Source organism: Ochlerotatus camptorhynchus, unplaced genomic scaffold (assembly GCF_037179485.1).
Source record: "Ochlerotatus camptorhynchus isolate MF236.1 unplaced genomic scaffold, CSIRO-AGI_Acam_v1.1 ptg000327l, whole genome shotgun sequence".
NCBI classification, from domain to species: Eukaryota; Metazoa; Arthropoda; class Insecta; order Diptera; family Culicidae; genus Ochlerotatus; species Ochlerotatus camptorhynchus.
In genome coordinates this window covers 474,349-527,466 of record NW_027040815.1, presented here as the reverse complement: position 1 = coordinate 527,466, position 53,118 = coordinate 474,349, and the positions used below count along the sequence as shown (strand labels likewise).

The window sequence follows — 53,118 nt, the reverse complement described above, 5'->3', positions numbered from 1 at the left end:
CAATGTTTGTTTTGATTCGCTATGAAAGTTTGACAGATAAAATGAGGGGTTATTGGGTTTTCCTATGTTTCGAGGGGTGATTCGACTAGCTTGGGACCGAAGATAGTACCAGAGCTGAGCCAAAAAGTTGAGCATGTTATTTCGGGACCTTCTGGTCTTAGAGTTACCTCTATGGTTGTACCAACAATCAATACGAAACTAACGATTTTAAATTGGCTCACCACTTTAGTAGCCTATTGGTCCCAAGCAAACGATTGACGTACCCTATTCTAGTTGAAATTCTATTACTACACTATGTTTGTTTTGATTCGCTATGAAAGTTTGACAGATAACATCAGGGGTGTGTGGATTCATGCAGAACATGCAGGGGTGAGTGAAATAGCTTGGGACTGCTTGGGACCGTTGTTCTGGTACTGAGTGAGCCAAAAATAATAATGATTTTCTTCGGGACCCAGTGGTCTTAGAGTTACCTCTATGGTTGTACCACAAACGAAGTGACAGACGGAGCGGCTCGAAAACTTTGGTGACTAACCTGCTATTACAATTTTTCAGTGTACCACATGGCAACACCATTACTACTGGATTGTACCACATGGCAACACTACTACCAACAATCAATACGAAACTAACGATTTTAAATTGGCTCACCACTTTAGTAGCCTATTGGTCCCAAGCAAACGATTAACGTACCCTATTCTAGTTGAAATTCTATTACTACACTATGTTTGTTTTGATTCGCTATGAAAGTTTGACAGATAACATCAGGGGTGTGTGGATTCATGCAGAACATGCAGGGGTGAGTGAAATAGCTTGGGACTGCTTGGGACCGTTGTTCTGGTACTGAGTGAGCCAAAAATAATAATGATTTTCTTCGGGACCCAGTGGTCTTAGAGTTACCTCTATGGTAGTGTTGCCATGTGGTACAATCCAGTAGTAGTGGTGTTGCCATGTGGTACACTGAAAAATTGTAATAGCAGGTTAGTCACCAAAGTTTTCGAGCCGCTCCGTCTGTCACTTCGTTTGTGGTTCAAATCAAAACAAAAATTCTAGCCAATCTGGTGGCTGATGGCACAAGCTAAAGAAATTCTATTACAGCGAACCTTATTATTTTAATTGATTTCTTCGCCAGTTAGTCGTCTGTCGCTTCGTTTGTGGTTATAACTCTGTAGTCTGGACGTACTATACTATATATAATAATATAACAATAATAGTTAATAAAAATAATAATTTGTTTTCTATCATTTCATTACAGGAAGAGAGAAAAGCTAATGGAAGGATAATAGCAGTTTGCGTTGCATTATTTCTTATATTCCTCGGTCTATACCATGCGTGGCTTCGAAGAACTGCCGTTGTAGCCGGAGTTATAGTGCCGGTGTTAATCATGCTCCTTTACACTGCGTGGGTACTTTATTCCGCAAAGCGACACAAAAGGAAGATGATGATGGTAAGCCCTCACGTGCTGAAAATTGTTTTGCACCAAGAATTATCAATGACAAGTACATTTTTTTTAGCTTCGGAATGCTGCCTCTATGAATTCCGTCAACGGCATAGACAAAGATTCTGTTTCCATTCCATTGGATGAAACAATCAGAGGAAGAGAAACTATTCAAAGCTCAACGTCTTGTATTAATCCACTAAAAACCAGTGTCGTGAAGTATTCCAACCTCAACGAAATACCTGCTAGCACTTCCCGCAACCATTCGAAGGACATCAACATTCGAAAACACGAGCATGACAAAAACCGTACTGGTGGACATCATTCTTCTAAGCCGTTGGCTAAGGTCCTTCCAAGACAACAATCATCGATTACTCCAACGAGCTTGAAAGAGATTCCTCAACAACGGAGATTTTCATTAGATCCACATGCAGCTCATTTGATTCTTAAAAACGATCTCGATAAAGAACGACATGGTAGCTTAGGACGAGTTGACCAACCAAAACATTTCAAGAGACCTAAAACTAGCAAGGAAAAGGTTGCTTTTGCAGTTTAATAACGGTTGTAGCAACTTATCTCAGAATACGAATTATGTGCAATAAAAATTCTTTCTGGCTTGGGGGCCATTATAATTTAAATATCCCTTATCAAGAAGAAGCATATTGAAAAAAAAATGTAGCGGTTTGGAAATTTGCAAATGATTAGATCATCGGTAGGACAAAATAAAATTCATTTTATTTAGAGTATTATGTGGACCCTTACTTTATAAAACATCGTCAATAAAACATATAAGTTACGGCTTACCTGCCATCATATAGCTGGCCCGATTTATCCCGACGGGGCGACGATGGCGGCGGTGGTTGATTTTCGTTCTGATTCACGTCGTCTCCAGACACGGTCTGTGTCGTGTCGAGAGTCTCCTCTCCTTATTCACTGTGGGCTGCCTAGCAGCGGTCCTTTACTTTTAGCGGGGGGTAAAAGCGAGGCTCCTTTGTCTGAACCCCCCGGCGACGATGGTGACGAATTACTGAACCAATTACTCACCGTAGAAGATCCCGGTAGTAGCCACAGTGAACTACCCAGGCGAACACTTCTTCGGTTCGGCCTGCCTCGTCCCTCCTTAGCTCTACTGGCTGAGCCACCGCAGTGAGGACGGCGGGTGTTTTGGATTAGCTGAGGAAGCGAAAGACGAGCGCCACGGAAAACGGCACTAATGTAGTATATATTATGGAATAATTTATGTTATACCGTTTAACAGTGTAGTACGCATCTCTCCTTAATCCATCTCTTTTTCGTGCCTCTTTCGGCAGCCATTTTCCTTTTTACACTCTGTATAAAAACTTCGAGCAATAAAGACGCGTGTGTTATAACTAGCGAGTTATTTTGTCTTTATCCGAAACATCCGGTTGTCCCAATAGGTTATGGGCCCAGAACCGGTTCCGTGTTGCGTCGCGAAAGTGATATAGGTGTTGATTGTGTCGGAAACGAGAAGTTAAGTGTTTTTGTACTGCATAATGGTGGATTCCATGCAAGACGAAATTCGCCGAGTCGCCATGTTTGATGGCCACAACTTCGTCTCGTGGAAATTTCGAATGCTGACCTTGTTAGAGGAACATGACTTGGTCGAGTGTATCGAGGTCGAAATTAACGACGTAGAGGAGTTAAAAGTGGAAGAAGCGGATTCGGTTCAAGTGCAGCAGCAGAAGCAAAATGCTCTCGTGAAACGTCAGAAGAAAGATAAAAAGTGCAAATCTATCATCGTGTCTCGAATTCACGATGACCAGTTAGAGTTGCTTCACGGGAAGAGCTCCGCGAAACAGATGTGGGATACATTAGTGCGAATTTTCGAGAGGAAAAGTGTTGCAAAACGTATGCAATTGAATCGCGAGCTATTCGAACTACGCCACTCGGGTGGTCCGTTACAGGATTATTTTGTGAAATACGATCGGCTCATTCGTTTGTTTCGGAATGCTGGTGGAAAAATTGACGATATCGACGTCGTGTGTCGTTTGCTTTTGTCACTGGGTACTGAGTACGACACGGTCGTGACTTCTATCGAGAGTCAGCCCGAAGAGCAAATAACGATGGAGTTCGTTAAGTGTAGACTTCTCGACGAAGAGATAAAGCGAAAGTCGATCGCCGCGAGTGATGTTTGTGGAGAGAACGAATCGGCTGCCTTCAGTGGTAGTGGTAAGGCTGCTCGCAACCCGAAGCTGAAAAAGAAGAAAGTCTTCAAGTGCTTTGGTTGTCAGAAAGAGGGGCATAAACTTGCGAACTGCCCCGACAAAGAAAAAGAGAAGAAAACAGTGAAATCGTCGGCTTTCAGCGCGGAACCGAGCGACAACGGTGTGGTGTTTCTGATTGGTGAAGGCAAAAGAGAGCCACCGATGAACCGAGTGCAGTGGTTCGTGGACTCTGGTGCTACCGAACACATATGCAATGACAAAAGCTTGTTTTCGAAGCTTTCGTTGTTGGAGAAGCCGATGGAAATAGCCGTGGCGAAGAACGGCGAGTGGGTAACAGCCAAATATGTTGGGGATGTGCCTGTGTTGTCAGTGGTCGATCAAAAAGTAGTCGAGTCTACAGTGAGCCGAGCGTTGTTTATTCCGGAGGTAAGATGCAATTTGTTTTCGATAAGCAAAGTTGAGTCTGCCGGTATGAAAGTAGTGTTCGCGAATGGTCGTTTGGAAATACTTTACGGATCGAAAGTCGTAGCTACTGGTGAAAGGCGAAATAAACTATACGAGCTGAACTTTTTCTCGCGTCAGTGTAATAGAGAGATGTTATGTTTTTCGGGACAAATAAGTAAGGCAACCGAGTTATGGCATCGACGGTATGGCCATTTGGGAGAGCGAAATCTGTCGTCGCTAATCACGAGAGGAATAGTGAATGGTATTCCGTTGAGAGGTAGTAATAATGCGACAGTAATATGTGAGCCATGTGTGTCCGCGAAACAAACAAGAAACCCGTTTACGTTGCGCGAAGAGCGTCGTTCGTGCCGAGTATTAGAAATCGTTCACTCGGACGTTTGTGGGCCGGTGACGCCTGTCGGGTGGAACAATATGCGCTACTTCGTGAGTTTTATTGACGATTGGTCACGTTTTACAATGGTTTACATGATCCAGTCAAAGGACGAAGTAGTAGGTTGTTTTAAACACTATGAGGCACAAGTAACGGCAAAATTCGGAGTGAAAATCTCGCGTTTCCGGTCGGACAATGGTGGTGAATACACCTGCAAGGCAATGCGTTCGTTCTGTGCAAGTAAGGGCATAAAAATGGAATTCACGGTGCCCTATACCCCTGAGCAGAACGGGATCTGCGAACGGATGAACAGAACCCTTGTTGAGAAGGCGCGCTCGATGTTATTCGATTCTGCCGTTGATCGTGAGTTTTGGGGTGAAGCGATACAAACTGCAACGTTTTTGACGAACAGAAGCCCGTGTAGTGTTCTTGATTCGAATGTAACGCCGTGTGAAGTTTGGGAAGGCAGGAAACCTGACGTTTCAAAGCTGCGAGTTTTTGGATCACCAGCTTACTGTCACATCCCGAAAGAACACCGGAAGAAGCTTGATGAGAAGACATGGAAAGGGGTGTTGGTCGGATATTGTGCGAACGGGTATCGCGTGTGGAACCCCAAAACGCGGCAAATCGTTGCTGTGCGTGATATTATCGTCATCGAGAATGCAAGATTGTCCGATGCTAATGCGAAGATGAAAGTAGTGCGTGAAGTAAGCGTTTGGGATAACGCTGAAGAAAATAGTGGACACTATCAGAAAGAGGACAATAATGAAGAAGCACAAATTGAAGAGTGCGAAATAATTGAAGACTCAGACGATTTTGACACATGTGATGACAGTGCTGGTGAAGATCCTGTAGCTGAGCCAAGTGATAATCTAGTGAATCCTTCCCGCGAACGAAAGCCGCCATCATGGCACAAAGATTATGATATGACCTTTGCTGGAGTTGCGCTTGGTGCTATGGATTACGTGGATAATTTGCCGGATACCATAGCTGAGTTAAGAACGCGAGCTGACTGGCCGAAATGGAAGTTGGCTGTTCAAGAAGAGTTGGATTCGCTGCAGAAAAATGGAATATGGACCCTATGCGAACTTCCGGAGTGGCGGCAGGCGATAACATGTAAGTGGATATTTCGCATCAAGCCCGGCGATGATGGACAACCAGATCGATTTAAAGCAAGGTTAGTAGCTAGAGGGTTTTGCCAGAAGAAAGGGTTTGACTTCACGGAGACATATTTGCCAGTCGCTAAATTGGACACCTTACGTGTTATGTTAGCAGTTGCCAACCAAGAGCGAATGGCAGTGCATCAAATGGACGTGAGGACGGCATTCCTGAATGGTGACCTTTCAGAGGAAATATTCATGACTCAGCCGGAGGGTATGCATCAAGAAAACGGATTGGTCTTGTAAGTTGCGGCTTACTTGCCAGCCTATAGCTGGGGCGGCTACGAGCAGAGTACTTCCCCCAAAGACGTTCGGATTTGGATGGATTGTTAAGAAAAGAGAAAGAAAAGTACAATTTAAGACGTCTATTATCCTCTAACCTTTCCCTTTTCTCCTCGTTATCCTCGGTGTCACTCGGTGGGGCCCTTCGACGATAGCGGTGGCGGTTGCAGATCGTACTGCTTTACGTTGGCTCCAGACACGGTCTGTGCCGAGCGTTTTCTCCTTCACTTTAGCTGCGTAGCAGCGGTCCTTGGCGTTTAGCGGGGGGGATGAGCAAGGCTCCTTTATCGGAATCCCCTCGGCGACGATGGTGACGAATCACCGGACCAACTACTCGCCGTAGATGGTCCCGGTAGTCACCGCAGTGCACTACCCAGGCGAACGCTCCTTCGGTTCGACCTGCTTCGTCCCTCCTTGGCTCTTAACTGCGGTGGCGAGACTGGCTCTACTGGCTGAGCCACCGCAGTGAGGACGGTGGTTGTTCGGGGATCCTTGGGGTTTAGCCGGGAAGCGGAAAAATCCTTGAAATTTAGCTTCCCTTGGCGGCGATCCGACACCCTTCACTTAAGCTCACGAACCACGGCACTTTTCCAGGAAACGACGACACTTTCACGCGACGATGCTGGGAATTATCCCTCCAGCTGACACACGCCACGAAAACGGCACTCCAACTCTCGTTTTCACTTCAAACGGACGGGGAAAAAAACGCGTCGATTTCCTACCGTGGCTCGTAACTTTCTTCTTCCTGTACTACTTGACAATCACGGACAATACAACAACCGCCATCGTTCTCCTGCAACCGCGCTCGAATGTTGTGCTGCTTATGTTTTTCGCCTTATTTTGCAGCGGGAGGAGAAACGGGACCTAGCTTTATTCTACACGCGAGACAATTTTAAACGATAATTTTTACACTATATTCTAATTCTAAAAACATGCCTACACGAATAAAATCTACGGTGAAAATAACAAATTAAAATATTTACAAATAAAGCAGTGGTGAGTATGTTGCCGAGCGTGCGACCAAAACAAAAACAAATCATAACAGACAAGGCACACGCTCATGGCAAACATGTTAAAAGGGTGGGTTATTAATTGTCACCCTAGACGAGGGTTACAATCTCGCCCACACCGAGGAGAAAAAAAAATGGCAACAATTTTTTTTACTAACCCTAACACCTAACACCGAAACAATAATAAATAAACGAATTAAAATGAAAATAAAAAAATTAATATATGAAAATAAAAAATCTGCCTAATCCTAACAACTTTTTCCACAATTATTTAAAAATGTCACAATCAGGGACTTTTACCGACCGGTACTCTAAATCGGTGCTTCGACTTCAAATCGGTCTACAGACAAGAGCTGGGTCTCGCCATCGAGATACGCCAGCTCACCATTCTCGCATTCGGGTCACAGTGGGTGAACTGAAATTTTCAATTCCCCTGAGCCAATTCAAATTAACATTCGGAAGCATTCGGCTTCCTAGAACCCTGCAAGTCAGAAGTGACCTGCAGTGGAACGGTTGTCAATTTTTTTTTGTCTTCTTATTTTTTTTGACTGTCCAGTTTTCGTGTCCTGACGGTATTCATACTCACTACAGCAGTTGGGGTTTTAATTCATTCCACATTCATCCAAAGTGTTCCACTCATCCTTCAACATTTATTTGGCCTACGCGTTCACCACCAGATCTCACAAGCACTCTGAACTAAACCCCCACATAAATATTTACTATCATTCACACATTCATTCACACAATCTCATTCGCGGCCAAATTCATACTATTTTCATGCACACCTACTATTTAAAATACCAAAACAACTGGACAAACTGGACGCAAGGGCTGGTCTTTTACGCATCAAGTGAATCACCAATGAATCACTTGAGCAAGACCTCAAACGCGAATATCAGTCTATTTCAATCTGATTCCTTACAGAATCAGATGAATGGCCCTGATTCCAACACATAAAATAAACAATGAAAACAAATTAAAATTGTACACATTAAAAGGGTGTTGTCATCCCTGCGTAAGGAATGATGGTTACGATTTCGCCCAGTGTTTTATCACTGAGGCGTTACACGGTAATTCTAGAATACTCCTTTTATGACTATGTTTTACACATTTTCGAGAATACGGTTTATACGTCAAAAAATGTTTAGATTTTAGTTACAAATGAAGAGTACTTTTTATGCATTTCCGAGTATGTCAACGACGAACAAAAATGTGTAAAAAGTAGTCCCCGCTGAGAAAAGAAAATTTATGCCGCGACGTGCCGCCATTTTAAAAACAGTGTTCATTGGAAAAGCAGCGTTTTAATTCAGTTCCCGGTCCCGGATTATTACTTTAAAAGTGTCAGCGGTGGGTCAGCGGAAAAAGGAGGAATTGTCCAAAACTTTGGAACTGAACGTATTCACGACACTGGCAGGTAATTAAAGCATTTACTTTTATTGTTAACCAAATAAAAAATTTTAACCGAATAAAAAAGGACATCGAGTATTCATTACGTATTAAATGAAATTTTCATCTAAATGTAGATTATGTCCGTGGATGCCTCCGAATCATGGGACAACAGTCCAGAAAAGGCGTTAAAAAACCGCCGAACGTGATGCCATTGGGAGTCCAGGAGGAGTTGGCAGCACCGCTGATTCGATGGGTTGGTGTAAGTGTTTTGACGATTGATGCGAATAAAATCTAGAAAGGATTTATTCCATTTAATTAAATAAATAAATAAATATTAATGCTATAATTCTTATGCATTTTTATTCAATATTTGAAACGAACTTGAAATACAAAATTTGTTTTATCGTAGGTATAATTTTTTTTCAATGTAAAAACTATGCATTTAACTATGCATGTGGGAGTATAAATTACGCATTTATACTTTGTTCGGGGTGTCAAAACTACGCATTTTTAAGTTTACTATGTGGTGTAAAAAGTATACAGATTCTGACATACATTCAATTTACGCAAAAGAGAGTAAAAACAGTATACTCCTTTATTGGGTAGTCCCATTTTCCAAAGAAAGAGCGTACTTTATAGTCATAAGAGAGTTTGTTGTGATTACCGTGTACGCGCTTAAAGTAACCCCTGAGTGGATCCAAAACAAAGGGCTAACTTCGCCCTCACGGTGAAGTGTCACAAGGAAGAGAAAATGAAAAATTCCCTTGATGACGTCACTCGTCGTGAGAGGAAAGGAGATGACGAAAACGGAAAGTAAACAAAAACATTCCGGCTGCGACGTCGCGATCGTCGCGAACCGCGATTTTACCCGTTTTCGTCGGTTTAGGGTGCTTTTCTCCGGATGAAAAGCACCATCGGTCGTGTGTTTGAGTCCTTCCCCGCTGGAAGGAAGTGATTTATTGTGATTATCCCCGTGGAAGAGGGGTCTTTTGGTGATTTTAAAGTCACACGGACGACCCCACAGGGGTGTTTGATTACCTCCCGCTGATGGGAGGAGTGTTAAGTTTATTTTATTTGGCCTTCAATCGGCCTGTTGGTAAACCTGCGTTCCACGGGGCAGTATTTTGGTGTTTGCTGTGAATTGAGGCAGCTACCGTGGAAATTCTAACGGATATTTAACTCAACAGCGGAGGATATCCGTACTACTTCCCCTTCGAATGTTGTCCTTCGGAAGCTCCCAAGTGAGCATCCTGATGAAGTAAACAACAGACGAGAAGAAGTAGTAGGTCGTAGGAAGGCTGTCGCAAAGCACTTCTGGTAAGTATTTTGCAGTAAAATTGAAAGGAGTGAATTTGACTAATTGATGTTTTTGCTTTTTAGGTCAGCTCCGACACATCGTAGGAAGGACTGGATTACGCTGGCTTGACGAGGTTTGCTGGCCAGAAACCAAGATTTTTCCCATCCAAGTCAACCAATTCGTAGGAGGAAAGACCCCGACGACGAAGTATTTTTGCGGGTAAGTATTGTGGTCCTAATTTTGCATTGTAGTTAGCGACTGCGTCCGATTGTTTCGTATTGCGACGATATACAAGTTGTCCTACTTCGAACGGTTTGGCAAATTTGCGGTGACGCAAATTATATTGATGACGGACGGTGTCGCTAGCTTTTTTAAGATTTTTCTCCACAATCTCCCGAATTTTTGCTAATCTTTGGTGTCTTACTTTCAGATCATCCTCCAAATCGCCTGAGGTTTTCCTGAAATCTTCTCCCGAGGCCATTTCATTCCCGTGGACTACGAAAAAAGGACTGAACCCGGTAGAGGAGTGAATAGTGGTATTGAGAACCTTCTCAACGTCCGACACATGGACGTCCCAGCTACGTTGATCGGTGCGAGCGTAGGCACGGATAGCGGTGTTGATTGAACGGTTCACTCGTTCAACCGGGTTCGCCTGAGAATGATATTTAGTATTTAACCAATGTGTAACTCCATTTTCTTTTAGGAATTGGCCGAACTCCTTCGATACGAAGGTGGAAGCGTTATCGCTCAGGAGAACCTCTGGACTTCCGTGACGATTAAACCACTGCTCCCGTAGAATGGTGCAAAGGGAGCTACTCTGGATTTTTCGTACAGGGACCAACATCACATACTTGCTGTACACGTCGAGCACGACAAGCAAGTGTTGGTACCCGCGTCTGCTTCTGGGTAGAGGACCGATATAGTCCACTGAAATCATCCTCCATGGTGAGTTTGTAATCCGGGCCTGACCTAGTTCAGGCTGGACCGGCACGAAAGGAGCTTTAATCTCCTTGCACGTTCCGCATTGTTGTAGGAATGTTCTAATTTGAGATGCCATACTTGGCCAAAAATATCTAAGCTTGATCTCGTGAAGGGTTTTATCAAACCCCACGTGGAGAAGGTTTTCATGCGTCTTCTCGATTATTTCGTGGCGGCACTCCGGTGCGGGAATCAGTTTCCAACTGAACCGCGAGTCGCACGGAACTTCGTCGGTCTTGACGTACTTGTACAGTTGCCCATTTTCGACCTTAAAGTCACAATAATCTTCAGGATTATCAATTACTTTGGATTTTAGATCGCAATACCAATCAGACTTGGTCACTGCCGAGATTTCAGCCACGGCACGGGACAATGCGTCTGGTACAACATTGTCTTTCCCCTTACGATGTTGTATGGTCATATCGTAGAGTTGGAGCTCCAAGCTCCAGCGGCTCAGGCGTGAACCAGTCTTCCATTTGGTTTGCATTATCCAAGTAATCGCTGAGTTATCTGTGATTAGTCGAAAGTGGTAACCTTCCAAATACCCTCGAAAGTTTTCAACCGCCAACACTACCGCAAGCCCTTCCTTTTCGGTTGCATGGTAGTTGCGTTGAGGCGTTGTTAACTTATGTGAAAAATAAGCTACTACTTTCTCACCATCGGGATGCCTTTGCGCGAGCACGGCTGCTACTGCGGTGTCGCTAGCATCAGTTTGAAGGATGAATTCTTTAGAAAAATCCGGTTATACCAAAATTGGAGGAGTGACCAACATTTCCTTGATTTCAAGAAACGCTTTTTCTGCCTCGGAGTTCCAGCTAATTGTCTTGGATTTGGTTTTGAGTAGATCGGTTAGAGGCGCTGTCACCTCACTGTACCGATCGATAAAGCGGCGATAGTATCCGCACATCCCTAAGAACCGACGCAACTTCGTGATTGTGATCGTTCTCTCGTAGTCGAGGATGGGTTGAATTTTCTCGGGATTGACTTTCATCCCGTCGCGAGATAGGAAATATCCAAGAAATTTTAGCTGCGGAACTCCAAAACGGGATTTTTCCAAATTAATGGTTAGGTTGGCTTTGCTTAGACAGTCGGCCACCTCTTTCAGCAACTGTACGTGGTGCTCGAAGGTTTCGCTGACGATGATTATGTCATCGAGATAAACGAAGACGAAGGGCTCCAGCTTACCACGACCTAGCACTTGGTCCATTAACCTGGCTAGGGTTGCTGGACTATTTACTAGCCCGAATGGCAGTCGGGTAAACTGGAACATACCTCGACCAGATACACTGAAGGCCGTATACTTCCGACAGTCCTTAGCTAATGGGACCTGGAGGAAAGCCTCCTTTAAATCAATAGTTGATAGGAACCTGGCTTTTGGCAGACTGCCCAGTATACGACCTGGATGCGGGAGCGGATATGCATCACGTACTGTACGCTCGTTGAGAGGCCTGGCGTCTAAGCAAAGGCGAATAGAGTCATCAGGTTTTGTTACGGCGACTATATTCAGTGACCAATCTGAATCCGACTCTTCTATGATTCCCATCGAACGCCATCTGTCTACCTCACTCCATACCTTCGCTAGTTTATGTGGACTCATTTTATAAGGATACCGAATTACTGGATCCTTACCTTGGAATTCTTCCTTTATTACAATCTTGTGCTCGGTTAATGTAGTGGTATTCAATCTGCCCGGTGTAACGCCCTGAAAGAGGGACTTTACTTCTTCTATCCGTTCCGCCTGCTCTGGCGTAAGTGTCGACTCATCCGAGTGCACTTCATCATCCATAACCTGATCAACACAGGGATTTACCAGAGCACAATCATGTAATTCCGGAGTAATTCCGAAGGCTCGCCAAAAGTCCATTCCCAACAGACAGTCCACACTTAAATTTTCGACCACTAGAGTACAGACGACCTTTGTCTTGCCTTTGAAGGTAAAAGGGAAATAACACTGCCCTTGAACTGGCATGATTTGACCATTGGCCGAGCGCAGTTTACACGGTTGGTCTAAATCCTTCAAAAGACTAGGAGAAATTCTCTGAAATTGTCGCATACTCATAACTGTGGCATTGCTGCCACTGTCGAGCAAAGCGGCGAACTCGTATCCATGGATTTCAACTAACACGAATGGTCGATTGTCCAAAGGATGATTGAAAATAATGGTTTGTACTGACAAGTGGTCGTTGTAGTCTTCTTCGCAGGACGGTCGAAAATGTTCAAAGACCTCCGGAGGTATGGCTAGTTGTTCGATGGTGCGCTGTTCAGGTTCCAATTGCGGCTTCAATTGGACCGGATCCCGTTTTTTAGGCAGTAGGGGCACCGAGAAGCCTCGAATCCCTTGAATCCACACAGTACACAGAACACACGTTTGGGTTTGGAACACTCTTCGTGTTCGTGTCCTTTAGTTCCGCAATTATAACAAACCCCGAGGTTTGGTGGACGATGTTGATCCACCAAGAAATCTAAACAAATGACGGTTTTCTGTGACTGTGTGGATTTGGAATTCTGGTATGCTTTCTCAGGGAGATTTTTATTCGTCTGTCCACTTATATCTTTGGATTGAATGGAAGACGGTTTATTATTCTGCTGTGAGGCTCCAGAGGCACTCTTGTTGTAAAATGTTTTTGATTTAGCAGCTTTTCCGTTTCCACCGTGCTGGGATTGGTTCGGTTTCGAATTACCATATGCAGGTCTTTCGGAAACTACAGCAACTTCCTTTGGACTTCCAAATACTTTGTGGTAGATTGGAGTCCTAGAAGAATCTATTGTTTTACCGAGACCAAGTAACTCAGCAAGCGTGTTCACCGGTTTGGAAATAAGTACTTGTTTATAATCAGGCCTAAGGTTACGCTTGAGAAGCTCAAGCTTCTCGCTCGGGGATAGTGGCGTGGTCATGGCTCGGAAAATTGACTCCATTTCCAGGTAAAACTGCTGGAAGGATTCGTTCCGTTGTTGGCGACGCTGAGACGCTTTCATCTTCAGCGTGGCGTCGAGTTCCGGGTGAACGAAATTCGCCTTTAACTCGCATACAAGATGATTCCAATTGAAGAGTCGCTTTTGCGACTGCATAGCCTTATACCACGCCAGAGCATTCCCGATGAACAAGTGCATCGCTGAATTAAAAAGTTCCTCCTCCAAAATCTGCTCTGATTCCGCATAGTGGTGAACAGTTTCTAAAAACTCATTCAGTCCAGTCCCTTCATCATTCCCAGCGTATTTATGAATCTTCCAGTCGGCCACCCGTTGTGGTCGACGATAGTACGCGGGCGGCTCAACCGATCCTACACTTCTCCCTTGATTTGGGTAAGTGTAGTTCGGGAGTGTAGGTTGTTTGAAGTGATTCTTAGAATGATAACCAGGTTGGATGAATTTTTTTGAACTGTTCCACAAACCAGAATCCCCTATGTTCTGAATGTTTGCTTTATTTGTAGGCATCGAATATTGCCTTAACAAATCAACTAGATTGTCTGATTCTACCGTTGGTTGTCGGACATCATGCAGTTCCGGATGTTCTGGAATTTCCTCCAATCCAAGATCATCCCTTCTGGGCGGCGGATCTTGAACAACAACGTGTGGAAGAATTTGGTTTATGATACACTGCAATCCCGAAACCGTATCACGAAGCTCTTCAACTTCCTGATTCGTTTTCTTTAGATCAGCAGCAATCTTTGTAATAACAGTTATCTCGCTGCTCAGGCTCTTGACCGCACGTTGGAGAGAGCTTACTCGTATATCGCTACGAGACTCATTCAGTGAGATTTGGTCCTGTACGCTTCTAATCTCCGCCCTTATATCACGTAAGACATTCAAAAGTTCTTCTCCTACGGTTTTGTCACTTGGATTTTCAACAACTTGTTGTCCATCTTGGTTCTGTGGTGTGATTTCCGGATCAGGATTTTGATCCACCAAATCATCATCGCCAATTTCGTCTTCTTCTTCCTCATTGGTCGGCGGAGTAGGGGCAGGACTGTCTCCGAAGTGATAGTCCCATAAAGTGATCACTTCCTGCAAACATTTCCTAGTGACCGAAAACTCCTCCCCTACGACATATTTTTCCAAGAGTTGGAGCCGGACTCCCAAATGAAGTAACCTGCTCCGAAATATCTCCTTATTTGGACACCTATACTGTAAATCTTCCCTCATGGACTCAAACTTCCCACGACACGTCCCGAATTCGAATTGAGCATCCCCTTTGAACGACCGAACAGCATTCGTAGCTTGCACTATCTCGCTGTTCAGCAATCCCCTCAAACGACGACGTCTTTGTGATCCCGATTTATCCGACTCAGGAAGGATGACAACACCACGGGAGTTTAATTCAAAGTCAACCTCGTCGGGATGCAAATGATCAACGCGTAGATGCAGATACGCCTCATTGAACTCCGTCAACGTCAACGGTCTGCGCGCCATGTTCAAAAATGAGTGGATCACAAATTCAAAATATGGAGATAAATTAAAACCTGCCAACTGTGGAGTGGAGTATGAATACGGTAAGGACCCTTTTTCATTTACTGACGATTCCCTATGATTTTAGGTCACCAAATGTTGCGAATGTCAACCCAAATCGGCTCAGAGGATTTGAAAGCCCCGCTCTGAGAACAAAGTGCTCCGAGATGACGACAACTCGTTCTGCAGACGATGAAATGAAGCGATTCACCGATTAGGAATAAGACAAACACAACAAATAATATTAAACGAACCGCGCCTATTGTGGAAAAAGCCTCACCACTGTTTATTCCACCCAAAATCCAAACTTTGGTGGAAGTACCCCACGCTCGGAAGAAAAAATATTCCTTAAGAATATTTTTTCCTTGTGTATGTTAACGTTGGGCGCCAATTGTAAGTTGCGGCTTACTTGCCAGCCTATAGCTGGCCCGATTTACCCCGGCGGGGCGGCTACGAGCAGAGTACTTCCCCCAAAGACGTTCGGATTTGGATGGATTGTTAAGAAAAGAGAAAGAAAAGTACAATTTAAGACGTCTATTATCCTCTAACCTTTCCCTTTTCTCCTCGTTATCCTCGGTGTCACTCGGTGGGGCCCTTCGACGATAGCGGTGGCGGTTGCAGATCGTACTGCTTTACGTTGGCTCCAGACACGGTCTGTGCCGAGCGTTTTCTCCTTTTTTTAGCTGCGTAGCAGCGGTCCTTAGCGTTTAGCGGGGGGGATGAGCAAGGCTCCTTTATCGGAACCCTCTCGGCGACGATGGTGACGAATCACCGGACCAACTACTCGCCGTAGATGGTCCCGGTAGTCACCGCAGTGCACTACCCAGGCGAACGCTCCTTCGGTTCGACCTGCTTCGTCCCTCCTTGGCTCTTAACTGCGGTGGCGAGACTGGCTCTACGAGATTCCATAAATTAAGGAGGGGTATTATGGAATAATTTATGTTATACCGTTTAACAGTGTAGTACGCATCTCTCCTTAATCCATCTCTTTTTCGTGCCTCTTTCGGCAGCCATTTTCCTTTTTACACTCTGTATAAAAACTTCGAGCAATAAAGACGCGTGTGTTATAACTAGCGAGTTATTTTGTCTTTATCCGAAACATCCGGTTGTCCCAATAGTATACCATTCTCACATAACTAACAAAACCCCAATCAATATGAACCATGCTAATAAATTATCCACTCCAGGCACCGAGCCATCGCTCGGGCAAGAATGCAATTATGCAACTTTACACGACCCATATGTTTGTCACTCGTCACTAGAACTGCAGCGCTCCCTCGTCCTCTTCCACCCTTCCCGGGTGGGCCAAGGTTGTTCGCGCAGCAAGAAAGGGTTCGAATGACAACGCCGGGCGCTCAACCAAAATATAACCATTATTTCCTATAGTCGCTATATTCATAGTCTGGCGAATAGAATCTCGGGAACCAATTGAGCTGTCAAATAGCGGAACCAATCGAGCAAATCACGACCAACAACAGAAAAGAGCTCATCAGATATTGCAAACAAAACTTCGGAAACCCTTTTCTCGTGACTCAAGGCTCGCCTACGCAAACTAACACCATCTCTGGGTTGAGGAAAGTTTTCTCTATCCGATGATGCCGGTAATTTGTGTTCGATTGGCGAGGAAAGAATATTCAACGTTTTGTTTATAAAAGTTGATAGTACCTTTTCAACTGTTGGTCTAAAATATATTGAATTGGTTCCGCTTTTTGATAGATCGAAATTCTATCCGCCAGACTATGAATATAGCGACTATATTATTTCCGATATTGCTACACGGCGAATGAGAACGACTCAAATTTGAGTTTAGTTCACTCATAATCGCCAAAAGTGCAGGAACGCAGCGATGAGTTAAATTTGTCTCATGGTTTCCTGTGGAAAACCTAAAAAATCTGCCGGAAAATGAGGAAATTGACGAAAATTTTATTCAGTCTCGGAGTAGTGCCAATAGACTGAGTGAATCCAATCTTTACTTTTCTCAAATTCGGGAATTTTTCCCTGGAAAATCCTGGAAAAACCTGGGAAAACATGAGGCAAATTAACTCATCGCTGAGTTCCTGCACTTTTGGCGATTATGAGTGAACTAAACTCAAATTTGAGTCGTTCTCATTCGCCGTGTAGGATGCGTACTTTTGGCACAAACGAAGTGACAGACGACTAACTGGCGAAGAAATCCATTAAAATAATGTGGTTCACTGTAATAGAATTTTCTTGGAAGCTTGTGCCATCATCCACCAGATGGGTTAGTTTTTTTGTTTTGATTTGAACAAAGTTGATTTTGTGTACAATGATTCTTTGACAGTGTGCAAAGAGTGCGTATCATTTTGTCATTTTTTTATGCATTTCAGTTTTGAGTAGAGTGAAAGAGATAGAACCAAAATATTCTAGTACATTTGGTGAAAATGCTAGTTCAATCCAATAGTAGTGTTGCCATGTGGTACAATCCAGTAGTAGTGGTGTTGCCATGTGGTACACTGAAAAATTGCAATAGCAGGTTAGTCACCAAAGTTTTCGAGCCGCTCCGTCTGTCACTTCGTTTGTGCTTTTAGTGTCACTCCAGTCGTCTCACTCTTTTTCCCAAATGACTCTTTTCAACATTCATGAATCAATGTAACTAAAACTGTATAAAAGGAAAATGCATTTCAATAAAAAAAAAGATTCTTAGTTGAGTTAGATGGGTTAGTTTTTTTGTTTTGATTTGAACAAAGTTGATTTTGTGTACAATGATTCTTTGACAGTGTGCAAAGAGTGTATCATTTTGTCATTTTTTTATGCATTTCAGTAGAGTGAAAGAGATAGAACCAAAACATTCTAATACATTTGGTGAAAATGCTAGTACAATCCAGTAGTAGTGTTGCCATGAGGTACAATCCAGTAGTAGTGGTGTTGCCATGTGGTACACTGAAAAATTGCAATAGCAGGTGGTTAGTCACCAAAGTTTTCGAGCCGCTCCGTCTGTCACTTCGTTTGTGCTACTACTGGTTCTCCCAGCTAGGCTCGCAAAAGTTGAGAAAGTCCCGTATGTGATTCGGTATGTGCGCGCGTTAATCCTTTAACTCGATAAAGAAGTCTAGTGTTCGCGTGCGCCAAATTGTAGGATATCCGAAGATATCAAACTAAACACTCTTTTAGCGGAAAATCAACGGACGGGGCAAAAACGCGTCACGGTTCAACAATAGAGGTAACTATAAGACAAGTAGGTCCCGAAGAAACGTGTTCAACTTTTTAGTACAGCTCTGGTACTCTCTTCCCGACCAACCGTTCGTGAAACTTCTTCAAAGTTCTTAATATAGAAATAAAGGTTTATGTCGGCAATTCTTTACTTTAAATTTTCTATGATTTCGATGTACACATTTAAAAATCTTTATTGATCGATACTTAAATTTAAGATTATTTCTTCATCGGTCATATGATAGTAATCTATAAAGGTGCCATACTAAATTTCTTTTAATTTCGATATGTCACATAGACTTTAGTATTCTTTACAAATATTCATCAATAAATATTTAAATACTGATGTCATCATAACTTTGAACTTTGACAAAGAACAACAAAGATTGCCATCGATGCACATTTATAATCTCCTTGTTATCGATTTGCATCGCTGGTTAAAGAGAGTTCGAGACACACCAGGTGACAGATGGCAATTTTTATATTATTTATCGACATATTCGGCATTTCATCGGAAGAAGCAATCTACCGGTAAATGAACGAGAAGACCGATAGCCACGATGCAGCAAATGTTTATCATTGTAGTTCTTCAAGTTTATGTCTATATATATATTTAATAACCCGTGATAGCATGCGTGGTGGGATTCTCGGCATTTGGAACCCAATGAGGAAAATTGATACCTTTTTGACCTCTATTACACCTACATGGCTGACTGGTTGATGGTTATGACAAATAAATATTGAGTTCATGTATGAAAAGATTTACAGAAATTTCAATACATCACATACTAGAGTGTGTTTGCCTGTCGTTGATAAGCTCATCAGCAGCAGCCGTGGACCCAAGGATTAGCAACCAACAACGAAAGCAGTACACCCCATATGGCATGGGATCGAAACTAGAAATTATGCAGTTAAAAAAACCACAAATAAAATCAGCAGTTGTGTATCGATATTTTGATTTTACAACAGAAATCGATATTTTGATCTGGCAACACAATCGATATTTTAACATTGGTAACGATTGGTAGCAATATTTTGAGAAAGATCTTTATAAACGATTCACGATTAGACTTTTAGCATCTTTACAATTATTCATGAAATGGTGACGATCGCTATCGATTTTTATTATGAATGGCTTTGAAGATCGATGTATAGAAAATTAAAGAAAATTAACGAAATGGTTGGTCGGGTTCGGTCCCAAGCAAATTGATGCACCCCTCGAAACATAGGAAAATCCACGAACCTCTCATTTTATCTGTCAAACTTTCATCACCGACAGACCGACATGAATAACCATAGCAAAAACAATAAAATTTCTGACCAAAGCACACTAATGACATCTGGCTCCGGGCTCGCGGAAAATATTTAGCTAAGCCATGAACCCGCATGCAAAAGTTATGAATTGGTTCGTGTATGATCTATTATGGACAAATTATTTTTATCTAGATAAAAATATTCTATGGTTTTGACAGTTCGGATCACTGCACATTTAAATCGACCATTTACGATTTCCGGAAATAAATAAGAATTAAGTGTCATGTCGGTTTGTCGGTGCTTTCATAGCAATTTTCTTGAGACCAATAGCACAAACGAAGTGACAGACGGAGCGGATCGAAAACTTTGGTGACGCACCTGCTATTGCAATTTTTCAGCCACATGGCAACACCACTACTACTGGATTGTACCACATGGCAATACTACTAATAGATTGTACCACATGGCAACACTAAATGTACTAGAATGTTTTGGTTCTATCTCTTTCACTCTACTCTAAACTGAAATGCATAAAAAATGACAAAATGATACACTCTTTGCACACTGTCAAAGATCATATTGCACACAAAATCAACTATGTTCAAATCAAAACAAAAATTCTAGCCCATCTGGTGGCTGATGGCACAAGCTTCTAAGGAAATTCTATTACAGCGAACCACATTATTTTAATTGATTTCTTCGCCAGTTAGTCGTCTGTCACTTCGTTTGTGGTAGTAGGGTCGCAAATAGAATACTACACACTTAATCTAGCTCGGTAAAATCTCCAACAGCCGATTACCTCGGCAATAACTTTTGCTGATATCTTTGCAAAATATCTGTTTGTTAGTGCAAGATTTTCGAAAATCTTGAGACTTGAGGTAAGTAAGTATGCTGCAATTCGAGCTGCAGTTGATAAATATAATCAATGTTTCTGTTTTTTCCTTGATTTTTTTCCGTCGATCATGTTTTCCGTACTGACGAGTACCAATGCTCTCGACGCTAGGAAGGCAGCTCCCACATCTGGACCCTACATATCGACCCATCAACTCATGAACCGGGGGCTTTTATTTTATGCCTCAGAAATTCAATTGCAATTTCTGCAATTATGTTTCAAAAAGAAAACGAAACATAAAAAAAAAATTGCCAGATTATTTTTGCATAAAAAAACATATTTTTATTTCTACTGCGTGAATTGTCAGACTTTATAAAATAAATATGATTGAATCAACAAGAAATCTCTTTTAAAAACAAACATATTTTTGTTGTTGACCCAGCTGCCAAATTTGACAGCTTACGTCAAAATCATGAAAGCTCTTGTAAATTCTAACAGATTTCCTTTTTGATTTAACAATCCATGGGTTTTTAGAAACAAAAATACTGGATTGTTGAAACAATAATGATTTCTTTTTGCAGCCAAAACAAAATGAAATTTTTATTGATTTTACGTCAAATATTATTACTTTTAAAATATTTTTTTCTGCGTGTATGTCACTTCGATTGTGTCAATAGGCTAGTCAAGTAGTGAGCCTATTTAAAATCGTTAGTTTTCACCGGTTGGTTCAACCATGATTCATAACTTTCATCCATATCCGAACGTCTTTGGAGAAGTTTATTTATTTATTTATTTGTCATAAATCAGTCTAGACCGTTTTACAATTGTTGTCTTAAGTGCTATTTTTACAATTTTGTCTTTGTTTATATTTCTTTTATAATATGTCTTGAGAACAAGTTAAAACATTACTTCTAGCTGACGTTATGTGACGAATTAAAATATTGTTTTAATTTAGTTTTTGTCATTGTAAAGTCAATGTTATCGCAGTACTTATTATATGTATCCATCATTTGGTTCAAGTGTTCAAATTTGGCATAATTCGTACGATGACGATTTGTAGCAAATATATTTCTATTTCGTAAATCTCCAGATGGTGTATATAAATTTAAGGATGACAATAGCACAAACGAAGTTACAGACGACTTTCTCCGAAGAAATTAATTATAATAAGGTGGTTCTCTGTAATAGAATTTTAGACCACTTTCCGCCGCTCACCGCCAGGTTCGCTAGTATTTTTGATTTGAATTAATTCAAGTTGGTTTTGTGTGCAATGATCTGGCAACTCGCGTTCTCACTCGCGTTGACGGGGTGCTGTTTTCTCACTCATCGAAGGAAATTTTGATTAGAGTGAGAAAGTAAGGAACAGTCAGCGCGGGAACCGTGTGCGGTACTATAGGTGCGGCAGAAAGAATGTAGTCGACTCCTTCGTTCTCACGGTGTTCTTACGCATGATCCAACGTTACGTCACACTAGATTATGCATAAGAACGTCGTGATAATGAAAGAGCAAAGTTTGTATGTTTGGGAGCCTCTCGCATTCAACTCGCATTCGTCCTCGAGTTCGTGTGGAAGCCATTCAGAGCGGAGGTGGCCAGGAGCGTGGCATTCGAAGTGGAACCGTTCCGACTCCACTGGTCGTTGGATTGGGGGAAGCCTGTGAAATCGCTAGCCGTGAAATGGAGTACGATCACAAATGGATGGAGTTCCTCTCGAAACGCCTGATGGACCAAATCTTCGCATCGCTACCGAAAGTCATCCGCAATGGCGATCCAGTTCATTCTTATCCCGGATGTATCAATCTGTCGTTTGCATACGTTGAGGGTGAATCGCTGTTGATGGCGCTGAAAGACGTTGCACACTGGGGCAGATGAGTGATTTTCTCGGAAAAAATTAATAACTTTTGAACAAAGCATCCAATCAGAATACTGTTTTCGGTAAAGTTGTTTGTATTAGTTAAGCGCTTCTTCTGAATAACTTAATTAGTTCGCAACTTGGTCGTAGAGATGGCGCGCGAATCTAACTTTTGAATAAAGCATCCTAGACGTATGGTGTTTTCAACAAAGTTTTTTTATTTATTAAAATGGAGGAAAGTTGCAGAATACAAAAAACTTCCATAACCTTTAGTTTTGGAGATATAGGGTATATTGAAAAATATGATGCCAAAATTCTTATTTGTTAACTTTTTTGTATATTTTCATATGTTTGCTCTGGTTTCTGCATTTATTCAAACGAAAACAAACTAGGTGCAAATTTTCATTGAACTATTTGTGGAATTTATAATGGTTTTAGTGAAATATTCTCGAAAAACATGATATTTTGCCTGTATTTTAGGTGGGTGGGATTCTCGTAAGGGCAGCTAAGGGCAGCTGGACTTTGTCTCTTTTGTTAGCTCATGTCATCGTCTAACATATACCAGAAAACTGAAGACATGATATTCGATGATTTTTTTAAATTTTACTTTATATATACCGATAAAAACATCCTTTACATTGAAATGAACTGTTTCACAAAATGGATAACATTATATAAATTGTTGACATGTCACCATTTTTAAATGCTGTGCTGAATTTTGAGATTGTTTACATATTATGAGCTGCAAGCGAACCAGGGGCCTGGCTGGCGGCCATGTTTTTGATGCTATCATCTGCTTTTGCCTCTCTGCTTACAGCACGATTATCCGTCCCTTTCCACCATGTATACGTCAGCTCAATCAGCTGCATTACCCAGCTAAAGTTGTATGTGTGACATCTTCGCACAAGCTGTGTGCTGCCGTGCCAACGTGATCGTGTACACTTTTTCGAAGAGACGTATCAACTTATATAAACAATGCATTTGATCGTCGGTTTGGCGTAACTGGTAGCTCATCCACGCATACTAGCACCACTATCATGCAGGAGAAAATTTTCCCTATCTGATGGTAGTGTTAGTATGCGTGTATGAGCTGCCAGTTACGCCAAACCGACGATCAAATGCATTGTTTACAAAAACTGATACGTCTCTTCGAAAAAGTAATCGAGAATTATTCATGTGCGTCAATGTTTCAGTAGTTGGTATCCATAAGCGTGAATTTTTTTCTCGTCTCAGTTCAGTGATCAATTTCCGGTGTTGCGCAATAATCCACAAAGTTGCTATAATGGATTCACCTTCAGGTAAATATAAATGTAAATTTTCAACAGATATTTATTCTATGCCATATGCTCAAAATGCATTTCGTTTAGTGGTGTCTCAAAATTAATTTTAGTAAAGATAATAAATCACACAAGCACATCAAACTTTTTTTTTCCAATCATATGGTTGAAAAAAATCTTAATCATCAGTTTCGAAGCAAAATAAATCTTAAAATCTCAATGGATTTGGTTGAAAAATGTGTTTTGCCTTTAAAAATTTTTAGGATCAGGATGCTCGGATTGCTTTTTGAGTCGTCGATTTCTTTTCGAAAAAATGAGGAGTTCTGGGTTCACGGATAGGGATCGTCAATTGATATATCTACAAGCATACATTGAACTCCATACAAATTGCCCAACTGATCAGAAGGGTGAGGTCAATAAAAGATTAAGCTTCTTCGCTTCCGATTTCAAGAAAAGATGGAAGGATTCAAAACGAGTAATTAACAAATTTCTTAAAACTAATCAGCACTGGCTTGATGCTTCAATAAGTTTTCACAATTTCGGTTTTTCTCCTAAAAAACCTGCCAGAAGACCAGTGAAAAGTTTCGAGGAATGCTCTGAAAGAGCTAAACGGCTCAAAACCGAGGAGCTGAGATCCACCCACTCTTCACACGAATTAGCATTTGCAGCTCAGATGAGCTTGCGCGCCGAAGGGTCTTCTCGGCCTCCAAGAATAATGAAAGACATATCTCTAAAATCACAAAAAACGGCTGGTAAATGTGAAACAGCAGAAGTTAAATACAAGCCGCTTTCCGGCGACCAAGCTTTGTCACTGTATGTAGAGGCAAAACTTTCACGGAATCAGTACAATCTAATCCGAGAATGCGACAAAGATAAGTTTCCATCATACAAGATTGTTCAAGCAGCAAAGCAAGGATGTTATCCAGTTAGCAGCAGCATTTCTGTGTCTGAGACTTCAGGTGAAGTGAAAGTACAAGATCTACTCGATCACACAGCACTTCGTATAATAAATATGCAGCAGAAGGAGTTGGAAAGTAGAGTGAATAATGATGTCACTATGCTACTTTTGATTTGTAAGTGGGGATGTGATGGGTCGGGACAAGCAGAATATAAGCAAAAGTTCAGCGAAAGCGACGATGGAACAGATACAAACATCTTCATATCATCATTGGTACCATTACAACTAGTATCAGAAAATTATCCTCAAATTATCTTCTGGCAAAATGATACACCCTCTTCCACCCGTTATTGTCGCCCGATAAAATTCATTTTCCAGAAAGAGACCACAGAACTTATTAATGCAGAAAAGAACTACATCGATTCTCAAATTCAAGCTCTAAATCCGCTGACATTCACCGTCAACACTATTGAAATGAAGGTTAACTACATCATGCTTTTCACAATGGTTGATGGTAAAATATGTAATTCTATTACGGAAACCAAATCAACCCAGAAGTGTTTTATGTGTAAGCTAACATCCAAAGACTTTAATGATTTTGAGAAAGTGTTGGCGGCAAAGGCTGATTCGTCCAATTTGGAATTTAGCCTGTCGATATTGCACGCGTGGATAAGATTTCTGGAATGTGTCCTTCACATTTCTTATAAGCTTCCTGTAAAACAGTGGTGGGTATCGGACCCCGATAGTAAAAAAATTGTAGCGATGCGAAAGAAAACGATTCAGGATGATTTTAAGTCGGAAATCGGTTTGCTAATTGACCGGCCTAAACAAGGACTGGGCAACTCTAATGACGGAAACACGGCCAGAAGATTTTTTGGCAATTTGGAAAAATCAGCAGAGATTACAGGATTCGATCTATCAATTATGCACCGATTCAAAGTAATACTTCAAACCATTTCCAGCGGGTTGAGCATCAATGTTGGAGAATTCCGAAAGTATTGCGAATTAACAGCGAGAATGTACATCAAAACGTATTAATGGTACCCGATGAGCCCGACGGTTCATAAAATACTTACTCACGGTCCAGATGTCGTGGAAAAAGCACTTTTGCCGATCGGACAATTAAGTGAAGAAGCGCAGGAAGCAAGAAATAAGGATTTCAGAAGGTAAAATTACTATTATATCTCGTTTTTCTTATTTAAATACATTTTCGTTGGTAATGTTAAAACTTACGACTGCTTAAAGTATAACGCAATGTATCGAATTTCTACATAATCCCAAAAAAAAATATAGAGATTTCGAAAAAAGTTTACCATTTTATCTTTTTTTTATCTAGATATCGAGAAAGTTTTTCGCGTAAGGCATCGAGGAAAGCAACGAACCAAGACATCCTGAACCTTTTATTGCTATCCTCAGATCCATTGATTACAAGTCTGCGAAAAAGATCGAAGAAAAATTCAGCCCAATTTGATAGCGAGGTATTGGCATTACTACAACCACCGGATTCATTTGACGATAGTGACAATTAAGGAAATGATTCAACTGATTTCTAAATACTTTAATTTAAGAGATAGTTTAATCTTTAAACCATTACTGCTTCTGTAATTTAAAAAGTTTTTACGAATAAAAATTATACATAACTGACAGGTTTCCTTAATAGCAGAGATACTTGTAACGGTTTACAAAAAGTGAAATTAAAAAAAATCATCGAATATCATGTCTTCAGTTTTCTGGTATATGTTAGACGATGACATGAGCTAACAAAAGAGACAAAGTCCAGCTGCCCTTAGCTGCCCTTACGAGAATCCCACCCACCTAAAATACAGGCAAAATATCATGTTTTTCGAGAATATTTCACTAAAACCATTATAAATTCCACAAATAGTTCAATGAAAATTTGCACCTAGTTTGTTTTCGTTTGAATAAATGCAGAAACCAGAGCAAACATATGAAAATATACAAAAAAGTTAACAAATAAGAATTTTGGCATCATATTTTTCAATATACCCTATATCTCCAAAACTAAAGGTTATGGAAGTTTTTTGTATTCTGCAACTTTCCTCCATTTTAATAAATAAAAAACTTTGTTGAAAACACCATACGTCTAGGATGCTTTATTCAAAAGTTAGATTCGCGCGCCATCTCTACGACCAAGTTGCGAACTAATTAAGTTATTCAGAAGAAGCGCTTAACTAATACAAACAACTTTACCGAAAACAGTATTCTGATTGGATGCTTTGTTCAAAAGTTATTAATTTTTTCCGAGAAAATCACTGATCTGCCCCAGTGTGCGTTGCCCTCTCGAGTGGGTCGGCTTGCACTTCGGCTTCGCTGGAACCGTCGTATGTGCTGCGTGCGATTGGTGCCGACGAAGATCTGGCTCAGCTCGATTCGCTTTGGCATCGGACGGTTTACCACCATCGAGGAAATCGACTACATAGCTGAAAAGTGCATCAAGCACGTGACTCGACTCCGAGAGATGTCCCCGCTGTGGGAGATGGTCCAGGAAGGTATCGACATCAAGTCGATCCAGTGGTCGCAGCATTAGAGCGGACGGGTCGGGGCATATTTTAAAGAGAGATTTGATTTTGTATGTTCTGCTGTGTATGGTTGAATTCAGTGAGGGTTTTTTTTTTAATTGTTAATCATTGATTGTGTTATTAACACATCCACTTTTGGTAGTAAGTAGGTATTGAGACGAGAGAAAAATAATGTATAGCTTTGCTACATATGCTATTAGAGACAGCAATAAATCTTAGACAGTGAAATCATTGTGAGTATTTCATCATTCACTTGGCGAAAAAACTTCCTATCAGCGATTGTTTGAAATAGTATAAACTTTGTTAGTTCCCGTCAAGGACGGCGTTGTTACGACTACGCTAAATTCGCAAATCTGAGGTATTCGTGGACTGCCATCTCAGATTTGCTTTGGCGCGGATTAGTTCCACTTAGGGTTAATTCAACTAAGTTTCGATTCTAATTATTTGAAGACTCCAGGAAAATCTACGTTTAGAAAGACCTTCTATTACACGGACAGAAAATTGTTTGCATTGAACCAAACAAAACTTTAGTTGTATTTAAACAAACAATTCCGGTTGAAATTATATTGCATTTTATTGTTTCTATAAAACTTATTCAAATAAACTCAACATAAGATTCTTTTTGTTTTAATAAGCCACTTTTCAATTGCAACTATTGTAAAAATAACAATATTCTATTATTAAGCCAACAATAGTTAATTTTAGTTTAGCATTTATTTGCTGTGTCCATTCCCCGGGCCATGAATACAAAAATAACTACCACCCATTCCCTCGTTTTCACCTGGACAAAAATGTAAACAATAACAAAAATTTTCTCAATTTTTTTAATTGTGAATTTCGGGAAATAAGTACGAGATTTCCGAAAATCTTAAGACTTGAGGTAAGCAAGTAAGCTGCAGTTCAAGCTGCAGTTGTTAAATATAATCAATTTTTAAGTTTTTTTTTCCTTGATTTTTTTTTTCGTCGATCTTGTTTTCCGTACTGAGTACCAATGCTCCCGACGCCAGGAATGCACCTCCCACACCTGGACCCTACATATCGACCCATCAACTCATGAACCGGTGACCAACGGCTTTACTTCCCTTCCGAAGGAAGGCGTGATCAGTGATTTTATGCCTCAAAAATTCAATTGCAATTCTGTTTGTTGTCACAAAAAAAAATCGACATTATTTTTGAATCAATAAACATATTGTTATTTCTACTGCGTGAATTGTCAGCCTTCATAAAATAAATTTGATTGAATCAACAAGAAATCTCTTTTAAAAACAAACATATTTTTCTTGTTGACCCAGCTGCCAAATTTGACAGCTTACGTCAAAACCATGAAAGCTCTTGTAAATTCGAAAAGATTTTCTTTTTGATTTAACAATCCATGGGTTTTAAGGGACAATAATGCTGGATTGTTGAAACAATAATGATTTCTTTTTGCAGCCAAAACAAAATGAAATACTTATTGCATTTACGTCAAATATTATTACGTTTAAAATATTTTTTTCTGCGTGTATTTAATAAAGAAGTAAAGCAGTAAAGTTATTAATAGTTGGTTGGGCAAGCTAAAATATCATTTAAAAAAATGTGTTCAATGTCGATAAGCTTTCCGCAAAATCCGCACTTCAAAAGCTATAAAACCGCACAAAATTTGCGACACTTGTAACAGCCCTGCAGTTGGCTTCGGCGTGCCATAGAATACCTAATCCACCTAACCGGACCTGAAGAAACGGAAAGGAGCGCGACTGGGATTAGACGGGCTAGCCTTATGAAGCTCTCTACTGACATACAATATAGCATGGTTGCAGCAACCTTATATTTCACCTATTTGTCCCTAAAGATCACTAATTTACACCCGACACCCTAGGTAGGATAATGTCATCGCAAATAACAACAATTCCCGTTGAATACATAGTGCGAAAAATGCTCTTGAATTACCCCAAACCGTCTCATCACAACCTACGCCTCGGTCAGCGTGGCCCGACCGATCGTTTTCGGCATCTTTTTATTGGTGGAATCCTCGAGCTCCTTCGGTTTGTAGTAATGCGGTGCCGCCTCCAGCAGCCACTTGCTTTCGATTTCAATCACCGACCGCATGTACTCCTTCGTCGTAAACACCAGCTCGTGGTACAGCACCCAACGAGGCAGTTCTTCGAACAGTGCCGAATTCGGATGGATCATCACCGTCTGATTGTGCTTGGCCGTTTTGTAGTGACCCCCCCTTGGAGAGCCGAGCGACGTGATAAAAGTACCCGGCTGTAATAGCCTTCCGGATGTTGGTCGTTTCCGGCAGACTGGAAACCATTTCGATTTCGACTCGCTGCATTAACCCAACCAGCTGCTCCCGGACATCGCGAGCTCGTTTCATCGAACGGAACTGAATGAAATTTTCGTAACACCACTGAGTGCTGTAGTCCGATTCGGCCCATTGGTTGTAGACCTGCAGCAAACTCAAGTGGTCCCCATGCATGTGGTTGAAGTTCTTCCGGGCCGTATCTGCGTGGATGATTTTATCTTTCGGTCGGTAGAAGATGGCTCCATTCACCGATAGCATTGCAGCGATGGCCACCACCTCCTCGGAACATTTGTACTTTTCACTAGCAAGCAGCATTTTTGCCATCATGGGATCGACCGGAAATTCCGCCATCCGTTGTCCAAGTTTAGTCAGTTCACCGTGGTTATTCAATGCCCCTAGGGCGTAAAGTTGCTCCAATGCCAAAACCAACGTTTCATGTGGTGGAGGATCGAGGAAATCGAAATGAAGCAAATCGTTGATTCCAAGAGCTTTGAGCATTAGCACGGCATTGCCCAGGTTTATGCGCTGAATTTCCGGGACGGTGTTGTCTTCCAGCTCGTGTTTGTATGCCCAGGCTGTGTACAGACGAAAGCACTTGCCAGGGGCAACGCGCCCTGCTCGACCTGCACGTTGATTGGCAGGTGGAGTTGGATCGAAAATTTTCGCCTGCATGTCCGACGGCAGATTGGCATAAATGGGAAGGATGAGTAGTTCCTTGAGTTTGGAACCCAACCGCTTGACGCGATCCTGGAGCATCTCCTGGCAGGCTTCGATTTCCTCTTGTTCTGGAACGAAAAAAAATGTAATTTTTTAACATCGCATAGAAATAGACCCACTTACCAGTTAAAAATACAAGAATGTCTCCAAGAGGCTGAGTGGCATGCATCTGTAGAACCGACACCACACATGCATCGATATAATCTGCTTCCGGTGCTTTGGTGTAGAAGACATCAACCTAGAAGAGAAAAAGTTAGATTTTACAGCAAAACACAAAGCAAGTCAAATCTAACTACGTACCGGAAAACGACGACCAGGAATACGGAATATGTTCGCATCATCGAAGAAATCCGAAAACTTTTCCGCATCCAACGTGGCACTGGAAATCAGTAGTTTCAAATCCAACCGAAACCGCGCAATGTCCTTCACCAATCCAAACAGAATGTCCGTGTGCAACGTACGCTCGTGAGCTTCATCGATAATCATCACACTATACGAAGCTAGGTCCGGTTCCGAAAGAAACTCCCTTTGCAACGTACCATCTGTCATGTATTTAATGACAGTCCGCTCGAATGTGCAATCCTCGAAACGAATACTATAACCAACTTCGTTGCCCAACTTGACGCCCATTTCCTGTGCAACACGTGCCACCACGGACATCGCTGCCACGCGACGAGGCTGAGTACATCCAATCTTCTTGCCGTCGTTTGTAAACCCAGCTTCATAGAGATACTGTGGAATCTGTGTCGTTTTTCCCGAACCCGTTTCTCCTTCGATAATAAGAATCTGGTGTTCTTTTATAGCGGCTATGAGATCCTCCTTGAATGGAAAAACTGGAAGTGATTTCTTCGTTTCCTCAATGTCCATCTTCTTCCTTTCCGCCTCAGATACCGGTGCTTTCCGGTCCTTTTCTTTAGTTCCATCCAGTCGGAGTGCCTGGACGAAATCAATCTGATCATCCAACAGCAGTTCATACTCTTCAGCACCAGCACCACTTGCGAACCTCTTCGTTTTTGAAAGTAAATTTCACGCACAGTCTGACGTTTGCTTACGGATTTTACCATAGGAGTAAAGAGCTATAGATTCGCCGTCAAGGCCAATAGCATCAACTATATACTTTAAGCTAGTACATATGAGTAGATAGTGTTGCCGTGAGGTACACTCGAAAATTTCAAACGTAAGTGCGTCAAATCAAATTTTGAGCCGCTCCGTCTGTCACTTCGTTTGTGACAATAGTTCTATCACAAACGAAGTGACAGACGGAGCGGCTCGAAAACTTTGGTGACTAACCTGTTATTTCAATTTTTCAGTGTACCACATGGCAACACCATTACTACTGGATTGTACTAGAGTCGGTGTATAATGAGTCACGCCAAGAGTGAAGCCAAGTCTACCTATTGAACTGTCAAAGCGGCTACCTATCGTGCAAAGTAAATAAACATTACGATGCTATGAAAGGTTCACGAAAGGTATTGCAATAAAATACAAAATATAATCGAAGAAATGAGCATAAACACGCAGTGAGCGTTAAATTGTCATGGGATACGCTCGGTAATGATTAGTAATGAGAATTTCTACTATTTTTTGTTAAGATAATTTGACAAAATCACTGATATAATGATTTACTACAGCCGCAGTATTTTTTCTCTCGCTAGAAGTCATTTGAAGTTGTTGTAGAAGTCCTCTGTTGCCAAGTGAAAAGAATTGGAATCTTTCGAAAACCGTGATGCGAGTTCAACTGTTTTTCTCTTGGCGTGACTCATTATACACCGACTCTAGATTGTACTACATGGCAACACTACTACCACAAACGAAGTGACAGACGGAGCGGCTCGAAAACTTTGGCGACTAACCTGCTATTTCAATTTTTCAGTGTACCACATGGCAACACCACTACTACTAGATTGTACCACATGGCAACACTACTACCAACAATCAATACGAAACTAACGATTTTAAATTGGCTCACTACTTGACTAGCCTATTGGTCCCAAGCAAACGATTAACGTACCCTATTCTAGTTGAAATTCTATTACTACACTATGTTTGTTTTGATTCGCTATGAAAGTTTGACAGATAACATCAGGGGTGTGTGGATTCATGCAGAACATGCAGGGGTGAGTGAAATAGCTTGGGACTGCTTGGGACCGTTGTTCTGGTACTGAGTGAGCCAAAAATAATAATGATTTTCTTCGGGACCCAGTGGTCTTAGAGTTACCTCTATGCTACTACCACAAACGAAGTGACAGACGGAGCGGCTCGAAAACTTTGGTGGTTAACCTGCTATTGCAATTTTTCAGTGTACCACATGGCAACACCACTACTACTGGATTGTACCACATGGCAACACTACTATTGGATTGAACTAGCATTTTCACCAAATGTACTAGAATATTTTGGTTCTATCTCTTTCACTCTACTCAAAACTGAAATGCATAAAAAAATGACAAAATGATACGCACTCTTTGCACACTGTCAAAGAATCATTGTACACAAAATCAACTTTGTTCAAATCAAAACAAAAAAACTAACCCATCTGGTGGATGATGGCACAAGCTTCCAAGAAAATTCTATTACAGTGAACCACATTATTTTAATGGATTTCTTCGCCAGTTAGTCGTCTGTCACTTCGTTTGTGCTACTACTGGATTGTACTAGCATTTTCACCAAATGTATTAGAATGTTTTGGTTCTATCTCTTTCACTCTACTCAAAACTGAAATGCATAAAAAAAATGACAAAATGATACACTCTTTGCACCACAAACGAAGTGACAGACGACTTACTGGCGAAGAAATTCATTTAAATAATGTGGTTCACTGTAATAGAATTTTCTTGGAAGCTTGTGCCATCATCCACCAGATGGGTTAGTTTTTTTGTTTTGATTTGAACAAAGTTGATTTTGTGTACAATGATTCTTTGACAGTGTACAAAGAGTGCGTATCATTTTGTCATTTTTTTATGCATTTCAGTTTTGAGTAGAGTGAAAGAGATAGAACCAAAATATTCTAGTACATTTGGTGAAAATGCTAGTTCAATCCAATAGTAGTGTTGCCATGTGGTACAATCCAGTAGTAGTGGTGTTGCCATGTGGTACACTGAAAAATTGCAATAGCAGGTTAGTTACCAAAGTTTTCGAGCCGCTCCGTCTGTCACTTCGTTTGTGCTTTGCACACTGTCAAAGAATCATTGTACACAAAATCAACTTTGTTCAAATCAAAACAAAAAAACTAACCCATCTGGTGGATGATGGCACAAGCTTCCAAGAAAATTCTATTACAGTGAACCACATTATTTTAATGGATTTCTTCGCCAGTTAGTCGTCTGTCACTTCGTTTGTGGTTCTATTGAATCAATTCGATGTGATACGATATCGTTTACGAAAGAAATCATAGCAAATTCACGACGCTCTTTTAATGTTTGGATATTTATGAGCATACACCGAGCTGCGTAAGATCACAAACGAAGTGACAGACGACTAACTGGCGAAGAAATCATTTAAAATAATGTGGTTCGCTGTAATAGAATTTTCTTAGAAGCTTTTGCCATCATCCACCAGATGGGATAGTATTTTTGTTTTGATTTGAACATAGTTGGTTTTCTGTGCAATATGATCTTTGACAGTGTGCAAAGAGTGTATCATTTTGTCATTTTTTTATGCATCTCAGTTTAGAGTAGAGTGAAAGAGATAGAACCAAAACATTCTAGTACAATCCATTAGTAGTGTTGCCATGTGGTACAATCCGGTAGTAGTGGTGTTGCCATGTGGTACACTGAAAAATTGCAATAGCAGGTGCGTCGCCAAAGTTTTCGAGCTGCTCCGTCTGTCACTTCGTTTGTGGTAAGATGGCATAGGAAATACAGTCCAACCTAACTTGTGGAGTGCATACAATAGAAACTGCTTTTGAACGGACTCTATTATTTCTTCGTGTGTGATTGAAAAAGGAGACCAAACTATGCTGCAATATTCTAATATCGACCTTACATTAGCAATGTACACGGACAGAAAATTGTTTGCATTGAACCAAAAAAAAAACTTTAGTTGTATTTAAACAAACAATTTCGGTTGAAATTATATTGCGTTTTGTTGTTTGTTGTTGTTCATATAAATTCAAAATAGGATTCTTTTTGTTTCAATAAGCCAATTTTCAACTGCAACTGCTCAGTAAATTCGAAAAGATTTTCTTTTTGATTTAAAATTCCTTGGGTTTTGAGGAACAAAAATACTGGATTGTTGAAACAATAATGAAGCCAAAAGCCATTAATGGGTACTCGCCAGTTACAGTGCACAATGAGCGCGTTGCGGCAAAAGCGGCATTGTACTAAAACGCGTTTTTTTCAAAATTTTGGAAAAACGCGGCACGGCAAAGCGCAAACCAAAACAATTGTGTGTTTGAATCGAATCGGAATTTCAGAAAATGGATTCTATCCATGAGATTACGGAAGAGGAATATGTTAACTATTTTTTTATCGGAGTAGTTAAGAAATACCCGGCCCTATATGCGAAAAGTGACAAGGCGTACCAGAATGCTGGAAAAAAGGAGAATCTTTGGATGGCTGTCAGCAACGAAGTTAAAATACCGAGTAAGTTGCTAGGCTGATTAAATCAACCTGTTGAATAACTTTTTTAACTTGTGTAATAACTTTTTAATAACTGATCGACAATTTGTTTTTTTGTCATTCCCGGTTATAATTTGTTTTTCTTCCCTTTCAGTCGATGAAGCCAAAAAAAAAATGGAAAAATTTGCGTGACCGGTACCTCAAGGAGTTGCGGAAGGTTGAGCAGACAGCGACTTCCGGAGCAGGCAGCTCGCAGGTGCATCAACCAAAATGGTGTTTATACAACGAGCTATCATTTCTATCCAGCCATCGCAAACGCAGAAGGTAGCGAAAACAAATTTCAAAATATATAAAAGTAATTTAACATGATTTCAATATTTCAGCACTACCAGCAACTACAGGGTTGATCCCCAGCCAACAGAAGGAGATTCAGAGCCAGACACCCAAGAGCAAAACATGACTGCCCCGGAATATATTGACGTTGAGGAGTTAATGGATGTTGAGAACAGCACTCCAACAATGGTATCATCGACACCAGTGAAGAGGAAGAAGAGATCGGACGCCCTGGATGAAAAAATCCATGGTATATTGAACATCGTTGGAGACGTTGCCACGTCCATGCAAGTGGACCAAACAAACAGGCACAAAGATTTCTGTAATTATCTTGGGCAACGCATGTCCTCGTTGCCAATGAAAGTGGCACGAGAATTGGAAGTTGAGTTTACTGCACGAGTAAACGAAGTGCTTGATGTTTATTCCAATGAATAAAGTAATACATTAAACGATGGTTATCAGCGTAATAAAATTATTCACAACTTGGAAATGAAAGCCAAACAAAATACCACATATAAATCCCGACAGATTGATGGATCTTATGCTGATTGCAGCTGATTCGTTTTTATGTATCTCCATGTATCTCGTCTTTGAGTTCTGATCTTCTGTTAAACCTCACTTAGAATAGAGTCATCATTAACAAAGCACGTCTCAATAGATTCATGAGATCGATTTGATTCATTTTCATGTAGGTACATAAGATATCTAAGTAAACCTAAACAAAAACGTCTCCCGAATAAAACTTGTTCAACCAACCCACCACGACGAGTAGGGTGAAAGTTTTTCTATCCGATAGCATTGGTGGCTTACATAGACAGACTTTAAAGTGTATCGCTGTGGAATTTACGTGGCCAATTTTTAGAAACTTCTCCATGCCTCTGAGTACAAGTGACTCTCTCTCTCTTTGAGTGGCCGTGCACTTGTCAAAAATTCAAAAATTGCTCAATTTTACCACATTTGAGACTTAGATTGGAAAAACTATGCAAAACAACATTGTCCAAAACCGCAAATTGATTCGACTTCTGGGCAAAAAGTTGTTATTTTTTTACTGTAGGCCTAGAGCTCCACACATACCTAGTTGGTAAATGTTTAAGGTGATTTCTTGTAGAGCCCACAAATGGCCACCATGTGGCTATACATGCACTACCACTTCGAGTTTTCAATAACACAAATCTCGGAAATCGATGCTCCATTTCACCTGAAATTGTTACTTCATGTATGCTGCAGTGCAGCAAACGTGGAGTAACAATTTGAATATTGCACGTGTCGTAGAATCTTAAATTTGTGCACTTAAAGTTTCGACGTGGTTACGAGAATAAGGATGCACCGCGAATCACCTTAATAACGTTTTCAACAGAAGTCGAATCGATTTGCAATCTTCGACAAAGTTGTACTGCATATTTTTTTTTCTAAATCTCTGTCCAAAAAAAAAATAATTGTAATAAAACCACGGAATTTCAATAAGTTTTACTGTTAAATTTCGAGAAAATTAAAATGTATTGCTAAATTGTTGTACGGGAGAAAAATTAAATTCGTTTTTTACCGATTCAATGCTCAAACAATGATGTTCAATTTCCTTTACATTTTCGTACACATAATTTAAAATTCTCTCACATTTATAGATCGTAAAATAATTCATTCTAATTTGGCATAGTTGTTGGGGACCTCAATACAGATCGAATGAGCAGTGGGGATCAGTGAGTTATAAAGTTGACTTACCTTAATATATATATAATACACATAATATTGCATGCTTTTTACAATTTAATCAATATTTGATATCTCAACATGAAAAACGTTGCTCAATTTTCAATTTGTTTTTGATTTATATACCAATAGAATGACCTATGCTTATTACTTTTTAAATTTTTATCTATTTTCTTTCTTTTTTACAAAATTACATTGTTTGATTTGATCTTTTATTGAGTCCATAACAAAGTATAATATGTTTACGAAGCTAAATGTATATACATATTTTTAAATTTATTGACGGTTATTATTTTTATTTCTGGTGAAATTAACAGAATTCCTTTCTCTTACAAAATTACTTATACACTAATCTAAAACGTTCGGTAACTGAAAGGGAAGATGAATGGTTAATAAATTCCAACTTACTGCTGCCAAATATTGACCACTGGCAAAAATTGTATAGACGGCAACTTATTTTAGAATTGTCAAAAAAGTGTTACTGAATATTGTTATTATTAAAAAAAAAAGAAAAAGTCCCTTTCAGTTAGTGTTGCTTGATTTTGATCAACCATTGAGGTCGTAACGAGGATTATCCAACACATACTGTGCTAGAATATTACGTATTTGAAATGCATTTCGAGAAGCATTATGTCCTCGACTAATAGAATCAGCTGGAACACTTTGTAGAGGATCAGTAAGCGTGCGCCATTCGCCCTGGACCAAGTTTCCAACAGTGTCGATCGTATCCGTGAATCCTGGTGGAGTGTACTGTTGCTCACCGTGTTTTTTTCAGAAAATTGTGCAACACCACTACTGCCTTAACAATATTTTCCGCTGACTCTGGTAACATACACAATGGTGACTTCAAAATCCTCCATCTAGCGACGGTGATGCCAAATGTATTTTCTATCGTGCGGCGTGCAACAGAAAGTCTATGGTTGAAATTTTCTTGTATTTCCTGTAGATTTCTTCCTGGGAAGGGTCTCATGATGTTTGATCTGAGAGGGAAAGCTGCATCTCCAACAATGAAATAAGGCGCTCTATGGTGCTGTTTGGCAAGTTAGTTGGCGGAGGAAATCCCAGTCTGCCTGATAACAAAAGTTTTCCAAACTCACTTGACGCAAATATACTGCTATCAGAGTTTCCACCGTACGCACCTATGTCAACTGCCAAGTAGTTGTAATTGGCGTCACAAATTGCCAACAAAACGATTGAATGCTGTTTTTTATAGTTGTAAAATAGTGGGCATTGAATAACCACATGCTTCCCGTCGACGGCACCACAGCAATTCGGAAAATTCCAGCGATCAAAAGAATCATCGCTGCATTCCTTCCAAGAGGCTTCACTCAGCATTGGTAAATATGTACCAGACATTACCTCCCATATCACTCTCGTGACTTCCTGGGTGATTTCCCGTACGGTTGAAACGCCCATCCGGAATAAACGAGACAGAGCAAAGTGACTCATTCCATGACCTAAATACCTGAAAACGGTTGAAACAGAAATAATAATAAAGTCGAATCAATGAAAAAGTAACGAATGAAAAACGTTTATTTAAACGATACCATAAACAAAACCAACAAGTCAATCAAATTAATAGGAATAAAGTCTGCGAACTTCAGCAAAATTCTTCGTACTTCAGGAAAATTCTGAGCATTTCAGGAAAATTAAAGAGCTTCCTAGGTCTACAAACTTCAGACAAAATCTGTCAACCTCAGGCCAAATCTGAGAACTTCTGCAATGCTTTGAAGAAAAATTATACAAACTTCAAAAAAATCTATGAACTTTTGAAAAATTCTGCAAACTTAAGAAAAACTATATAAATTGCAGGACATCATAACACAAACATCATAAATGTCTGCAAACTTCAGGAAATTTTTCCACTTTGCGAAAACTTCTGCGTACTTCTGGAAAGTTTTGAGAGCTTAAAAAAATCTTCGGAAATCGAACAAACTCTACGAACTTCAGGATAACTTAGAGCAAACTACAAAAAAATCTACGTACTTCATCGAGATTTTGAGAACTTCAGAAAAATTCTTGGAAAATTTTGCGACTTTGAGAAAATTTCTGCTTTCTTCTGGAAAACTTTAAGATATTAAAATAAATCTGCAAAATTTACACAATGTCTATGAACTTCAGGATAACATCAAGCAAACTACAAGAAAATTCTACGTACTACGTACAAGAAAAAAATTACGAACTTCAGGAAAATTTTGCGGTTTTCAGGGAAGTTTGTGTACTTCAGGCTTAATGAATTTTGGGAACTTCAAGGAAGTTTGTAAATTTCAGGATAATTCTGTGCACTTCTAGAATGTATTGCTGAATTAAGGAAAAAAAATCGAGGAAAAAATATTGAGCATCTGAAAAATCAGCCAACTTAAGGAAAACTCCGCGAAAATTCTGAAAACTTTGCAAAGTTTTGCAAACTTCAGGGAATTCAGCGAACTTCAGCATAATTGAAAACTTTAGGAACCTTCTTTGAACTCCAGGGAGGTCGGCGAACATTACGAAATTTCTGCCAGCTTCAGGAAACTTCTGTGAACTTCTAGAAAGTTTTGCGAGCTTCAGAAAAATTCTATGACCTTCAGGAAAATTCTGCGGTCTTCAGGAAAATTTGTGAACATTACAAAAATTCTTCAAACTTCAGAAAAGTCTGCAAACTTCAGTAAAATTCTGCGAACTTAAGGAACTTCTACAAACTTCAAAACTACAAAACTACAAAAAACTCAGCGAGTTTCAGAAAAAATATACGAACTTCAGCTATATTCTGCGGCTTTCAGGAAAGTCTGCGTACTTCAAGAAAATTCTGCGGACTTTCGGAAAGGTTTGTGAGCTTCAAGAATTTTGGGAACTTCAAGGATATTAGCAAATTTCTGGATAATTCTGTGCATTTTTAGAAAGTTTTGCTGAATTAAGAAAAATTGTTGAGCATCCGAAACCCCAACTTAAGAAAAATTTTGCCATCTTTAAGAAAATTTTGTGAACTTCTGGAATGTTCTGCAAACTTTTAGGAAGCTTTTCAAAATTTTACGAAGTTCAGGAAAATTTTATGAACATCATACAAATTATGCAAATTTCAGTGAAGTCTGCTTATTTTAGGAAAATTCTGGGAACTTCAAGGGCATCTACGAACTTCCCGAAAATTCTTGGAACTCCTGAAACAATCTGCGAATTTCAGGAAACATCTGAAAACTTCGGGAAAGCCTGCAAACTTTAGGAACATTCTACGAACGTCAGAAAAGTTTTGTGAATATTTGAAATATTCTACGTACTTCAGGATAATTCTGTAAACTTCCTGAAAAATCTGCGGCTTTCTGCGGAATCTACGAATTTCAGGAAAATCATGCAAAGTTTCTGGAAAGCTTCAGGAAAATTCTAGGCCTTCAAGGAGGTTCACACTGAAATTCGCAGACATGCTTCGCACACCTGCTCTGATATTTACAGACCTGCTCTGAAGTTCGCAGATCTGCTCTGGAGTTCACATATCTGCTCTGAAGTTCACAAAACTGCTCTGAAGTTCATAGAACCTTCCACTCACTTGCTTTAAAAAAATGTTTTTCGGAATTATGAAATCATTAGATGCTATAATGATAATCTGTAGTTGTAAATCACAAGAAGAGGTTGTAAAGTACCGTGGACCCCCGCTAATCTGAACGACACCTCATTCATATTAACGGGGTTCATTTTTAATTAGAACTTCTAGTAACCCTATCAGCGTGTTTCTGGTTGCCTTTTTTGCTGTTTTGTTTTGATTCTGCGTTCCGTTTTCCAATGTTCCATTTCGCTTTACTCCGTTCCATGTGCAAAATGACGTTTAGGCAATTTTTAGTTTGCACGCCGTGCAGATAAGTGGGTTTCAAATTAAAAAGTGTTCAGATTAAAACCGGTCATATTACTGGGGGTCCACGGTATATGTTTGACACATAAAATATGTCAATTTTGCTTTCAGAGTATCACAATCACTCTGAGTAAACGGTCACAAATCGTAAAATCGCTTATTGTGACACTTTGAAAGCGAAATTGACAGGTTTTATTAGTTAAACACATGCTTTACAACGCTTTATTGTATCTTACAAGTACAGCATAACATTATAACATCTAATGCTTTCATAATCCCCAAAAACATTTTTTTAGTGAATGGAAGCAACAGAACTGCTCTGAAGTTTACAGAACTGCTCTGAAGTTTGCAGAATTGCTCTGAAGTTCGCACAACAGCTTTAAAGCTCGCAGAATCTCTTTGAAGTTCGCAGAACTTCCCTGAAGTTCCCCTCAAAACTTCCCCAAAAATCTCCGCAAAACTTCCCTGAAGTTCCCCGCAAAAGTTTCCTTAAGTTCGCCTCAGAACTTCTCAGAATTCCGAATTAATGATGATCAGGTTTTGGTTTTTCAGAACCGGAACCCAACCCAAACCCGTGTTAACACTCCGAATACGATGCCTCCGAAAAACGTATAACCTCTATGGTATAACGGCAGGTTTGCAATGGCATACCTTAGCCATTTCTTGATGAATTTCTAAAATTGTAGTACCTCTAGAATTCCTAGGGTCTGTAGATTATTTTGAATGTAAAAAAAAAATGAAAATAGGGTCTAGTACTTTTTTTAAAAGCTAAAAGAGTCGTACACGTTTTTTTAAATGTGTGTTGGGTTTTGCAAGTGGCTTAAGATCTATGATCTAGATTAATGGGCACAAATGTTCATAATTAGCGAGAATACATTCATGGTTCCTATATATGGATCCTGGAGACAACGGAACGGTTCTCCGGAACATCCATAAAAGTAGTTCATCCATGAAACTGATCCTAGAGCTGCGCAGTTTTTTCGAAAACACGTGGAACTGTAATATAAAAAAGAAACATGGACGCGGATGACTATGGAACCGTCCACGGTTTTTTTTAACACTTGGAACTGAGATATAAGCCAGAATTTAGGGAAGTGACATTAACATGGACCCGGATGCCAAGGGACCATCCTCCTGAAGATCCGAAACTTCCGAAAAATGGTCAATCCATGAAACTGATCCTACACTCACAAAATTCCACACATTTTTATTGGCGAATTTCCATGAGAAACTCCACATGATTTTCATGTTACCACACATAAACAGAATCCACTCAGAAGTACACATGCAATTTACGAGTCAAATTAATAGTATGTGTGGTCACACATGGCTTTTATGTGTACACATTTCAAGTATGTGTCCGACACATAGAGATCATTTGTTGATCACATTACAAAAATTCATGTATGGAACACATAAAAACATTATTTTATTAGTGTAGAGCTCAGCGTTTTATTTTTAAACACTTGGAACTGTGAAGTAATAACAAATAAGTTCGTGACGTAAACATGGACCTGGATGGCCATGGGACCGTCTTCAGGAAGATCTGGAACAACTGTAAAAGTGGTAAATCCATGAAACTGATCCATGAGCACTGCAGTTTTTTTTTTCAAGAATATTAGGAACTTTGATATAAGAATGAATTTGGGGTTTGACATAAACATGGACCTTAATGGTCCCATGGCCATCTGAATTCATTTTTACGTGACGACCTAAAATTCTGTATCATATCAGTGCTAACATTTGAAAACGGCGCAAAAGCCATTTGTAAACAAATGGTTTGTGGGCCCTTTACTCGTTACCCGAAGAACGCCCACGCAAACCAACAGCATCGTCAGGAAGGGGAAAATTTCCCCTACCCGATGTTGCTGTTGTGTCGCGTGGGTGTACTTCAAGTAGTGAGTAAAGGGCCCACAAACCATTTGTTTACAAATGGCTTTTGTGCCGTTTTCAAATGTTAGCACTGATATCACAGTTTCAATTTACGGATTTTGAACGGATCTTTCGAAGTATAGTCCCATGGCCATCCATGGTCCATGTTTATGTCACGCCCCTAAATTCTATATTATATCACAGTTCCAAGAGTTTGCGAAAAATACGCGTTTTTTTTACAGTTTCATGGATAAAACCACTTTTACGGATGTTCCGAATCTTCTGGAGGACAGTCCAATTGTCATCCAGGTTTATTTTTATGTCACGACCCTTGTGATTTATTCTTATATCACAGTTCGTAATGTTTTTGAAAAAAAAAGTGGAGCTCTAGGATCATTTTCATGAATTGACCTTTTTTAAGGATGTTCAGGAACTACCAGAGGATCCAGGTCCAGGTCATGACTCCAAATTATTTCTTATATCACAGTTCCAAATGCTTTCGAAAAAACCGCGGAGCTCTAGGATCAGTTTCATAGATTGACCACTTTTCGGATGTTCCAGGTCTTCCATCCGGGTCCGATGGCCATATGGGTCCATTTTTATGTCCCCAAATTCATTATATCATCACAGTTCCTAATATAAAAAAAAACGCGGAGCTCTAGAATCAGTTTCGTGGATTGTCCACTTTCCGGATGTTCCGGATCTTCCAGAAGACGTTCCCATGGCCATAAGGGTAAATTTTTATATCACGACCCCAAATGCATTCTATCATCACAATTCCTAATGTTTAAAAAAAACCGTGGTTCTCTAGAATCAGTTTAATGAATTGACAATTCTTACGGATGTCCCGGATCTTCCAATCTGGGTCTATATTTATGTCACGACCGCAAATTCTTCCGATCACAGTTCCTATTGTTTTCAAAAAACCACGGAGCTCTCAGATAAGTTTCGTGGATTGTAAACTTTTGCGGATGTTCTGGATCTTCCGGAGGACCGTTTCATAGCCATCAAGCTACATGTTTATGTCACGACCCACTTCATCCCCTCCCCTCCCCCCAGGAAACTTCTCTGATACAGGTAATGCTGAAACTTCTCTAAGGTTTGCTTAAACTTCTCTGAAGTTTGCTGAAACTTCTCAGAAGTTTGCTAAATTTCGGTTTCGGGTCGGATAATTTGAAAAAGATCAGGTTCTCAGAAGTTCTCCCTGAATTTGCCAACAGAACCTACCTGAAGTTCTGCGAAAAAGTTCCCTGAAGTTCCCTGCAGAACTTCCCTGAAATTCCCCGCAGAGCTTCCCTGCAGATTTTCCCAGAAATTCGAATAAGTGATGATCTGGTTTTGGTTTTTCAAAACTGAAACCCGTTCCAAACCCGTCAATTTCGGTTTCGAGTTTGATATTTTTAAAAAAGATCGGGTTCCCGGACGTTCTCCGCAAAACTTCCCTGTTGTTCTAGTTTGTGAACGGTCAATGTGATCACTGATTCAATGAAAGGTTTTAAATTGAAAAAAGTACTATCCGGGGCACCTACCATACCGGAACTGTTTCAGAACTTTAGCACCGACCGTAAAAATATTCATATTCACAATATTAAAATAATGAAATAACTTACATTAATGTTAAAAATAGTCGACACTCCGGATTTATTGGTTTTCTAATTGAAAACTTCTCCAAATGCGGTTTAACAATGCTCAACAGCATATCAAATACTTGAGAATTCATGCGAACAGTCCGGAGAAAGTATTCGGGATCCTCATTTTTCATCAATTTGAATGCTGTTTCGTAAAATCCTTTAAAATAAACACAGTTTAAACAAGAGGAAATATTAATGGAATGAATGGAGAAAAAGGTTACCTTCACTTTGTCGCATTTGGTTGGAGGGTCTCACCCACCACCGACGCTTTTGCGTGGATATATTTGTTTGCAGATTCCGCAGTTCTTTTACGGCTTGCACGATTTTAATAATATTCCCAATAGCTTCCATTATTTGGGACTTTTTTTCACGATAAAATGAACGTGGACGAGAGAAATCAGTTTTTAATTTTGCACCACTGACAGCAAAACGAAAACAGCACCTGGTTTGTTTACCTACAGAAATCAACAAAACAACGGAACAGAAGAAAAACGTGCATGCATTGTGGGTAGAAATGCGGCAAAGCGGCAGCGGCACAGCGGTACCGGCGATTTTAGTACAATGCGCGTTTACCGCTGTACCGCTATGCCGCTGTCATTGTGTTCAGCCTTTTAGTCGTCTTCAGGTAGCGCACGACTCGCTTCGCAGCCACGCAGTCCGCCTCTGTCGGTGAACTTACTCTTCGACCAAGTATTGATGCACTTACTGCCACATCCGGTCGAGCACAGACCGCTATGTACAGTAGCACAGAACAGATAGGTAACTCAGAGCAAACGGTTTCATCTGAAACTGAGCTCATGCTTTTCATGTAATTTTTGCTATTCCTTTCTATTTTCATTTCGCAGTGCACATGATGATTTCAAATCTTGTATAAATTGGTATAATTACCGTTAAAACATTTTGCTTACAGTACGCTCCTAATTGTTTGAACATGCAAACATTAAATTTTCTTTTTATCAATGCTTGGCAAAAATAATCATTATTGACGCAATTCTAGCGGTTTTGTTGGAATACGTGAATAGGGTATTACATTGCTTTGCATAAAATTACTATTAGTATCACAATTTGTTTGAACCAATTAAAACATATTTGATGGGATGTTGGTGAAATGTCTCTTTTTTAATTAAGGTGATTGCAAATGTGTTTGCTACTATGCTATGCTACTTACTGTTCAGACTCTGTATGATAATAATTATAAGGTTCGGTCAAGGTATGATCAAACAATTGGTGTATTATTTGTTCAATTCAACTACACAACAACGAAAACGCAACGTAAAAGTTTAAAGTCCGTGCGCGGACAAAATGATATGGTTCAAAAGATCTGTCTGCAGGTTTGTGCCAAAGAGGAGTCTCAGATTTTTTTTAGAAACTTTGCCCACAAGTTTACGGATTTTTACATTCGTCACTTGCTTTGCAATTTTGCCTTGAGGGTGGCATTGTAAAAATAATGTTTTATATTCAAATTTTCAATTAGTTAGATTTTTGATCTTAACACAAAAAAATAAGAGAATCCATCCTGAAGTTTTCACCAGTGAAAGATAAGAAATCTTCAAGTAGGGTAAGTGTGTCAGTTTTAAAACTAATGCTCCAGTTTTGTGCTCTAACATTGTAGCGAAATAAATAATATAATGAATGAAAAAATCTGAAATTCAAAATAGGGCCAATTAGATGACAACTAGGGTTAAAAACTGACACACTTATCCTTCGAAAAAATATTGAAAAAAATTGATTACTTAGAAAATGGTTCTTTCGGTTTTTCTTTGTAACTTTTCTCAATTTTCATGGAAAATATTTTTCAAATTATATTTTTATGAATTTCTGAGATAATTTTCACCCCTAGATTTTGACCATAACACATTCCCATTACAAGTGCAAAATAGTACATTTTACTATGTTTTATTAATTCGGTATGTTATTTGTTCAAGTTACAGATTATAAAACTATAAAACATGAAAGAAACTGCACAATATTTTGAATTACATCTCATTCACCTGCAAAAATAGGTAAGACCCAAATCAAAAGCATAAATGATCCACTAATTTTCTTGCAACCGCTGATTTTATATATGAGACCGGTAGAATTTTACTGAATTTTTGAACATCTAAATAAGTCGATAAAATATTCAAATTTCCGTTACAGGTGAGTAATCAGTCAAATTGACAAGTTTTATTTTTATTTTTTATTATTAAATGGGGTTTACTAAACGAAGTCTGTATGTATGTATATGTTCCGTATAAATTTATTATTTTTTGAATTTTTCACTGATTTTTAAACTTTTACTAAACAAACCGTAGTTCAAAAATTTACCGAACAGCGGAGGCCTGGAATAGTGTGCACGTTTTTTTCTGAGAGAAGTGTGTTCACTCCATTGTAATTTGGTATAAAACCTTCTAGATTGTCAAAAAATTGCACTATGTACACAATAATCTTCTCTGAAAACGATGATTAAAAAGTTACAACTGTTATTGTGTGTGCACTTTTTTCGGAGACAATTCTTAACGGTTTATTTTGCTTCAACCACAAACTCAAAAAATTAAATAGGCTTTCTTATTTTGCAACCAAAATTTCTGAAAGTTTCATAGCACATTAAAAAAATGCAATATTTGTCTAAGAAATAAGCAAAGCTCCACGAATCAATAGCAACAAATCTAAACCAATTTCCTTACATAACCACTGATTTCAATGTTAAAAGTGTAAAGATTTGTTTAGAGAGCCGTTGTTCTGTTGCGTGTAATTAGGGTGCGTTCCATTAATTTCGCATGAAACAAATGTTTTATGTCCACTAATAAGCTAAAGCTATACAAATATGCTAATAAAGATCATGTGTCAAATAAGCTGTCCATGCATAATATAATTATAATCCGTTGCGTTTGGCTTTTCAATACTAGCAATCTTTAGTAAAAAAATAATTTAACGTACTTTAATAAAACGGTAAAGTTTTCATTTGATTCACACGATCAAAATATTAGGATAGTACTGTACGATTCTTGTTGTCCATTATACTAGTACCAGCAATGCCAGATTGAAAGAAAAATATTAAATCCTAGTACACAACTAACCTTGGATTCAAAAATTCTAAAGCCACTATGTACTGATGAGCATTCAAATGTTACATGTAAAAGAAACATGACAACATTTATTTAATTATTTCATTGAATTATTCGATCAAAACATCAAAGGCGTTAAGCAAAGGAATGCAAAAAATATTATTACACACGCAACGAATCGAAAAGTCTGGGAAAACTAGCAACAAGGCGCCACTGAGTTGCCTATATCGAGTGTAGTGTCCCACTAACTGCTACCAGGAGGACTGAAAGAACAAAAGAGACGGCATGTTACTATATGCTACATGACTGATAGGCTCGTATTCGCTTTCCCTCTCATAAATCCTAAACAATGGGGTCATCCGTCGTGAATGTAACGATTTTTTTTCTACGACGAAATGCATTATGATTTCACTTTTTCTGGACGACGGTTTTTACGCATAAAAAGTGAAAGACGGAAGATGTTTTGCTTTTTAACACAAACGCACACGGCCATGAGAAATGCCATTGGAGTAAAGAGAGTTTCCCTGCCATTCCTTCGACATATCCTCTCACAACCCAAGATATTTTCTAATCCTATAGGTAGAGCGATCTGCATGTGTATTGAATATAGTTTTGAGAATTCAGGATGAATGAAAGATTGGATATTTTTTAATTAGGGGGAATGTCAGCTTCGGCACTTCTTTCCCTTTTATCGCAACGGGGTTAAATGAAGTCTTAGAGTGTTAATTGTTTGCAGAACAATACATTGGAACATGATGCAAATAAATACCCGCTGATGATAATATTTCCTATCGTTAAACTTTGGATATGTCTTATTCTAATTGTGTTTTTGAATATCAAAGTGTACGGAATTATGATAATCGTACTAGAATTAGCAAAACAATCATAAATACAGTTTTTCTTTTATGTGATCGCATTTTACTTACCCTTTGCTTTTGCAGGAAGCATTGATGAAATCTGTGGGTAGGAAGTGATCTGAGCTGTCAAAGACTCGTGCTTATTCCTGCTTACACTACACCAGTGCTGCACCGCAAAAACGAAAACGACATAAGCTCAGAGCATGCAATAAGCTTATATGCAATAAGCAATAAGTTTAAATTCGAAGAAGAAGAAGAAGAAGAAGAAGAAGAAGAATTCAAAACAATCATATAATCTAAAAAATAAATAAGATTTTCTCATCTTTCCTAAAGACACTCTATACATAAGCACCAACAGAAGTGTACACACCTTTCAATATATGAATCTTGGGTATGTTTGGTATAAATGGTAAAAAGTGGTATAAGTGTAAATAAATTTTGAGTGTAAAAAGCGTTCTCTCCACCGCTAGGTGTCACTACCAATTGAAATTTAAATGGCTCCGTTTCTGATTCCCATGTTACCTATCTGTTCTGTGACAGTAGTGCTCCGATGAGACTTCTGTACTTTGCTCCATCAGACAGCAAAGGACTCTTGTCCTCCACCTTCACATATCCGGTTTACATTGGAGTTTTTACCCCTTTTACATCACGAAGTCCGAATTTCTCAACGACTCTGTTAATGCATCCCTCCAAAGACACACTGTATCCACCTGCATCACAATGTACTTCCAAGCCAAGGAAATAGCTCAGATCGCCCAGATCAGTGATATCGAATTGCTTCTTCAACGCTTCGTACACCACTTCAATTTCCGCTTCTTCCTCACAACCAACGAGAATATCATCTACATATACCAGCAAGTAGACCCTTTTCCCTTTCACTATCTTCGTGTACAGACAGCTATCGGATGTGCTTTGCTCTGAAGAACATAATCCAGTCGCTTGTTTCAGCACCTAGCAGACTGCTTCAGCCCGTAAATGCTCCTCTTCAAGCGACCCACCATGTTCTCCTTGCCCTTTACCATGTGTCCGGGTGGTTGCACCATGTACAATTCTTGGTCAAGTTGGCCATGCAAGTAGGCGGTTTTCTCGTCATTACTCTTTTACTCGCCGTTGCCAACAGAAGCCGAAGCGTTGTATGCGTAGTTACCGGTGCAAAAACTTCATCGTAGTCTTCGCCGTACTTCTGGGAAAAACCCTGCGCTACCAGGCGTGCCTTGTGCTTGGTTACCTCACCAGCTGCGTTCCGTTTCAATTTGAAAACCCAGCGGCAACCGACAGGCTTACGTCCCTTAGGTAAGTTAACCAATTCCCACGTTCCATTTTCTGAATGGGATTTCAACTCATCCACCATGGCTGCATTCCATTCTTCCTTTCGTTCACAGGTCAGTGCTTTCTTCAAGTTTTTCGGTTCCACTTCCTCCCCGGATACAGTCCCAGCTGAAAATATTTCCTCAATCAATCTGCTTGGGGGAACGCCCTTCGTGGAACGCATTGAACGCCTTGAACTTTCGTCCAACGGAAAACCATGAAATGGAGAAACACCATCAGAAGCACTACCATACATTGTCGAATCCAGATCCGAATCATCATTTTCATCATTTGTCTCCAAAGATCCATCAGAATCCTCTTCCTGATCTGATTCATCCGAAGGCATCACCAGTGGCACGTCGAAAAATTCTCCTGTGGCTGGAGACTCAGCTTTTGGAACCGTACGGACGGCTTCTTTCACGCTGCACAGCTCCAGAAATTTTGCATCTCTGCTGATCGTGACATAGCCCGTCTGCACATCCAAGTAGATACGCTTTTCGTCCCTCCGCATAACCAACAAAAATCAACTTTTCGGACTTCATATCCAGAGCCTTCGTTTTTCCTTCGGAACGTGCACGTATGCTTCACTACCGAAAATCTTCAGATGATCGTACGATGGCTTTTTCTTGTTCCATATTTCATACGGTGTACGGTCAATCGACGACGATGGGCAGCGATTTTGCAAATAGTTCGCAGTGTTGATCGCTTCGCCCCAGAACTTCTTCTCCAGACCCAACTCAGCCAGCATACATCGCATCATCTCCTTGAGATATCGGTTCTTCCGTTCAGCCACCAGTGCTGTGGCGAATACGGTGCCGACATCTGCTGAACAATACCATTGTCCGCGAAAAACTTTTTCAAACTACCACCAGAATACTCACCACCTCCATCCGACCTGATGCACTTGGGGTAACGTCCGAAACGATTTTTCATCAAATTACAGTATTCTCGAATCTTCTCTTCAGCATCCGATTTGCGCTGAAGCAAGTAAATCGCCGAATAACGACTGTAATCGTCGACTAGAATAATGTAGAAGCGATTCCCCCGCGGTGTTGCCACTTCCATCGGACCACCCAAAGCACTGTGCACAAGTTCACCAACTTCATTAGCTCGACTCTTCGAAGCTTTCGGAAATGAGTCCCGACTCATCTTCCCCTCGCAACATGGTCCACACACCGATTTCACATCACATTGTCCAATCTTCAAGCCATGACCAAGATTCTCACGCACTATTTTTATTACAGCCTTCGAATCACGGTGCCCCAGACGACGATGCCACAGATGCTCACACGAATCGCTATGCTTATCTTCAGCCGACAGCGCTCTATCCGGAAACTGTTTAAGGTGATACACGCCACCTTTCCGTTGACCAACCAAGACCACTTCGTTTCCCTTGAACACTTTACAAGCGGACTTCTCGAACAACACAGTGAGTCCTAAATCAGCAATCCTACTCACCGAGAGCAGATTGCTTGCGAGCGAAGGAACATGAAAAACGTTCTCCAGTTTCACATTCACTCGAGTGCCATCACCGTTCACACAGGCAATCTTACCTGAACCAGCACCAGCTGATTTAATTTTCTTTCCATCAGCCTAACAGATGGTCGCACTTTTGGAACCGTCGAGTTCTCCAAGGATAGATGCGTCATTGGTCATGTGAGAGGTAGCACCTGAATCAAGATACCACACACTTGCTTCTCCAGTACTCCCAGCCGCAAGACACATCTCTAACCTTTCATCACACTCGGCAGCCACATTAGCTTTTCCATTCTCTTGACGATCTTGGGCCAACTTTCGGCAATCGCGCCGGAAATGTCCCTCCTTCTTACAGTAGTGGCACACTTTTTGTTTCTCCTTATTCACTTTTTGTTTCTCACTGAATAATTTATGCTGCCTTCCACTAGCCGAACCCGTGGCGAATGCACTCTCCGCCTCAGGAGACTTTTCAACTCGCCGTCGACCCTCATCCAGCAGCTTCCCTTTCACGAAATCAACTGTGAGATCGTCATCCGGACGACTCTCAAGTGCCATGATCAAGCCATCGTACGACGAAGGTAGGCTAGAAAGCATCAATGCCACAAACCAGTGATCTTTAACCTCTTCGCCTAGCGCCGTGAGCCGAAGCCTTAACTCCGCCATCGATTTCAGGTGCTCCGCCATACTTCCACCTTCTGGCATACGTAACGATACCAACTGACGCACAACATGTATTTTGCTCGAAAGAGATGCCCGCTCATGACAGTCCTTCAGAGCATCCCACATCTCCTTCGACGTCGTTTTCTGCATGACGTGAATCAGCTGCGTATCTTCCAGTGCCAGTCCGATCAATGCTTGCGCCTTCTCGTCGTTCGAGGTCCAGGTCGCATCAGCACTTGCAGGTTTCGGATCGGTCACCATTTTCAGCAGCTTTTCACGCGTCAATAGCAGCCGCATCTTGAACTTCCAGATGCCATAATTGTGATCGTTCAGTTTCTCAATCGAGACTTTCGTATCCGCCATTTTGTTTCCGGCGCTACAATACTGTTCTTCTCGATATTTTTTAATGCACTTCGCGTCGAACAACTAAACTATCGGACTTTCACGTTTAACTGGGCCAATAACCTATTGGACTTAGGATTACAGTGTAATGAAAGGCCAGGTTTAGAATACGAATAAGAATATATTGACTTAAGATGTTGTCACATCGAGAGCACATTTACGAATAAACAAAATGGTTCTTTTGCACTTCCTTCTCTCTGCTACGCAGTCGACCCTGCTGACATACCGATAGAGATGTACACGCACCACACGTATACTGTAGGGGTGGCACGATTGTTGCCTCTCCAATAAAAAATACAGGTAGCGCAGAACAGGGTACTGAGAATGATCCTTGATCGTCCTTTCGATACCCGCATTTCCGACCTCCATCAAGAGGCTAACATTCCGAAAGTAGATTTTCAAATTTGTGCAGAAATGCAATACATCAGAACATGCTTTCATAAGCAATTTGTATATAGTAGGTTAGGTGTATATAGTAGTTGTAGATGAGTTGTAGCTGTAAATAGTAGTTTTAAGTAGTCTCCTTTTTCCAATTCAAAACAAACCAATCCCACCAAGGTGGTCATACCATAGAGGTAACTCTAAGACCACTGGGTCCCGAAGAAAATCATTATTATTTTTGGCTCACTCAGTACCAGAACACCAGAACAACGGTCCCAAGCAGTCCCAAGCTATTTCACTCACCCCTGCATGTTCTGCATGAATCCACACACCCCTGATGTTATCTGTCAAACTTTCATAGCGAATCAAAACAAACATAGTGTAGTAATAGAATTTCAACTAGAATAGGGTACGTTAATCGTTTGCTTGGGACCAATAGGCTACTAAAGTGGTGAGCCAATTTAAAATCGTTAGTTTCGTATTGATTGTTGGTCATACTCTAACAGGCCTGATAGGACTAGGAACAGTAAATAATAATTAAAATTTCAAAATAACTAAAGTTGAAAAGACGCATCTGTGTCACTTGAAAATTCATAGATGTAAACCAAACAAATACAAGAAATAAAGATCAATTCAATTAAAAAAAAAAGCATTAGCTCATTTTCGCTTTGGACAGCGTGGTGAACAGCAATAGCAGCAGTAGGAAGGTGGTGGCTAGTCCAATGACATTTATATAAGGTCTGGGCCAACAGACAGCTTGCTGGTGTTAGAAGCAAAAATGTTGTAAACATTGCTGAACATCTGCGAACAGATAGAAATACGTCACTGCCAACATACTGAGAACAGATAGAAATACGTCACTGCCAACAGCTGTTTCGTGTAAAAAGATAAACATTGCAATAAAATACGAACACCACTAAACATTTGCACATTTCACTAACACCAATAAGCCCTTTGGCCCAGACCTTATATAAACGTCATTGTGGCTAGTCCACTCTTCCATTAACCCAACAAGCAACAATTGACTGGTCGTGGCAAAGGAGGGAAAGGTCTGGTAAAGGAGGCGCCAAGCGTCATCGCAAAGTTCTTTGAGATAAACGCCATCGGTCGTCTGGCTCGCCGTGGTGGTTTCAAACGTATCTCCGGTCTGATCTACGAGGTGTGCTGAAGGTGTTCCTGGAAAATGAGGTCCGTGATGCTGTCACCTGCACTAAACACGCCAAG

The 53,118-nt window shown here is 40.3% G+C and overlaps 2 protein-coding genes, 1 long non-coding RNA gene and 1 pseudogene across 3 annotated transcripts; 2 read left to right on the top strand and 2 right to left on the bottom strand.

The window, feature by feature from the left end:
- Positions 1–1,252: 1,252 nt before the first annotated feature.
- Positions 1,253–2,134, top strand: LOC135708109 (uncharacterized; the record flags this gene model as incomplete). Its single annotated transcript, XM_065230050.1, has 2 exons — positions 1,253–1,444; positions 1,512–2,134. Coding segments are annotated over 2 exons (672 nt in total), but the record flags the coding sequence as incomplete, so codon positions are not given.
- A 6,878-nt stretch (positions 2,135–9,012) lies between these two features.
- LOC135708118 (uncharacterized) lies at positions 9,013–12,238 on the top strand. The gene is made up of 3 exons (XR_010518284.1): positions 9,013–9,614; positions 9,678–9,813; positions 10,025–12,238. It is a non-coding gene; the product is annotated as an uncharacterized LOC135708118 (long non-coding RNA).
- Positions 12,239–28,787: 16,549 nt separating this feature from the next.
- Positions 28,788–30,010, bottom strand: LOC135708108 (pre-mRNA-splicing factor ATP-dependent RNA helicase DHX16-like). The gene is made up of 3 exons (XM_065230048.1): positions 29,965–30,010; positions 29,081–29,909; positions 28,788–29,049 (listed from the first exon to the last, which is right to left on the bottom strand). Exons 1-3 carry the CDS (start codon positions 30,008–30,010, stop codon positions 28,788–28,790), a joined length of 1,137 nt encoding a protein of 378 aa, XP_065086120.1.
- A 6,976-nt stretch (positions 30,011–36,986) lies between these two features.
- Positions 36,987–37,775, bottom strand: LOC135708107 (uncharacterized; annotated as a pseudogene).
- Positions 37,776–53,118: the final 15,343 nt, after the last annotated feature.

Bases quoted from the DNA above. Each gene is read 5' to 3' on its own strand.
- LOC135708108 (XM_065230048.1), bottom strand. From the start codon at position 30,010: ATGCATGCCACTCAGCCTCTTGGAGACATTCTTGTATTTTTAACTG. The intron at 29,910-29,964 runs GTAAGTGGGTCT...TTTTCGTTCCAG, and splicing joins CATTCTTGTATTTTTAACTG to AACAAGAGGAAATCGAAGCC. The intron at 29,050-29,080 runs GTACTTTTATCA...CGGCTCTCCAAG, and splicing joins CGGAAGGCTATTACAGCCGG to GGGGGGTCACTACAAAACGG.